This window comes from Tachypleus tridentatus, chromosome 8 (assembly GCF_004210375.1).
Source record: "Tachypleus tridentatus isolate NWPU-2018 chromosome 8, ASM421037v1, whole genome shotgun sequence".
NCBI lineage: Eukaryota > Metazoa > Arthropoda > Merostomata > Xiphosura > Limulidae > Tachypleus > Tachypleus tridentatus.
In genome coordinates, this window is record NC_134832.1 from 76,449,775 (window position 1) to 76,514,949 (window position 65,175).

General features: G+C 34.0%; 1 protein-coding gene across 1 annotated transcript; it reads right to left on the minus strand.

Moving 5' to 3' along the window:
* Positions 1-33,459: 33,459 nt before the first annotated feature.
* Positions 33,460-59,069, minus strand: LOC143222719 (bone morphogenetic protein 2-like). The gene is made up of 3 exons (XM_076449619.1): positions 58,203-59,069; positions 40,154-40,506; positions 33,460-37,891 (listed from the first exon to the last, which is right to left on the minus strand). Exons 2-3 carry the CDS (start codon positions 40,494-40,496, stop codon positions 37,047-37,049), a joined length of 1,188 nt encoding a protein of 395 aa, XP_076305734.1. The 5' UTR covers positions 40,497-40,506; positions 58,203-59,069; the 3' UTR covers positions 33,460-37,046.
* Positions 59,070-65,175: the final 6,106 nt, after the last annotated feature.

Consider the following 65,175-nt stretch of genomic DNA (forward strand, 5'->3'; position numbering starts at 1 on the left):
AATGTTACACTTTTCCAGGACGATGTACACCAGTCACGTTAGTTTCTGGTATTCCCATTCAAGTTGTATCCTCCAGACATCACATAGTTTGCCAGTGGAATAGTCGCTATACACCTTCAGTTTCTCGAGCATCTGATGGCACAAATAACACCTTGGTCATCTGTTTCACCCCAGCTTGATAAACCGTGGTATTGTGCGAAAGGCCTCGTCGGCGCTGTAATCAAATATAATATGGTTTGATTGACACATTATTATGTTCTTATTTGGCTTCGCTCTTACATCCTTATACTTAATAATGTTGGTGCTGTTTACGACAATCACCCTTTTAATACACTATGTATGAATATCTTCATCATTATAATGTGCAGAAGAGTAAGTTGTGAGTTGTTATCGGTTTAGTATGAATCACTTACAAATCACAATTGGGCTAAGGATTTATAATACAGCATTATTTGACCACAACATAGACGAGAGAAAATTGAATTAGGTAGTTAATTTTTCTCGGTTTCACGCAAATGGTTTATATTATCAATAGGTTATTTATTTTTTTTAAAATGGCCTCATGGGGCTCAGTGGTAAGCTTGCAGGTTTATAACGTTAATATTTGTGGATCGATACCCGAGCTTTGCGCTAAAATAAAATAAACAAGTCCATTATAAGATTCCTTGTTACCTGAATGCGTAGACATTTTGATTGATTAAAATTATTGCTTTGTTGATAAAAAAACGAATATTATTGCCTGAAATATTCTAACCTTAAAAATAAAAAATAAATGCCAACTCGGATGTGCTTATCTATAAACTTGTGACTCTTGAAAGACAATATTTACAAAGGACTCTCAAGACTAAATAACTAGGAGCAAAGCAAATATAAGCTATGAGAAAGAGGCTTCAAAAACAATAAGTAATGAAAGTGTAGAAATATATGACAAGATTATATAGCAAGGTGAACTTTATCATAAAAACTAGAGTAACAAGCTAGTACAATCAGCGAAATGATCAAAGATTGCAGGTTATAACGTAGGGTTTTACTTTTTAACACGACCTTATACCATAATCATCGCTACATTAAATTAAAGGATCAAGGTTATCTAGTTAAATGTACGGTCATCAGTAGCAATAAACAACTAATATATATATATTCATTTTGAAAGGTTTTAAGTAAACGTTTTTGTAATGAGATTGGCCACGGTAGTCAAAATTAATCGAACGTTAGTGAAAAGGACCAAGTAGGAATCCGCAGTGTTCGAGATTAAACTCCGAGGTCAGGGGGTGTCTAATTACCACATTAAGCTTTATAACAATAAACATGTGGATTGTATTAGGAAAACTGAATTATTTGTCATGTCATGTTTGTTCTTGTTTTTGCAAAACAGATATAGATGTATCTTCTGTCTCGAGTTTAGAACATGAATGATGTTTTTGCAATACACCACATGATGAAACGTTAGAAAAATTTACAGAAACAACAAAATTATTACGAATTTGTAAAGTATGCCATATATCATTCTAAGAGCTTATATGTGAAAGTATAACTGTTTTATAAAGTACAATGGTAAACATACGGATTTACAACGCTAAAATTAGGGTTCAATTCTCCTCGGTGGGCTCAGCAGATAGCCCGATGTGGCTTTGCTATAAGAAAACACACTGTTTTACAAACTGTCTACGAAGCCCTTTGCTCGCTAGCAAAATTCATGAGACTGGCTAGTGTACAATAGTGACAATTGTGTTTGTCATACAGTTTGTTTTATCAAATCGCATGAACAACAAATGTTATGGTGTGAACTATATTCAGTTGATGAAGTATAATTTTTATCAGTTTTATTTGTCTCATTTACAAATCACTATTATGATTAGGATTTCGAACAGTTATTTATTTATTTTAAAACAAACTATTTATCATCATTATTTATTTTTACTTGTTTTAACTTTACTCATAATTCAGAAGAATTACCAAACTAGCAAGATAATCCTATTGTTCCCGGAGTATTTCAAATAACAAGAGCGTCAAAAAAAAGAAAATTAAATTAGCCAGTTAGTTTGTTCGGTTTTGCGCAAAGCTACTCGACAGCCATTTGTGCTGGCTGCCCCTAATTTCGAAGTGATAAACTAGAAGGAAGGTAGCAAGCTAATCAACCTTACAAACCGACGAACGGTGGGATTAATCGTTACATAATAACACCTATCAGCTGAATGGGCGAGCGTTTTCTACGAAGGCTTTCGATAACAAGACCTCTATATTTCTAGTCGAGCACCCTAACCACCAAGCCGTTTTGTTTGTTTTGGAATTTCTCACAAAGCTACTCGAGGGCTATCTGTGCTAGTCGTCCCTAATTTAGCAGTGTAAGACTAGAGGGAAGGCAGCTAGTCATCACCACCCACCGCCAACTCTTGGACTACTCTTTTACCAACGAATAGTGGGATTGACCGTCACATTATAACGCCCCCACGGCTGGGAGGGCGAGCATGTTTGGCGTGACGGGGATGCGAACCTGCGACCCTCAGATTACGAGTCGCACGTCTTAACGCGCTTGGCGATGCCGGGCCCCACCAAGCTGTACCAGGCTCAACTACATTAGTAATTTTAAGAACATTTGAATGAAAGTAAAAAAATAAATATATACAAATCTTTAAACTACATACTTTCTAGCATATACAGTGCCGGTGAGACCATTTTATATAATATCAGGGTTAATTAGATCGGTTAGAATACGATAGATAGAGGTGGTTGAGAGGATATTTATGTTTTCAAATTGCATGAACAATTATTATGGTGTGAACTAAATTAAGTTGTAAAGTGTAATTTTTAGTAGTTTTATATGAATCATTTATAAATCACAACTGGTCTTAGGGTTTAAAACAAAATATTATTCAACTGTTTTAACATCACTCATTTATTATTGTTATTTATTTTTACTGAAATAACTTTACTCACCATTCAGAAACACTGGTGAACCAGAAGCTAGGCTTGTTGTTCCCGAAATGAGTCACATATGTGAACTGTTTTTTTTTTTTCATATGATAATTAATACTTCGCGTATTTCTTATCGTAAACATTTCTGATTATGCAAACAAGTCACATCGTAAGCGATACAAATGTGTATGTATAAATGTGACTGTAAACAAACATTATTAAATGAAACGTAACCCTGTAATGAGTATTTACAACATAAAACCATTGATTTTTGTTTGTTTATCTTTTGCATTTGAGCACAGATACAAATAATAACATGCATATGTATTTGATGGTTATCAAACATACCACTAGTAACTATTTAAAATATCCTATATTATTAAATATTAAAGTCCACAAAATAAAAACACAAAACTTAAGTAGAGAAATGAGAACAAGAATACAAAATCTATAACACTAAATAACATCGAAAGTAAGAGAAACTCTATTTAAAAGTATAGCCAGGTAGTTAGGGCGCTCGACTCGTGATCCAATGGTTCACGGGTTCGAATCCCCATCACACCAAACATGCTTACCCTGTCAGTCTTGAGGGCATTATAATGTGATGGCTAATTCCACTTTTCGGTGGTAAAAAGTAGCCCAAGAGTTGGCGGTGTGTGGTGATGAATGGCCGTCTTTCCCTTTCGTCTTACACTGCTAAATTGGGAACGGCTAGTGTAGTTTTACGCGAAATACAAAAACAAACAAACTTAAAAGTATAAATATTTAAAAAGAACACATAAGCACAACGAAAATGAAAGGAATGTTGTAAAACTTACAGAAAAAATATCACAAAACACACAAATGGAAAAACGAAGCGCTGGGAAACTAAAGTAGGTAGATTGTTTGTTTGTTTTAGAATATCGCGCAAAGCTACACAAGGGCTATCTGCGCTAGCCGTCCCTAATTTAGCAGTGTAAGACTAGATGGAAGGCACCTAGTCATTACCACCCACCGCCAACTCTTGGGCTACTCTTTTACCAACGAATAGTGGGATTGACCGTAACATTAAACGCTCCCACAGCTGAAAGGGCGAGCATGTTTTGTATGACGGGGATTCGAACCCGCGACCCTCAGATTACGAGTCGAACGCCTCAACCCACCTGGCCATGCCGGACAGGTAGATTGAAGATGAAACGTAAAATAAGTCAAATTAAAATGTCAAGTACGTGGCTCATTACTCGGACAGTTGAAACAAAGCAGCCAACAGATTGGCCTTTAACCTGTGATTAGTATGTAGGTTAATCAACATGATATTTGGCACGAAAAAAACGAAATAGTTCAAAGTATACATTGTTGCTGTTTTATCAGTTAGCACGTGTCTTGATAAGTATAAGGAAGTGTTGTTTTATGAGGAAGATCAGTAGCACGTGTGTTGTGGCAGGACATCATAAGCACATTGAAGGAACTTAGGTCTTATAAAGAAAAGTAGTATCTAACCTATCACCTTAATATGATGGATGGTGTGTAGGAGCCATCTTACGTGTGTATTAGTTTCCAACCAAATAGTTGAACTTGTTGACTCTTTCAAAAATGGTGAAGTGTTCATCATTCGCCATTAAGATATTGGCAAGTCCTTGTTCATTGACGTCCAGCGTTAATAATAATATAATTGCAATGTAGAATCAACACTTCGAATTAATCCGTCTCATTCAGTAATTGAATATAATACAACTTGTAAGGAAATGTTCGCAAATTTGACAACTGAGCCTTACGAAGAGATGAAATTGGGAAATTCAAACAGGTGACACAACGTGCATTAAGAACTTGGTAAATGTGCTGGCTTGTTCTTCTGCGGAATTGCTAATCTCAGTGGTAGTTTTAATGGGTGTAAGTGATTTCTCTTTATCCACCCACCGCAACCTGCTTCTTCAATTTGTTTGTTTTTTATGAGTCTTTGAATAGCATTACTGGAATAGGGCTTTCTACAGATGTTTTGCATTCTACAATATTCTCTGAGAACTAATTTAGCATCACAACTTTTATTGTAATAACATTTCACTAATTCGTCTCTCTTAATATGTGGGTATGTGTGTGTGTGTTTTCTACATCGGTCTATATGCTGGGTACACCGAGGGGAATCGAACCCCTGAGTTTAGCGATGCAAATCCGAAGACTTACCACTGTTTCACCGAGGTACTCATCTCTCTGTAAAAGGGTTCAATTTCATGCAGGTTGGATGAGCTGTACTTCTATCGATAGATCCATTTGTACCCATTGAAAATATGGAACTGGAACTTGAGCAGCGGCACCGATAGTAACGTATGATAATTGTGACAATTGCACCTTTATGATGCTATTAAGACTCTTATGCAGTTTTAGCTTTTTATACCGTACCTTTTGTGACATATGATACGCCGAACTGTAAATCTTTCTCTGCAATCTCCCTTTAGATAATATTTTGAAGCTTCACTACATTATTACATTCCATGTTTTTACGTCCTGTTATACTATATTTAATGAACGTGTACAGTAAAAATTGTTCTGCAGTATAGTTTCCATTACAAAAGACCCCTAGCAATGATGTCATGTCTAAAACACACACTTCATTCACTTCATATTTTCCTATAGTCATCTAGTATTCAAGACCAACTGTTTCTAATACCCATTTCAACACTGTTATTGGACAAAAATCCATGGGCTTCTGGTTCGCGGTTTGGCTAAAATGCATTTGTGTGTGATAGCATGAATACCCATTTTATTCTCCCGCTACTTGAGGTATGCGACAGTTTAACTTATATATTATGGAAACATCTTGTGTACGTGTCACTTGTGTCACTTTTCCAGACAGAGATTCTTCTTGGATATATTATTTGCTGCTATCATAGGAATATCGATGGCTTTTATAACTGTTGATGTTTCCATGATTCGTGGATTTCCTTACGGACACCACCTTTTACTTACCTCTTTTGAAGTTCTAAATCTAGCAAGCCTTTTTTGGATTATCCTAAACCCCCAAATGATTCACATTCCTTTGTTTTTCAATGCATAAAATACAAGAAATATCCCCGTCTTGGAAAATCTAATTCCACCGATTTGCGTTCATGAAGTCCAAAAGTGTTTAATTTTCGGTGACATCAAACTATTTATGAAATACAAACAATGTCAAAATGTAGTTCTGATTCTTCTTTACCACCGTGACTTTGTATTTGTTGTTTGTCAAGTGACTTACTTCATTGCATATTCAAAATCGTTTTAATTTAACGTACTCAACCCTCTAGAAGGAATTATGTCTTATGAAGTACAGTGGTAGTTAGTAACTTTCGACATAACTGATACCAACAGAGGTAAAAGTACTTTTTCTATGTTCGTTTTTTAACAAATAGAACCTATGGAAAAAAAATATTCAATTTAACTCCTATCGTATATCCTAGATTGCAAAACAAATAAATGAAAACAGAAATTGTTCAAAAAATTAACAAAATATGAAAAAAAGAATATTTAATGCATCAGCTTAAGCCGAAAAATGTATTTTTAACATAGTGCTTGATTTTTAGAAAATTATACTACAATTCTTTACCATAACCCAGAATAATTAAAATAATATAATAAGAATTCGTCGCTTTGGCGTGTAAAATTAATCTAATTTTAAGCGTTGTATGTTTTATGGGATGTATAATGTACGGACAACTGGTATTGTATCGGATCGAACCCACACCCAAAAAACGGTTTAGTGAAAAGATTAAATTAAATATGTGCAAAGCGAAAATAAATCGCCTTATGGTTATGCACTGTAATTCGTAGTAGCAATGAAGAAAGTAATGAACTTAAGTGTGATTCAGAAAAATCTTTACTATCCGATTCAGAAACGTTTTTTGTAACATTTTCCATCCTCTGGCTTTTATATAAAAAAAAAATAGTTTGATCCATTGTGTAGGTGTGCCTTTCTTCCTGAGGCGAGGTCACAGAGAGGTAGTTTTGATGGATAGTTCTAAGGGCTTTGATGATAGGTTAGCCTTCTATTATACCTTATCTGACGTGCTAATCAAAAGGTGACTAGAAAGCTCTTCCTGTAGACACACTGAAGGCTGCGATACATAACTGCACTATTTGGTGTCCTTTGACAGCGTGACCGTATTCTCAAAGGTTTTCTAAAAGTCCACACCAAATCTGTGGTTAAAAACAACTTAGTTCGTTCACCAACCAACTTTTTAAATTTACGTGGTATTTATCTAATTCATGCATCATGCCTTTCTAACTAACACAAGACCGAGGAAGATTTCTGATGATGAATGAAAGAAAACAGCAGTAGTTGTGTAGAGTATCTCTGAGGCAATCTAAGCCTGATATTTCAAATAAAGATTTTTCTTTCATATGTTTAGAATTCGAAACACTACTTCCAGTGTCTGTCTAAAAGCATTCCTTATTTTGAAAAACAAGTATAATATACAGGTTAATAAACATGGGAATAGAAGAAAAAATAAAAGTAAATTACTCAGTAACATACAAGTTTCAACACAATTATTATTTTTGTTTAACATATAAATGCACCTAAAACATTTTGTTCTGTCTCTTTTCAGGGCCCGGCGTGGCCTAGCGCGTTAAGGCGTGCGCTTCGTAATCTGAGGGTCGCGGGTTCGCGCCTGAGTAGCGCCAAACATGCTCGTCCTCCCAGCCGTGGGGGCGTTATAATGTTACGGGTCAATCCCACTATTCGTTGGTAAAAGAGTAGCCCAAGAGTTGGCGGTGGGTGTGATGACTAGCTGCCTTCCCTCTAGTCTTACACTGCTAAATTAGGGACGGCTAGCACAGATAGCTCTCGAGTAGCTTTGTGCGAAATTCCAAAACAAACAAACAAACTCTTTTTAAAAAAATGTTTTACTTTAAGAATGCACACGAAATAAAAAGCTTTTATAATGACTCACTTTTGTGTACTGTGAAACATCGATTTTAAATATAAAACTTTTGCAGACAAAACATTCCAAAAGAAATTTCAACTTTTGCTATAAAATTTGACAAGGTTTACTCGTCATCCTTTTGGTTTATGAGTGAAGATCGTTATTTGACAACATCGTTCTAGTCCAGTGCTTGTCATACTACACTTATTCCAACAAACTGAACAAGTCGTCTATTGAAAGAGGGAGTGGTGCAACAGATTTCCTATTCAGATAAGAGTTAGTAAGCCATTTGAGAAGCTTATTGTCAGCCTTCCGAATGTGATGTTATTCTTTGTCTGAAGAAAGAAGAATCACCTGGACAGCTTTTAGTCGTCTCGAGGGCCAATCCCAGTAAGAGTACTGAGAACGTTAGAACAGCGCATATATATAGTATCAAATATTAACTATTGTCTTTTAAAAGCAATACGATATCTCTTTTTATTAAATAGGCTTAATTCAACAGACTCGTGAATTTAATATATTTAGCACAACAAAAGCCTTCTTTGAAGTTTCTTTATATATCACTTTGAACAACTAATCAGGTTTTCCATCATCGTGATATGAAAGAAGTGAAACAAATTCTACTAAATAGTTGTTTCTTAAACTTAAGTAAAACCCTACCTCTTAAGCTGGAAAATTTCCATTATCAAAGTCATAAGGTATTTGATTTTGGTTTAAGGCATAGTTACACAATGAGCTTTCTGCACTTTGTTTACCTCAGGGAACAGAACTCCAGGTTTTAGTTGCAAGTCCATAAGCGTACCACTGGTCCACAGGAGGGATGATAAGGTGGAAATTTATTGATATTTTATCATAAAGCTATTAAGTACCGTTCCTAATTTTGAACTATATCAACTGGCCAGAGAGAAGGCAGCCACACTGAAATATTGAATTTCATTTTTAATATAACGCACCATCAGCGGTGCAAGAAATGTTTTATTGTATTGCATGAAATCGAATTTAACTCGTTGATTCCGAACTCCAAAGCTCCACCACATGGTTAGTTTTTGCTCAAGTCTAATCTAAACATTTTGATAAATGATAACAAGAAAATAACTCTTGGGTTTACTTGTTTGTCTTCAAGAAAATACTCAGTATTGCTCGAATCATATTTGAAGGGAGTAACTAAATTAGCAGTTGCTTTGTTTAATAAAAGCCTTAACTTCTTAAATATTTATACCACTGAATGGGTAGAATTGATTTTATAACAACAAAAACAAGTCCTCCTGTTTTATTCTACTACCCTTCACTAACTATAACAGTTACTATTCACACTATTTGATAATACAAATAGCGTCTCAGAGGCTACTGTATCTGAAGTATCCCCCCTAGTCTGATGAGCCCTGATATCAGGACAGAATACCACAGATATACTGTGGCTGATACATTATTATACATTTTTCTTTACTGTCACTTTGAGGCTCTTAGGATTCAAAAATATGATAGAAATATCTAGAATGAACATCATTTAGTTCTGTTATGAAGCAATTTTTGAAAATGTGCAGGTTTTAATATGCGATTTATTAGAGATTTAGATTCTTTTCTTTCTTCATTATATAATAATTCACTAACAATGTCTTCTCGTGAGCTTAAAATGAAGTGTAGTTATGTTGAATAAAGATCAGATATAAAAATATTGAGCTATAACTTTTTCACCAATATGTTTCAAAAGAAGCAAATAGTCTTACACTGTTTATATCGATGTTTGTAAAATCCAATTTTCGAAGTTAACCTTATGCGTTATTTAAAAATATTTGTTTTGTTAATTAAAAAAAAAAAACCTATATAACAAATAGCGACGAGAAAATATCACATTTCTTCTCATTTTATCTGTAGATTATATTGTTTAAATAGGAATAACTTAGTAGTTTGTCTTTTCTGTAAGATGTGACTATATCATACCGCCTAATTTAGGTTTTTGATTAGTCTTACAAAACGATAAAAGGTTTGAAAACTATATAAGAAAACACACACACACACATATTATATTGTTTCACAAATCTACAGAAAAGACTGTTATTAATATTATATTCAAACCTGGGAAAATCTACTAAAATACTCCTGTGTAGATGATAGGACTATATTTATGTTGATTCTTGTTAGAGAGGAAGATATTCTATTTGATTTTTTTTATCTCTACTGACCAAGTTCCTATTCGAAACCATCCAAGCATCGAAACCTACAGCAAAAACGGTTGCATAAAGTACGCTACAATCAAATATATGCACAGGTACTAAACAAACATTTGCAATGGTTGTGTCCTCCAGTGGCACAGCGATATGTTTGCGGACTTACATTGCTAAAAATGGGATTCCGATACCTGTGGTGAGCAGTGCACATATATTCCACTGTGTAGCTCTGTGCTTAATTCTAAACAAACAAAACAAAATGAATGATTTTAAGGCTATTTTTAAGTTGATTCTTAAAAGTCAAGATTTTAATTCTCAAAAGTTTCCAAAAATCCTCTTCCCTACCAACTTGTGCTCTTCGAAGCCATTCAAGCATCGCAGAAATGATGTAATAGTCACTTACGCACCGTTATACGAGTCAGAAATGCTCTGTCAAGAGTAGGAAAAGTTTTGTTTTATTATGGTAAGAAAATGTAGAGATTTATAACAGTGTCTCCAGCCTTATTATTAATCATTATATCATAGTTTTACAAGTCACTACAGAAAAAACAGCTACGGATATTTTACTAGAACTTGGACAATAGTAATTAATGTGGTGTGTATACGTGTCTTTCTTTATAGCAAAGCCACATCAGGCAATTTGATTTTAGCATTAAATCTGTAGACTATACCACTCTACCAGAGAGAGAAAATTAATGTGTTAATGTCACATTATAACACCTCCTCGACTGAAAGAGCGAGCATGTTAGGTGTGACGGGTTTCGAACCCGCGACTCTCAGATTATGACTCAAGTATCTTAACCACAAAGCCATGTTGTGACTCAAGTGTCTTAACCACAAGGCCATGTTGTGACTCAAGTGTCTTAACCACAAGGCCATGCCGTGACTCAAGTATCTTAACCACAAGGCCATGCTGTGACTCAAGTGTCTTAACCACAAGGCCATGCCGTGATCTACTCTTGTGAGTGGTGATTCATTTTACTGATATTCGTATTTTTCTCAAACTGTAAGTGTTTATTTTAGTAATGTTTTATTATTATTATTTATATTTTTGTTTCACAAACTTACAGAAAAGTTAGCTGGGTATTTTGCACCAAAACCTAGCCATATATACTATATAAAATGCTGTAAATGTTCATGACCAGCTTTAAACATTGATTGCTTTTCAATGAAAGTTGATTTCATTTCACTTCACTTTGTCCCTTGATATTTGGGATCGTTTGGACACTACTAATAACTGCCACTAGCTCGCTCTATCTTTTCTGGTTTTCCACCAGCTTTTTGGAGTTGTGAAACTCCTGAGCTGTTCGTTTCTTGATGTTGCCTTCCCATTTCTTCTTCTGTCTGCCTCTTCTTTTTTTTTTCCCTCTCACAGTGCCTTGCAAGATAGTCTTTGCCAAGCCAGATGACTGTGAAGCGTGATCAGATCACTTCAATTTGCGTTTTTGACAATGGTCAGAGATCTTCGTGGGTCGAATATGTTGTTGGATCTAGTTACCGACCTCTACACTTATAACATGATCTTTATAAGAGATGTACAAGATCGTTCTGTTGTATCTCATTTCCATGGCCTGTATTTCTTTTCTAGATATACTGTGAGGGTCCATGTTTCAGAAGCATACAGAAATATAGATATGACAACGGAGCACAACAGTCTAATTTTGAAACTAAGAGTGATGTTGTTGTCGTTCCACATTGGCTTTAACTTGCCAGTACTATTGTCCGCGCAATCCTGGAAAGTACATTAGATTTCGAACTCTTATCTGTGACAACTAATCATAGGTTTTCAAATTTGTAATGCTTCAATTCTTTGTCTAAATACATTGATCTCATTTCTGATGCTATTGATATTGTATGTCATCACTTCAGTCTTCTTGGCACTGATCTCAATGCCATAAGCTATAGATGTTTTGTCAAGACATACTACCAAGCTAGCTACTCCTTACTCTTCTCTTGCTAAGCATCAATGTTGTCTGCAAAGCAGAGATTAGTGATTGGTCTGCCTCCAATACTGACAGTACATGATGCATGATCTTCAAAGCCATCAGTCATAATCCTTTCTAGAAAGGTGTTAAAAAGGAGGGCTGAAAGTAAGCATCTTTGTCGAACTCCAACCACTGTGTGAAACCAGTTCTCTAACCTGCCATTTCTAAGAACTCCACTCATCGTCTTGTCGCAAAGGTTTTCGATGACTTGAACAAGATTGTCTCTAATATTGTACTTCCTCATAACCGTAAGACTGCATGCTATACCCTGTCAAAAAACTTCTTGAATTCTATGAAGACATGATAAAGTACTTTGAAGTTGAAATGTTCCTCACAAAGGATCCTGAAATTGAAGATCTGTTCTGTGGTGATCCATCCTGCTCGAAACTCCACCTGTTATCCAGCAATAATCGTTTTTCCTTGGAACTTAGTCTGTTTAATATTATTTTTAACACGACTTTGCTCGGGTGACTGATGAGGTTTATTGTTCAGTAGTTGTGGCACAATGTGTAAAATGTTGTTCTTGGGAATCATAATAACAACAGAATGGGTCCAAGGAGTGGGCCATCTTCCTGTCTGCCAGGGCTTCTTTCCTAGCCTGAACCAGTTCCACTGATATGTTATAACTCCAGCTGACTTCTCTTTCTTCAGTGATCTCACTACATTTTACTTCTTACAAAAGCATACCATAGTAATTCTCTTCTGAAGGTTGTATAATTTTGATCAATATGTTCTCCGCCATTTGAGGACCTCTTTTTCTTCCATGAAGTATTTTCCTAATTTTTCTTGTATAGTAGTAGCTTACCCTTGTTTCAAAGTTGTAAGATCTTTCTTAGGTTAATGTGCATTTTCACTGTTGTTCTTGTTCAAGTTCTCTTCGATTGCATTGCACTTTTCTTGAATTCAGTTCTGCTCCGCCTTCTTCATGTATTTTTTAAATTTTGTTTTTGACGTATCTACATTTTTTCTCTTCTTCAGAATTGCCTTTTCTCTCTTTCAGTTCTCTTTTTTTCACATAGGTCCATAATATTTGGTGTGACCCAGGGTTTCTTAGTTGTCAAGGGTCTTGTTGTTTGCATAAATCACTGTTATAATGAAGGTGGTGATTAAGGATGGTAAGAGGTGCAAATTTCCCATCAATCGTTGCTTGATCAAATTTAATTTTTGTGTACTTTGATTTGGTGATTTTTCTTGAGATGAAGATGAAAAATCATCATCAACAAATTACGATCATTTCCAATGTATGCTTTTGGAAAACTTGTTCAAAAGCGCTTTTTCACCATGATGTAGTCAATCTGGTTGTGATGCTGTCCATTTAGAATGTTCCAGGCCCATTTTCTGGATAATTTGAGAGGATCAAACGTGTTAGTCAACACAAGGTTGTTATATGTGACAAACTCCAGGAGTCTGAGGCCTCTTTCTTTTGATTCAGTATTTCAGATACCTCGCCAGTTTATGTATGTATCCTCAATAACTTTTTTATTCCAGTCTCCTAGTACGTCAAGGATGTCCTTTCTGAGCTATTAATCTGTTAGGTCCTGCAGTTGGTTGTAATAAAAGTCTTCCATCTAGTTGTCGTTGTAGTCAGATGTTGAGACATACACTTGCTTTACTGTGATATTGAATGAAGTTGTCTTCAGGCATAAGGTGGTGTGTCTACTGAATACTGGACAGCAATGGTGTATTTTATGCATAAAATCCAATGTCATATTTATGTTTATCCTCTTTGCCACTGAAGGAAACTTTGTGTTCTTCCCTACCTAATGTTTCCCCAAAGTACTTCCAGCACATCTCACAGAGTCTAAGAGGTTCCAGCGGTGCCAGTCTATTTCATATGAAGTTCTTTCAATTTCCCTGTGGCTCTCAATGTTCTTACATTACATGTACCGATGTTAATGTTGTTTATTCCACAAAACTTGATGGCAGGAGTACCTGTAGCATACTTCTCATCTTTGTCATGATATGAGGCAGAAGGTATGATCAGTGGGTAACCAGGTTGGGACCAATCTGATATAAATTAAGTTTTGGTTATCCTGTGGTGTATCTTAGGCAGTTACAACCTGGTGGCGCCCATCTCCTCATAGCCAACTAAAGCCATCATAAAGTATATGTCACACCCTGATGCAAACATGTAGCTGTCGAATTAACTCAGGAGCACTTCCGCCCTGAAGGGAAGACGTCTGTCTAGCGATGTCATGTTACCTCACACCATTTCATCTATGATTGGGAAACTAATACAGAGCGAAAATATTCTATTCCATCCCAAGAGACCTACAGCCTATTTACATGGCTATAAATACGTAATATATGCGATGCTGTTGTGAGCAGTTTCATTTGTACTCGACACTTGTTTTCACGAAACCTCAGACATAAATCTACCTGATTCAGTTAATAATAGTTGGGTGGATAAGAAGTCGATGCAAGAGTAAACTGCTGAAAAATGTATAACATTCAACTGAATACACATGCACGTATATAGCTTAAAAGCTATAACCCATAAACAGAAAAAAACTAAAATCGATAAGTGCTGGAGTTTAATGTGTATTTGTAGCTTAAAAAATAGTGTAGACACTGTTCCCAGTCTAGTTTGCTTACTTTCTTAAAGTCCCTAGTTGTAGGCTTAAATATATAATCCTTGCATTTTAATTCAACTCATTTTTGAACTTTTTGACTATCCCTACTCCATTTTTATATTATATGTTTTATATTAACAATTTTTAATAACCTTATCTATATCTATTATTGTTTTCTTGATAATGATTTTAATTAGTAAAACTGTACAGAATTAATGATCAAATCCAAATGTTCACCAGTGGGTCAGCAGTAATTTTACGGTCTTACAACTTAAAAGTCTGGGAATTGGTTCTCCATGGTAGACATAGCGTAGACAGCCTATTGTGTAGCTTTGTGCTGTAACAAATGCCAAATCATATTGTTTTATCCGTTTTCGAGAAATTAATTGAAAATTCTGAATTAGTATACGTAAGAATTGTATCAATACATGAAACACGCATATGCTTGTAAGTAATAAAAATCCAATTCATGATGTTGAGCTCCTGCTCAGTCTGGAGAAATATTATTACATCTAGATTAACTTTAATGAGCCTGTTCTTTAAGAACTTTATGGTTTCAATCAGTTAATTACTTTCTAACGGTAAACTTTAACAATAAGCTTCCAATGAAACATTGTTTTGAACAATTTGCAAATGAAGTTTATACACTTATTCCTCATCAGGATTCGGTCCATCTTTTGGACCAAGGAAGGTTAGATTCAGCATAGACCTCTTCCTCTATATTTGAAATTGTTATTTTGTTTGCACTTAACTGAATCTTGAGTAATAATCCTTGTTTTACTTTGTTGTAGCATTATTCATAGTATGTTAAATTTTATCCATTGTCTGTGTATTTAATTAACATACTCTTTTCGTGCCACGTCCTACTTATGGGGTAATATTAACTACTACATTTTTACTACCTTCACTGGTGCATGATCGTACTGTTAGTCTGTGTTCACAATATAGTTCCATTTAGCAGACACATGAACATGCAATCCTGTTTTTACATGTAAAACCCTTTTAAAATAGAGCTACGTTTGTGTCTAGAATTCAGTTAGCCTAGCACTATTTGACTTGTAAGTTTCTTGTTCATGATGTTTAGACATGAGAGTTACTTATGACTTCATTCAACATGTATTATGTAACTCTATACGTTGATCATCAGTCCATTTTCATTGACATTTTTTTATAATATTGAAGCGAGTTATCCAGGAGTCTGTCTGAAAGATTTGGCATGTTTGAATAATTATGTGCAACTTCTGAATTTGTTGATCGTGGGACCCAATACGCTTTTGTTAAAATATAGTTTTGTTTTTGCTGTAGTTTGTTAATGCATATTTTTGATACAGTTATCTATGTTATACAAGTATATTACACGATTAGCTTCTTGTTTATCTGTGTGACAATAGGCTTAATATACAGTTTTTACCAGTAGTGATAGGCTTAACAAGTTGTTTATGAATACGCTTCAAGGCGGAACTTGATTTATTGAAGTGAAATGGACATCCATGCTGTAACAAACGAGTAAAAGACTGTTTAATTAGTGTCTTGCTGGGAAATTGTATCCAATCAGTACACGACAAATGAGGACCAACTGTGGCTTATAAAACTGGTGGTTCGTGTAAAGATAATCAACTTAAGCTGATAAATCTGGTAATTTTTCTAAAGATGTCTAACTGTGGCTGATAAAACTGGTGATCCGTGTAAAGATCGTCAGCTCATACATTTCGCTGCTGAGTGCCTAAAACTCACTTACTAACAGTCATTTTAGATAGATTTCTTGACCAACTGAAATAAGTGTTTCTCCACTTTCATCAAAGGAAGTTTTTCACATAAATGTTCAAACACTCATAGGTGATAACTTTAAGTTCCTCTTTCATTTACTCTCTTGTTTGCCAGCAAAAGAATCAAAAATGAAACTTCCGTGTAATCTGTCTAGAATAGGTAAAATTACAAAAATTGAAAGTCACTTTAGCTCGTGCAAGAAAATAAACAACCAAGGTATAGCTTTCATTGTACACCGTGAGTTGTGTGGTCGGGAAATCAGGTGCACACTGGACCTGTTTTGATTTTTTTAACGATTGTGCTTTTGTTTAACCGAGGAATCTGTTTTTACTTTTCTCTATGTTCGATGACAAAAATATTATAAAGAACCGATTTACGAACAAGCAGCCGCTGCAGGCGCAATACGAAAGTCCATAGTTTGTCGCGCACAAAAGTGGCTCTTTTCCAGCCATGTTGCGGCCCGGCATGGCCTAGCGCGTAAGGCGTGCGACTCGTAATCCGAGGGTCGCGGGTTCGCGCCCCCGTCGTGCTAAACATGCTCGCCCTCCCAGCCGTGGGGGTGTATAATGTGACGGTCAATCCCACTATTCGTTGGTAAAAGAGTAGCCCAAGAGTTGGCGGTGGGTGGTGATGACTAGCTGCCTTCCCTCTAGTCTTACACTGCTAAATTAGGGACGGCTAGCACAGATAGCCCTCGAGTAGCTTTGTGCGAAATTCCAAAACAAACAAACAAAACCAGCCATGTTAATAAATAGAATTTACCTTTTTTCAATTTATGCCACAACAATATCAGTTATCGTGTTTGTTCGAACAGAAAGTCTTGTTCATACAGATTGCTCCACAATCGTACATAAAATATAATATTAATTTTATTTTGGTAAAATAAACACTTTTAAAATAAAAATAACAGTGTAGATAAGCATTAATTAGCTTGGTATTGGGTGGTGTTGATAAAATGAACATATATTTAACAGTGAGATGTACTTAGGTCTTTGTTCATCATGTAAGGTAAATTTTCCAAAAATATGTAGTGGTGTTTGTTTTCTTTTAAATAATTTATGCATTTATTCAGACGTCTGCCTGTCAACGTAGGAATATTCGCGTAGCCTATGTAAGAATATGGAAATGGTGGTTTTTGTCACTTTGTACGCTTTAGTAAGTAATAATTTTGGTTTGTATGTAATTTGGTTATGTATGTTTTCAAACGTTAATCCATGCAGGACAGAGCCTGGCATGGCCAATCGTGTTAAGGCGTGCGACTCGTAATCTGAGGGTCGCGGGTTCGCATCTCCGTCGCGCCAAACATGCTCGCCCTTTCAGCCGTAGGGGAGTTATAATGTTACGGTCAATCTCACTATTCGTTGGTAAAAGAGTAGCCCAAGAGTTAGCGGTAGGTTGTGATGACTAGTGCTTTCCCTCTAGTCTTACACTGCTAAATTAGGGACGGCTAGCACAGATAGCCCTCGAGTAGCTTTGTGCGAAATTCCAAACAAACAAACCATGCTGGAAAGACATAAGCTACAGGACAGACAGATGCTACTGGTTGTATATAAGCTACTGGATGTATATATGTTTTATACATATGTAGTATGTTCTCCGTCGCTGTTACTTTATTATTGTCAAGCAAACGATGTTGTTCACGTATGTGCGTTGCGTGTTTTCTTATAGTAAGATCACATCAGGCTATCTGCTGAGTTCACCGAGAGGAACGAACCGGTGATTTTAGCGTTTTAAATCCGTAAACTTACTGCTGTACTAGCGGGGAACATGTTGTTCACACTTGGTACTTTGACGTATTTTTACTTTCATGTTATTTACATGTTTCTAATATCCAGTTAAGAATTATATGATGTGATTACTTGTAGAATGGTTCAATTTGGGTATAATTTTCGGGGTTGTCTGATTGTTTTAGTAAATTTTGAGAGTAGAATGACTCGTGTTTTAAGGATATTTGGTGTTTATTCCTCATATATGGGGCCTGGCATGGCCTAGCGCGTTAAGGCGTGCGCTTCGTAATCTGAGGGTCGCGGGTTCGCGCCCGAGTCGCGTCAAACATGCTCGCCCTTTCAGCCGTGGGGGCGTTATAATGTAACGGTCCATCCCATTATTCGTTGGTAAAAAAGTAGCCCAATAGTTGGCGGTGGGTGGTGATGACTAACTGCCTTCCCTCTAGTCTTACACTGCTAAATTAGGGACGGCTAGCACAGATAGCCCTCGAGTAGCTTTGTGCGAAATTCAAAACAAACAAATCCTCATATGTGTAAAAATATTTTTGACTTAATAACTATGTGAACTTTTCTAGGAAACCATGTAATCAGCAAACAGTAAATAAAAATGGAAATTTGAAACCATGAACAATATAAGGCTAAATGCTCCACTCCTTGTGGTACACTAACCTCAAGAGTAAAGTAATCTGAACAAATGCCATCCACAATAATTCTTTCTTATCCATTTTCAAAAAAGTGGGAAAATCAATAAATAATACTGCTAAGAGCTTTTATTTTGGACATTTGGAACTGTTATGAGACTGTTAATAGTTTTCTCTTAGGTGTAAAAACGAGTGATAGAGCATTCTTTCTAATTAAATCTATTAATTACACTTTCTGTTATTTGAATTCAGTGTCGTTTTTGTTGTTTTTAAAGAGTTTTGTGTTGCCGGTAGTTTAGATGAAAGTTCTCAAGAAGTCCATTGTCTTTTGCTTATGATATTTTCAAGAAATTTACCTGTGTAGCCTACTTACGCTATTATTATATATTATAATACATATAATATCGTATAATATATTATTATGTTATCGGGTTTCTTTGCTGACTTTTCTGCTTTTAAGAACATAAAATCCAATGCTAACATCCAAGCGGCTAGTATGTATTCAGAATGACAAGGTAAAGATAGGTGCAAGGTGCTACTATAATAGCAGAGGGCATTTTTATTGATAGTGGTAGTGGTATATGTTGTATACCATCTTGTTTTGGTGCCTTGTTTTAATATTTAACAGCGTATTGTATTTCTGATATAGCGATATGTTTCATGAGAAGGTGTGGGACGGTACCCCGTTCATATTTATTTTATGATTGTACAATAGGTGGTAAAACTGGAAGTGAGATGAATACATTTCTCTATTTTCTTTTATATAATTGTTAACTTTATCGAAAAAAAACCGTGTTGGTTGTAGGTTCCTTTGGTGTTTTAAAGTATTTTGTAGATGTCGCTGAAAGCCTCAGCTTTTTGTGTGTTTGTGTAAACCTGTGTGTGCTATTAGTGTTTATTTACAGGATTTTGATTTAGGTGGACCAGAAGCCTCTTAGATATGTTCGTGTGCTTAACTTATAGCAGTAGTTGTTCAGGTTTTCTGCTTTTAGTGTTTTTGTTTCGTTTGTAGTGTTTCTAAGAGTACTTATTTGCGTTTAGTTGTTTAAGTTAATAAACTCGGTCTGAATTTTGAACAAATATACTTGAGGGCTATAAGCACTAAGCGGCCCGACATGACCAGGTTGTTAAGGCACTCAACTCATAATCCGAGGGTCGCGGGTTCGAATCCCCGTCACACCAAACATGCTCGTCCTTTCAGCCGTGAGAGCTTTATAATGTGACGGTCAATCCCACTATTCGTTTGTAAAAGAGTAGCCCAAGAGTTGGCGGTGGGTGTTGATGACTAGCTGCCTTCCCTCTAGTCTTACATTGTTAAATTAGGGACGGCTAGCGCAAACAGCGCTCGAGGAGCTTTGCGCGAAATTCAGAACGAACCAAAACAAAACAAACCAAGCACTAGGCATCCCTAATTTTGAAATGATAAACTAGAGATAACATTACCTATCGTCTATATCTTAGGTTACACTTTACCAACAAATTGTACGATTGACGTCATATTATAAAACGCCTACTGCTGAGAGGAATAGCATGTTCGTGGAAAAGATTTGAAAGTGCGACCCTCACATTGCGAGTTGAGCACCCTAACCATTATGCCATGCCAAGCCTACATTAATCAGAAATATTGCGCATTTCGCTTGTGAAATTAATATATTTTGCTATTTTTTTAATATTGATGTGAACCTATAGATTCAATAGTTAATCTAAAAGTAATGTATTGAGAAGACTCTCAAGATCCGGTGATTATATTCGCCATTGAAAATGACATACGTAATTCTCATGTTTTTTTAAATAACTTGCTGACAATACAAGCAAAGTTAACCTTTACACTATTTTAATAGAATCCTTGCTTATCAGAGTGGAAATGCAGTAATGGTTAGGTATAATTTAGGATGTTATTTGACCCTTTAAAGAAACCTCAAAACGAAATCTTTACAATGAGAATGTTCCATTTACCATTATACTACCACCAGCTTGCACTATCTGATTAAAACAAGCAATATTAACAACCATATCCTGTTTTTCCAAATTTGTACCCAATTATTAGTACACAAAATTTATTTACTGTCCACAGCCTGTTGTTTAAGTACAACGTATGACATTTTTTCTGTTTGCGCCTGAAAAAGGTCATTTCTGAACTGTTATTAACTTCCATATGACAATCTTTTATGTTACTCCTTTAGTATAGCTGAATATCGCGTCATTTTTAAAGGAATCAATGAATTGAGACAATCCAATTTTAACTGCAGCCTATCTAGCGTATTTTAATTGCAGCCTGTCTCGCGTATTTTCTTTCACCTTGTATTCATCAGTGATTACCATGATATGTTTCCATGATGACAGACTTATTTTATTTCATTTGTCACGGCTCGGCATGACCAGATGGTTAGGGCGCTTGACTCGTAACCTGAGGATGGCGAGTTCGAGTCCCCGTTACACTAAACATGCTCACTCTTTCATCCATGGGGATGTTATAAAGTTACGGCCAATCCCACTATTTGTTGTTTAAAATAGTAGCCCAATAGTTGACGGTGGGTGGTGATGACTGGCTGCCTTCCCTCTAGTCTTACACTGCTAAATTAGGGACGGCTAGCACAGATAGCCCTCGAGTAGCTTTGTGCGAAATTCAAAACAAACAAACAAACAAACAAACAAACAAAAAATGTGATTTGTGATGAGTTGCGCGCAAAGCTACACGAGGGTTACATGCGCTAGCTGTCCCTAATTTAGCATTGTGACTTTACTGATATTAATTACTCTTGTTTTTGCTAACTGTGGTGCGTTAGTTTTTTGGTGTTTTGCTCCCACGCCAGTGAAGGAACTTTCTTGTGACATTCTAATTGTCTAGGCAGAATAATTTGAATATTTTAACAGTTTATTCTTTGTAAAAAAAAAGATTGAAAATGTCTTTTTTGTGACATTCTAATTGTCTAGGCAGAATAATTTGAATATTTTAACAGTTTATTCTTTGTAAAAAAAAAGATTGAAAATGTCTTTTTTGTGACATTCTAATTGTCTAGGCAGAATAATTTGAATATTTTAACAGTTTATTCTTTGTAAAAAAAAAGATTGAAAATGTCTTTCTTGTGACATTCTAATTGTCTATAGAAACTAATCAGTTCAATTTGTTTGAATAATTTAATAATTTATTATCTGTAAAAACGCCATTGAAAGTGTTTTTCTTGTGACGTTCTGATTTTCTATAAAATCTAGACAAATAAATTTGAATGTTTTAACAGTTTATTCTTTATAAAATGATAAATTTATATACTTTTGATCCTGGTGTTGACTCTCGATCAGCCAGCCATTTATAACTTCAGTTAAATTTACTCCATCCATTTGTTGCTCAGTTTGAAAACTTATAACGCTAAAAATCAGGATTTGATACCCACGGTGAGCTTAGATTCTCATATGAATTACTTAACTTACAAAGATACAAGTGAGATAGAGGTAAGGAGAACTATATATACAGATCGTGTACATATTTCTATACTTTTATTTGTCTAAGCCTAACTCACATGGTCTTTGGATATATCCACTAATGTTGATATTTTTCAGTAAGAAAAGGTGAATAAATATTTTCATTACTTGATTATATTATATTCCAAATGTTCAGTTCTTTCGATTGAAATTTTATATGTATGATCACAATACAGTTTTCGAGATTAATTTAGACAAGAAGATAATTTATAACTTTTTTATTATACTATTATGTATTATGTATGTAATATTATGTATATTTTAATATACATTTTATTACATTTAACAACTTTTTACTGATACAAAGTTAAAAACTCAAAAGGTTAAAACAATTTCATTGATATTATTTATCGAGACTATTTAAACTCGGTCTTTAGTTTCTTTCTGTTGTATTTTACTACTCTGAGTGTCTCCAGAAGAATTAAAAGTGAAGACCACTTAAATAATAGTAAGGAACCAGAATATTTTCATTAATTAAGTACAATAAAAGAGGACAACTTTTGAATAGATTTTTGAATACATCATGCTCATGTAAGTCGGTAATCCACTTTATAAATAAAGGGAAAAGGACCAACAAACAGAATTCGACAAAAATGTCTTTTATTGTTTCTACTTTTATTGCTAAGTCATAGCAGCTGTTTCGGTATGCTAAAGCATTTGTATGTAATTATTTAAAACATTTAACAGAATGTATTTTTATGCTTTTGATCCATCAAGTGCATTTACATCAAACATTCTGGCAATTGTATTACTTTTATTTAAACCTATGTTGTCGGGTTTTAAACATGTGGAAAATAAAGATATTTTTTCACGCGGAAAACTAGCCTTTCAGTATTTAAAAAATGATGGCTAAAGTAATCGAGTAACAGTGTTTTGGTAGGTAACTCAAATTAGAAAATCGCATGTTTAAATATTTCATTTGTATCTAACTCCACTTTTTTTTGTGAAAATTAATATAATGGTGATGAAAAAAACATGCAGCTTTGATACGCTGTAAAGTCTAAGGCAGAGACGTCGCTGCGCGCTGGCACAAAAGTCCACAGTGGTGTCTTGAATTATTTTTTTTTGTTTGTTTGAATTTCGCGCAAAGCTACATGAGGGCTATCTGCGCTAGCTGTCCTTAATTTAGCAGTGTAAGTCTAGAAGGAAGGCAGCTAGTCATTACCACCCACCGCCAACTCTTGGGTTACTCTTTTACCAGCGAATAGTGGGATTGACCGCCACTTTATAACGCCCCACAGCTGAAAGGACGATTATGTTTGGTGCGACAGGGATTCGAACCTGAGACCCTCAGATTAGGAGTTGAATGCCCTAATACCGAGCCATGCCGAGGCTGTAAATAATGTTTTTTTAAGACTTACTTATTTTAATTCTGTCATTAATTGCATATAAATTGTTATTATGTGGGTCCTACTTCTTCAGCCTTTTCCAAAACTCCGGATATATTTTATATCTTCTGTTATAGCTTACATCTTGTGGATCCTTTTAATTTATGCAACGTCTTCAATTTCGTTTGTTTGTGGTGTCTGTTTTGTTCATTAAAATGTCACACATCAAAGGTTTGGACTTGCTGTTTCAGTGCTTTCTTTTGGTGTTTATTTTTGCTTAACTACTTTAGTACTAATTTTCTATAGAAATATTTAAATATATTGTATATCATACGTATGTTGAAATGTTCTTCAAAAGTGAGAACGAAGTATCAAATAAACTCAAAATTCTAACCACATGGCTAATAATTTGAAATGAAACGGCTGACGTAAGATGTACGATGAAATCTAAATATTATGTGCATTTTTGAAGGTTTTGTGATCATAATTATGTATGATTAACATTTGACACTTAGGTTAATCCTGACTACTTTCGTCAATATTTTACAAAAATGGTGCTTTTTCCGAGATATCGAACAAACCGAGAAAAAAACAGTGAAATAAACAAAGAATATTTTTCTTATTCATAAAAAAAAAAATAAAACAGATTGGAAATCATAAGAGTAACATAAAGCCTACTACAAAAGCCGTTGAAAGAACACTCGTTCTAACCTCGTGGAAAAATCGCTGATGGTGCTGACACAAAAAGTCACAGAAACGCGTAATAAAAGAGTGCGGTTCTACTACACCTGAGAACAGTAACCGCACACTGACACGGTGATTAACAAAATCATTCTCAGGTAACTCATTGTTTGTTTAACTTCAAAAAGCACCGCAACGGATGACTGGAAACACATTCTGATTAATTCGTCAATCTGCCTGGGTGGGCGAAAAGGGAGTGCTTCCTTTAACTCCCTGTACCCTCTACAGTCCTAGGACCTTGTAGATGGTCAAGCATTGCTCTAGGACATTGCGGCCTTGTAGCGACTACCTAGCCAATAAATGTAGGTTCTACACCGTTTGTCACTGAGGCATACTTTATCTGAAACCAGGAGTGTCGAAAACTGTCCTTCGATAAAAATTACGATGCCATTCCGAGATACCAAGGTATGTACTTCTGATTGAGTGGAGATAAAATAAAACTTTCCCTAATGGAATCAACCCCACCGAACTTAGAAAAATTATCAACCTATCAGCAAATCTTAAATTTCTGGCTAAATTTCAGTCAAGGGAAAGTCATTAGCTGAAGAGGATACGACCATAAAATTGGTCGTAGCACTCGGCTTGAGATAAAATATACTTGTAAATACTTGCCCAGAGCCAGCAAGGGCTATTACTTAGTTTTCTCGTTGCTTATATAGCTTCTTTACGTTTTGTTATTATGAAGAGGGTCTTTATTAATAAAGTAAGTGGTGGACCTTTGCTGGGTGAAAAAATGCCAATTGAGAAAAGTCACGTTTTTGTGTTGTTTTTTTTAGAGTAAGCTACATAAATTTTAAGTTTAGTTTTCACGAAAGACAATGAATAATTATTGTTTACACTGTGTTATCGTTTGTGTGAGAACGAAGAACTATTTCAGAAAAACGATAATGTAAAACCTTGATGGATTAGGCTTAACTTCATAAGTCTTATTGTAATAAAAATGATATTAAGAATAGTTTCTTAAGATTAATACTTTTTTCTCATGCTAACAGATTAAGAACTTTGTTAGTTAGGACTAGGCGTAAAATATCGGTTCTGTTGAGATAAATAGCACTGGAAGCTGTGACCTTCACTTGGCATCAAAGCCATAATCATAAAAAAATAGTAATGACTAGCCTACCTGATAAAATCTCATTTCAAATTGTCTTTATGGTGTAAAATTGTAAGTCAGTTGTGGTAAAAGTAATGTGATAAGGCTCTTAAAATCCAATCTTTAAAAAAGAAATAGTTTAATTGTTTATGCTAAATCAAGTTGATGAAATAGATATTTTATTACTTCAACAAAAGCATTAACTAATGAGACTCCATTTTATCACTCTAGATTTTACTACACACTAAATCTACATGTGTACAAAAAGTATTATATTAATTATCATAAAATATTTGATGTAACTAAATAGCTATTTCAAATTTCATATTTATCATTTACTTTATCAACAAAAAAATAATGTTTCTCCATCCGTTTAAATAAGTTTTTATTGAAGTCAATTTTATAACTAGAAAATTTATTTGTATATGAAACAGTCATAATCTTTAGTTAAAACTGCATCGTCAGAGGTCATGGCCTGATTTTAGTTCGTACAAGCATCATTATTTCGAATTTCCCCAAGCACCTGCTTCAAAGCGAAACAGATCTGCTATCAAAAACTGGAAACATTTCAAAGAATGATTTATTTCTCGCTGAAACATGTTTCTAAGTTTGTTTGTTTTAATTGCAAGTGTTTATCATACAAGTGGCAAATATAGGAAGGTCGTCTAGACTGTAGTTGGTATCAACTAGTTTAAGTGTTATTCCATTTAAAGCTATTTTATTGTATGTCATTGTTAAAAAATACAAAGTGTTTTTTCTTTCAGTTTAAGTAAGTCGTCACATTTGTTTCTCCTTGGTATTCTAATGGTAGATAAAATAAAATGTAATACAATTTCTTTCACTGCTACCATGAATATCATTTATTAATTCCAAACAACAACAACAAGTTGCAATACATTGTTTTACTCATTATTCCTGCAGAAAGTATTCTGGTCATACGTTGACATATGTGTAAAAGATGAATTCGAAGAGACTAAACTTTTAGAATAAGGATTAAAGAGTCCATATTTCTTTAAATCTTAAGTCCACTAGATAATGAATCATCGTTTCTAAAGTTTTACCTCTTCCTCTAAACATAAAGTTTCGTTTCAAAGGACTTTATCTACTTTGGATTACATAGTTATTACATAGTTATTTGGTTGGATGTTTGTTTTTTTGTTGTTATTTTCTAACATAAATAATTTTACCAGAAGGAGGATTTCAATGAAGTTCTTTCTACACGTGGATACTTCCAAAATCATAAAATCCACTTTATAGTACATACTTCCTGACTTTTCTTACTACCTACCTCTTAGTACGAGCGTGGCTCATTGATTAGCATGCTGGACTATAGACCTATGAATCCAACACTCACTTCCTGTTACTGCCTTTTGGGGCTGTTGGTGCTTTGTAAGGATGGCGATCAGAATAACGTAGCCCAAGAGTTGTCCAATAGTACTATTGCTTTACTCCCTTCCCTGTAATCATTTCAGAATTAAAGATGGCTAACGCAGATAACCGTAAAACTATTTCAACACAGTAGGTTAAATACCTGTGTGTGTGTGTGTGTGTGTGTGTGTGTGTTCACACATACGTAATTATTTGTAAATATATATGTAAATGCCTAAAAATAACTTGGGAACTCTCGCCACGTGGCTCATTTTAATTGTTCTAATGTCTGTGTTGTGGTCCCAAGTCCACGTCTTACTCTCAACATTGTAGTTTGAGAAGGCGAAGTGAGGCTGATTATTTACGTTACTGATTATCAGAAGCATCTTTGGTGAACTTAGCACAGCTTTCTATTTGATTCACATTAATTTTAAAGTCACTTGCGTGAGCAAATTTTGATACAGACCAGAATTGCGAAGTGTATTAATTTTGTAAAAAGACCTTTGGACGAAACAGTAATGACTAAACAGCCTTGATAGGTGACTTTCCAATTTCAATGTAAGTAGAGGGAAACTAGTTGGTATGAAGGGCGACAGGTATTGCACTGTGTTTAGTCACGCGAGTACTAGTCTGAGTATAATTTATGTTATATCCAGTTAAATACTAAGAAAATTTGATTGACTTAGTAAGAACAAAATATACAATTCCTATAAGCCAAAGTATGTTAACATTATAGTAAAGTGTTGTATTTTACAGATCCGATATAGCGCTGTTTTTGGTTTGTTTGTTTGTTTTTGAATCTCATATATTCACCAAGACCGACTGTTATTTTTCAAAGAGAAAAATTAATTTTAACTACAAATGTTTAATATGAATGATAACAACTTAGTTTGTACACAATTTCCTACATAATGCATGAGTTCAATAACAGACTACATCAGCTGTAGGGGCTAGTCAGGTATTTTAAAATGATCACTTTGGTCTGGTTCTTCTATTAGCTTTCAAAATTAACATTTATTTTTCGTTCAATAACCAATCTGAAGCCACTTTGCCTAGTTCGTTTCTTCTTGATAAAATTTCTTACCACGCGTATTGTCCCCCCCACAGCAGCATGTCTGCGAACTCACACCGCTAAAATCATCGGCTCTTTTATTTGTTTGTTATAAAGTTGTGTTACAAAAATTATGTATACGTGTTTTTTCTCTGTACGTTCGTCTTAGAAGTGAAAACAAAAAAATTTGTATCTGAATTATATTTGTAAGAAGTAAAATTATCTTAGCAATTAAAAAAAGAAAAAAAGTAACATATTAATGATATATCTCAGACATTTCGCTAGATCAACATATATATATTACTCACTTATAATTACATGATAACTTAATGATAAAATCTTTTAATAGTGAAATGTACCAAACTATAACCAGGATTAACATATTGCCTGTTTAGGTACGATTATGTTTCAAACTAAGGAATGTCAGAAATACTAGAATTAGCGTATAAGTGTTTATATAGGATTAACTTGTAATTATTGATAAGAACTTTAGAGTGAAAGTAAAGAAAAAACATACAGTAATATATTAACTATACTAATTAGCGTATATTTACGATTACCTTGTAACTTGATGAAAAATGTCAGGTAATTTACTAGGATCAACGTACTAACTATTTACTTATAAGCTGATTGCAATTTGATGAAAATTTTCAGGTAGTTCACTTGGAACAACATTTGGAGATTAGTTTGGTAAAGACAATTTGAAGAACGAGTACAACTTCATTCAATAGCTGATTAGCAACATTAAGCTTTCTATTATTATTAATATCACTTATCTTATGCTTCTAAATGTAAAATGCATGAAGCAATCAATTGAAGTAGATATAATAGACATTGTATCATTGTAATACTGTTACACATTCTTGTTCTTGGACAAATTTTAAGGAAGTGTATAAAATACATGATGTGTAAACGTTCACTACATATCAATTATTGTCACACTTATTGATGTAATTATTCTTTATTTCACACTCGTAATTTTAAAACCATTATATTCGTTGTCATATAAGGTTGCTATGTAATTTCAAGTAGTTTTCGTAGACATACTTGTTAGGAACTACTTTTAAGAAATATTTAACCAGCTTTTCCCAAATGTAGTTAGGCCCGGCATTGGCCAAGCGATTAAGGCACTCGACTCTAATCCGAGAGTCGTGGGTTCGAATCCCTATCACACTAAACATTCCCGTCTTTTCAGCCATGGGGACGTTATAACGTGACGGTCAACCTCCCTATTCATTGGTAAAAGAGAAGCCCAACAGTTGGCGGTGGGTGATAATAACTAGCTGTCTTATACTACTAAATTAGGCACGGCTAGCGCAGATGGTCCTCGTGTAACTTTGCGCGAAATTCAAAACGAACCAAACCGACGGTAGTTTATTTTCTTTGCCTGAATACAGAGTAGTTATTAACAGCCTAATACAGTGGTTCTTAACCTGGGGTCGTGACCCCCTGCGGGGTCGTTTGAAGTTTCTCGGGCATCTCGAAAGGTTTGAGAATTATTGGGGAAATCACGGAGCAGTTTTTGTGGCAAGTGCTTGTAACTGCCCACCAATGAGAAACACGCTGAAGTGCGGCAGTTGAACCGCATCGAGATGCTTGTTGCGCAACCACTTGTCTAATTTTGAGTAAAAATGTTCATATATTACAACGTTTTGAATTGCCTAAATTTTTAACTATATAATATTAATACATCGAACTTAAAACTTAAATATCAAAGTTTCCATCGTATTTAGTATATTTTCTCATTATATATATTATATCAACCCTCACGCTGAGTGAATAAGTAGGTTTTGTATGATGCTCATTAATCCCATGGATTTTCCATTTGTTTAGCACTTGTAGCATTTCTCAAGGTCATTTATTTGTAAAATTTTCAATAAATTAGGATCTTTATATAGTTTGTTTTATTCTACCTTTACGCAAAGTTCACCATTACAAAAATTATTATAGGGGTCACGGTAATACCCTGGAGAGTCTCAGGGGGTAAGACGATGAAAAGTTAAGAACCACTGGGCCCTTATAAGTGGTTCATATTTAGAAAAAGGATACAGAACGCCCAGTTCTTACGCATGTGTATAAACTAGTCGTTATGATTGCTTTACTTGTTATTTTACGACATTTAGTAGTGAATTTGTACATTTTGCAAAGTGAAAAAATAAAGATATATGCTTTAAATTAAATAGTTGAATGACCTGAACTCATTAGAGGAAGTGATTTTGAAAATCAAAAATAAATGAAGAAAAACATTTAAGAATATTCCAATGACTGCATGATCCATGTTTAAATCACTCCATACGTGCAAGGAGGCGTTATCGCTGAACAACTAGTTTACTATATCGGTTTCACCATAGATAAATAATGCAAGTGTGTTAAGACATCGAATTTCTCGGTATCTACTGCGATAATGTAATCTATACGTTACGCCCATATGTTAATTAAAGTGTTATCCAGATTAAATTGTAAATAACGCCAAAATATATTTCACTTATATCCTTCATAATAGGTGGGAATAAATATTTTCATGTCAATTGTTTTAATAAATGCTGCTAGAACGTTTTATTTTACCGAAGCTATTCCATTGTTTCTGTATATAAGGTAATTGTCTGATTTTTTGTTTCGCAACACCTTATAAAATGTTTTTATACGTACAGTATTAACTAATCAATATATTTTTCTCAAAAGGTTTTTTATTTACGTTTGTTTAAAGAGCAAGTTCCGAATAAGTTTGTTTGACTTTTATGACATGCTGTTTAGTCCGGTTAAAGTTTGATATCAGTCAGTCTCTCGAAGAGAATTTTGACATAAAATTTTCAAAATTATCCTCGTTTTATTTGAGTAAGAATATATATATAATCTAGTTCAAATTTGTAGCATGGGGAAAAAATTAAAACGTAATCCATTTGTTGTGTTAGAAGAAAGTAAACCACTGATAAAAAGTGACATTGAAGGCCATGCGAATAATTTTGTTATAAAGATAACATAAAGGGTTGTACATATCTTAGGCCAGCTAGCGCGACCAATCTGAAGTCATATACAGCATAAAGATGAGTGTTTACAGGAAAAGTATTTACACCACTAATGTATATACACAAACACGTATATCGTTTTAGCTTATTTTCACTTTATTTAGTGAATTATGCATTTCATATTTATGCACAATGAACTGTAACAAACAATGATTTTACTGCTCTGTAAATTTATCCTTTTTTAGAAAGTTTGTCTTTTAATTTGCACTATTTTTCTCAGAATTTTAAACAAAATACAGTATCGTGAATATGAAGCAATCCACTTAAGTGATAAAATTCTAAATAATTAATTATGAGAACAAATTGGCTTTCTGAACGTGGGGTTAAACATATTGCCCGGACAAGTCACGTTCATGTACTCTGTTGTTGTTGTTTTTTCCGCTAAGTTTATACATCCATCTGAGCGTCACTTCAGCCTGTTGCCCTAAGGGACCAATTCGGAAACATATATTAACAGCGAACACCTGCATTTTGTTCATATGCACGTGCAGGTGTACTAAAGATATGGTATGGGAACCAACCATGTGGCGCGTGTTCTGTTTAATAACACATAAAAATTCAAGTAATAAACTATTAGTATCCGTAGTCAGTAAGGGTAAGAACGTTAGCTAAGTGTTACATTCCAGTTGATTGATGCGATTTAGTTCGATGACACATTTAAGAATATTAGCTAACCATCACATTTGTTAGTAAGATAGATTCAGTACGATGATACAGTTCAAAACATTAACTGTCACACTTTTTGACTGGTTAGATTTAGTTCTATGACACATTTAAGAACATTATCTAACTGTCACGCTTTAGTTGGTTGATTAAATTCAGTTTGACAACAAAATTAAAAATATTAACTATCACACTAGTTGGTCAGTTAGATTCAGTTCGACGACATATTAAATAAATAAAAGTCACGCTTTAGCTGCTCGGTTACATTCATTGTGTAGTAGATCAGTTGATATCATTATTTTACTTGAAGAAAAGAATTCGCATCAGGAAATAAGTTTTCTTTCAACTTCGTTCTCAAGATTTCACTAAATATAATCCTGTCTTTTCAGGGATAAATATTTGTTTTTCCTAAATTTAATTACCAAGAGAAAGTAAACAACATTAATTATTCAAGTATATCCAGTAAAATGTATATAATCAAAATATACTTAAAAGATTTAATAAATATCTCACACTGACTGATAAATTATTGTCGATTGGCATCTCTAGGAGTAAGAGTTATTTTTAAAGAAGTGGAAGAAACACAAATTTAACTTTTCATTTAGGGCTTTTGCATAGTATTTGAAACGTGGATAAATTATGTCTTTGAAAGTAAGTTGAGCTTCAGTTCTTTGAATATGAAAGGTGTGGAATTCAGAAATTAATTTTATTTCAAAAATAAGTCGTAAAATGATGTTTTAAGAGAGATTTCAAATTCTTAAAATATAGTATTTGGACACTAGAGGATAAACTATACGTACTTAGCAAAGACTAGAAGCTAAATTTTTTTGTCCAAGAAAATTTATTTAAAAAAAATCACCGAACAAATTCATTAAGGAGAAATTCTTTTCCTCTGGATTCTTTCCCTCGGTTACTGTTTATTTAAGAGGAACGTAAAAGAAAATGAAATAATTTTATCGCTGTTCGTTTTGTTCTTTTTTAATTTTGCGCAAAGATACATGACAGCTATCTTTGTTAGTCGTTCTTAATTTATCAGTATAAGACTAGAGAAAAGGTCACTCTTGGTCTACTAATCTACCAACGATTAGTGAAATTGGCAGTCACATTATAATGCCCCAACGGCTGAAAGGGCGGGGCTGTTGAGTGTGAGGGAGATTCAAACCCGCGACCTTCAAATTACGAGTAAAGCACCCTAGTCACCTTGCCCGGCTTAGCACCCTAGCCACCTTGCCAAACCGGGCCTGTGCTTTTCCTCTCAAACTCTTGAAAGTTTATTTTCTCAACTAATGACTATATTGTTCATACACGACTACAAATGTGAAGTTATGAATTTGAAAAAACTTGCACATCCGCCATTGCCAGTCTTCACTGTACCATTTGCTTCTTTTTCTTCTGTTATATCCAAGTGGTACTTTGAATTCTCAACAAATGGAAATGAATCATCTACTTTCCTAACAATATTACAACAAAATTCATTATTAATTAAATATTTGTTTAAAGTTAAGTATAAAGCCGCACAATACTATTATCGGTGTTCTGACCACTACGGTTATCGAAACCCGCTTTCTAGCGTTGTAAGTCCACAAATATACCGCTGTGCTATTGGAGAAGAGGGAACTAATCAGATATGACTTTCAGAAATCATATTATTTGATACGAGTGGCTAAGAAATACACTAAAACAGATTGCTATTTTTATTTAGTCTTTGAATGTCTGTTTACCCTAATTTCATTTGAAATTCTTATCATTAGATATTGCGCAGATAATAACTTTACGACAATATCAACTAAGACTTTTCTACCCTAAACACCATTCCGGTCTTTGTAGAAGAAACGCGAGTTACGTCCGCAACAACTGTATAAGTATACAAGAAATGGTAGATATGAGTTCAGTTCCTAATAAACATCATTTGCGTAAGAAACACACAACAGAAACAACTATTTCTAACGCGATGCTTTATTTCCAGTACCAAAATACTTAATTTTCCATGGCTGGAATACTGAATACATTACATTATGGACGGGTAATTAGCAGAGTGTTGTATGTACAAAGCTCATATTCTATTTACAAGTCTTAAATATTTTCTTTGTAATTATATATGCCACGATTTAAACAGCCATTTACAAAGCATTCACAGGTTAAGTAATAAATAAAAAATTTGAAGCGTTAAAACTCCAATAAATTCGTGCTTTCATGATAAAGATCAAATAAAACTAAAAGTGGTTTAATAAATACTTCACGCCGACAGACACATTTATCTCTCATTGATACTTCAGCGTTCAACCACCTGTTAAGGATATTCTTGGTGCAAGTTATGAAATAAAGATATTTAATATTAAAAGCAATACAGAACTAACAGACAACTGCGTCAGAAAGTTTGTTAAGTTTAAGGAATATTAATTTCCACAGGCTGTTCTGACATAAATACATGTTGATCCATGTGTATATTAACTAACAGGTCTTTAATCTAATGATGAAAAACTATCACTTTAAAAGTGTCTAAAGCATATTTGAATATCGATAATAAATGTTATTAATCAGTAAGGTTTCTTTTTCTTGTACTTTGTTAAAAACAATGTACATATTAATTAACTAAGAGGTTACAAGAAATAATTTTTTGCCGTTTACACTTAAATTAAGAATTAAAAAACGATACAGAAAAATAGTAAAAATCATCAACCGTGCAAGTCTTATGTTCTATACACATTTTTAAACATCAGTACTAGAAATATTGTACAATTTATTCTGCGAACTCAAAGATAAACAATGGAATATAAAAACCTAAACAATTACCAGGTAAACCATAGAGACTTGATCACAGATACAATTGTTGGAAATACAAAGATACATATGTCCAAAGTTTTATTTTAAATATACCTGTATTATTTGTTTATTAGTTCCTATTGAAATTGAGTAATTTATCACATACCTTATACTGATTATAGTTTAATTTTAAATGTCTATCTCTATACATTCCATTCAAAATATTTTTAAAAAATGTTTGTTCTTTGTTAAACAGAAAACTACACAACGGGCTATTTGTGCTCTGCTTAATGCGGGTATCAAGATCTGATTTTTAAAATTATAAATCCTCAGGCTTATCACTAAGCAGCTGGGGGCTAAACACTGTTATATGTGGGTTTAACTAAAACATGAACACGAATTTAAAAAACAAAACAATTTAAACATGAAATAAATAATTCCAAATGTGCATTTTGATAAATTAATTTGCTACACATTTTAGATTCAATTATTAAGGTCAGTATAATGTTGTTAAAAATAAAATATTCTGTTCTTATTATAAATCATTGATTCTCCTAACAGAATGTTATGCATTATTGGAAAATTGTTTTATATCATTTGTCAAAGTAAAAAATAATCTCTTAATAAAATTATATACGCATTTCATGTTTTATTATGATATATGTTTCTTATTTTAGGTTTTAAATGTTGTACAGTATTTCCCTTTTTTATATATCGGTGCTTAGTAATTTTAATAAAAAAACTTTTTTAACTATCTCTGACGGGTACGATGTTTGTTAATTCTTGACAGAAGAAGTTTGTTTTTGAATTCCGCACAGAGCTACTCGAGGACTAGCTGCGATATCCGTTCCTAATTTAGGAGCGTAATACTAGAAGGAAGGCAGCTAGTCATCACTACCCACATCAAACTCTTGGGTTACTGTTTTACCAACTGAATCGTGGGATTAACCGTCAAATTAGAACGCTCTCACGAGCGAGTGTGTTTGGAGGTTTGGGGAAGGGGGGACGGAATTCGAACCAGGACCCTCGGATTAAGAGTCGAACACTTTAACCACCTGGCTATACCAGGCTGAGCAGAAATAAATGGACACATTATAATACACACTTAGATCCAGAAATATGAATCTTATTAAAAAATTTATATTACTTATCCTTTATGCTTTCTTAAAAGAGACCAACAAGTGTGGTTGGGATGTGACAAGAAGAGAGTTCATCTTATTGTGCAGAAAGAAAATTGAAACGTTCAAAGTGGTAAATGTATAACAAATAATAGTTCACACTACTGAATGAACAGTGCGAGTAAAATAAATTAATTTGATTGCTGTGAAGGTTTAATAACTTTATTAAATTCGTATGGATTTATGGCTATTATAAAATTTTAGTACTACTACTTTTAAAATGTCTCTTTTTCAGAAAATACATATTTACAACTTAGCCTACAGTTCTATAAAGTATGCTTCAAAAACGTTGTTTAATATTCAATCATTTTACTGCAGGTGTGAGTTTTTTCTGACGAAGGATGTCAATTCACATTTTTTGGTTTTTGTATAGCTTCAGTAGTTCTTCACAGCCATAAATGTGTAAAATCATACATTATTTTTCGAGGACGCAAATTCTCAAAGAGAAAACATTTAGCGTTGTTACTGTATCGAAAAGTGATGAACTTTGATTTTATTGGTGATAAACCCGAACACTTACAAAATATAATTATCACTTCTATTGTCCAGAAAGCTTAGAGAAAAAGCAACTATTTATATGCAAAAACGGCTGACGATGACCGAAGAAGGTCGAAACGTTGTTCGCTCTTCTATGTAAAGTGTTTTCTCAGCCCAAACGAGCCGTTTTTGCATATAAATTTCTCAACAAGTGGGTTTCTCGTCATCACTGAAAAGCAACTATTAATCTGGACAAACAACGGATCCAAGTACCTTTCGTTTAAAATAAACAGGAACAGGTTTAAATTAGAATTTATGACTAAACTTGGAATGTACTCTTTAGATTTCATCATGGAAATGTCTATAGGCTAGCCAAGTAACTGAAAAGTCACGATACCAGTGGACTTTATTTCCACAGATAAGATTTTTTTATCTTAGTTACAGCATCAGCAAAAGTTAAATTATTGATCAAATGAACATTTTATCCGCTTAAGTAAACATGTGTGTCGATAGAGGGCGCTCATAAAAATCTATGGTTTTGACAACCTTACGCATGTTATATATAATTCAAATTGTATAAATATTTTGCATAGAAAGAATTGATGATCTTCATTTTAAAATATTGTTGTAGCCAATGAAAAACAATAAGAAAATGTTAACACTCTGCTCACAATTAGGTGAAAATGATAATACAAGAAAAACAAAGACAGTCATCATCCATTCATGGAAAAAGTTCTACAAGACGTTTTGAGTTTTCAACATTCTTAATTCTTAGCGCTAGGTGAAATATTTCTAAAAAACAAAATAAATCTATCAACATTAAAATTTTAACTTCTTTAAATCCAAACAAAATAATTCAAAAGTATTTTTGCAGAAACAGACGGGAATCAGAACGTAGAACCAATTTTATACATTTGTATGTAGGATGAATAAAATGCGAACTCTTATTGTCAAAGGAACTAGCCATAACCACCGGTCAACTCAATTGAACACTATATTAGTCAACTAAACAAGGATGGTGTCTTCTCCTGCGATTATGGCATAACAAGAAGAATTGCGACAAGTACATTACGCAGTAGGGATGACCTCAGACTTGTAAAAAAGGTTGTCTGAGATGTAACCTTCGAGAACAGATAGTCTCACTTGGGTATAATGATGATTGACTAAGGCACAGGCTTGTCTTGCAAAAACGAATGTAATATCCTAAGTTATTGTAATATGCCAAAGTCAACGACACCCACAACCTTGCACTACCATTTCCTGGTAGTTTTTCAGTACAACTTGATCGTATTCATTCTTATACAGGAGAGAGATGGAAGACAGCTCTGTGGGCACACAGCATGCTGGTGGTACCATTTCTTTGTTAACAGAATTCACAAGGTTCTGGATAATTGCGTGATTCGTTGTATTCAAGTGGTCTGCCAAAGGATAGGGGCATCCCCCTTCGCAGTAGTAAGCGTCGTACCCGACAGGCGCAAGAATCCACGAGTCCCATCCTACATCTGCAAAGTCTACATACATAGGCTTTCGGTGGCAGTTTATTTTGTGGCCTTTCCTTCGGTGTTTACGGTTGCCACGTCGAACGCGTGCGACTCGTGTGGCTTTTTCGTCCTCCGAGTAGGTGACAAGAAATGGTTGTTCTTCCATCCACAGTTCACTGTCCACGCTTTCATGCAGTGATCGCTTTAAACGCACGTGTTCATAACTACTGTCACTACCATTCAAAGCTGTCACTTCCAGATATAACCCGTAGTTTTTCGTAGGGTCTCCCCACCACCTCTCTACAGCAGGATGCACATCAAATGTCTCCCACCCAAAATGTCGCACATCTAAAGTCCTTGTGTCAATCAACCTCAAAAAGGCTTCTTTGCAAGTGGTGGCGGGGCGAATAATGTCAAACACTCGAACTCTCTGCTTATGGCAGTTCTTACAATGTTGTTGTGTTTGTACATCAATAGTTCGTTTAAACACGTGAAGTTCTGCTTTTTTCACTTTTTCTGTAACTGGTATCGATACAATGTTGAACTTCAACCTGATCGAGTTCTGATCATATAGATGCTCGCTTCCGGTTTCTGAAAGAAGACATTTGCAATTAATTAAAATTCACACTTTGTAAAGTACACCTCAGAGATATGTACATAAACAAGTCAAACTTATTATTATTTGTTTAATTACCTTTTTCAAAAACACGTACAAAATCTACTAAGCAAAAAATTCTTGTTTTTTTATGTTGAATAAAAATATATCGGCAATTTAAAGAATTTGAAAAAATATAGTTAAATACATGTCCAAAACACCGGAAACAGCTATCGTATATTGTATATTTAAAGTAAACGTAATTCTACAGTTTCATCTGTTTAGTAACATAAAAGGGTTTAGGCATTATAAAAATTAATTTATTTCTCCATAGCTATCATCATTGGAATAAATATGTCATCATCGAATTAGGAAGTTCGTGTTATAATGAGTCCTGGTTACGAACTGGTGATGTTTGTATGCATAGAGCTTTCATAAAATTGCAAATGTTACTTTTTTTAAACACGTGCATTTTGTATTGTTTTATCTATACAATAAGTACTCGTGCCCATGGAAACAAAAAAAAAAAAGGTATCTTGTAACGAAAACTGGAATTTACAGATAAAAACAATTTTTAATATATGGTAACCTAAAATAGATTTTACAGATACAAACATGTGATATCTGATAACCTGTGATGGATTTTACTGGTAACAACACTGTGTAATATTGGATAACGTAGGATGGATTTCACAGATAAAAACTGTGTGTTTCAATCTGATAATCCAAATGTGTTTTACGAGCACGTTTAAAGGATCAAACGAGTACTAGATTATCTTTTGTACTGTATAATCTTAAAATATGGCTTCAGAGTAGTCAAGTATGATGAATACAAGCAGTTATGTATAATTTATGAAGATACTCTATCATCGATAGACAATCCTGAGAATAGATAGGAAACAATGATAATAGCCCAGAATTGTATTTCAACGTATTTGTATTTTGACAACTTCTTCTAGTTGAGTTTTAGTTTAATCGTCCGTCGCTGTATCAGAGAAGAACCTGAAAGTTTACAGTTCAAAACATTCGCTGACAACACGAGAAAACAAAGAAAATGACTTTGGAACTGTAACTTTCGTTACAAAAACAAAAACATTAGTCCTCATAGTTTGATCTATTTTTACCAAAGTTACAAACATAATTACTTTTAATTGGTTTCAAGTTATTCAACACTTGTTCCTTGTAGACTTGTAAAGTCTTTATAAGGAAGATAATGTTGAGAATAAGAAAGTTATTCAAGAAAACCAGGCTTGTTTTGGTGTTTTTCGTAACTTAATATCATAGGCTGTAACAAGGAAAGTTTCGAGTCCTGCCTCCTCGACGCGTGCGGGAATCGTCACATAAGTAAATGATGGCAGTTAGCGAAATTTGTTCGACGTAAGGACAGGATTGGATTTCTTCAGTCTTACTGATGGGTTACATAAGAGTGTCTGGTTTCAGCAAGCAACAAGTTATTCGATTATCTCCAAACTAGAGCACACCTACTCCAATTACTCAGAGAAAGCCTGCTTCACGAGAATCAAGTTACACTGTCATAAATTACAGTCTATTAAACCTCCCTAGTGGTATAAGTGAAGACCACACGTACCATATTTCTAGGTCAATAGATAGCGTTTCGAACAGCTTTATTTACTATACCAGATTGCCCCTTTCACTGGCCTAATACAAAAAAAAGTATTATTAATAAAGGAGAAAGTGAAGTGTATTGATTACTCTATCTGTAGCTATCATTTTTATACACTTGGTTACAATGACGAAAACTGGCTTAATCTAACTGCAAAACAAAATATTTGAAAACCTCTGTTTTACTGTATGTGACTGCATAAACAAAAGAATTATACATGTGAAATTTATTCGATTAATTACCAAAAAAAAAAATTGTTATAATATAATAGTTCCAGAGTTGTAAGCAGCATGTAACTAAATACAAGTATTAGAACAAAAAAAATCAAATCTCACAATAACAAATAAACATTTGAATAAAGATATGAAACGAACCCCTTGTTCTATTTTCGATATTAATATAACATGTTTTAACACAAATATACGTTTATTTAAAATGTCGAAGAACATCGTTCATTCCCAGAATAAAAAAATCTAATTCAGGAAGTCCTCGACTGATAGTCTCAAGAATAGAAAGTAAAACAAACATACCTGAATATACATAAGAAATTTAACTTTCACACTGACACCAACTCAATTTATAAACAAGAACTGTGAGTTTACATCCGAAACTTCAAAGTAACAATTTGATTTACCTTGATGGAAATAACTACGAACCGTCCTGTACAGATTGAGACTTTTGGATTTCTTCACTTTTTCTTCTAGATAAACGTCTTCATCTGTATCTGCTGCTTGTTTTCTGTAAAGATCTATCATGAAACTTGGAGCTCTAATGTTCGTTTTTGGTTTCGGTTTTGATTTGAATCCCAACATTGTGAGCAAACTGAACTCTAAGACCTCCACTAGACGTGAATTGTCAACCGCAGAGATGCCGGACTCGAGTGGCTTTCGACCAGCAACAGTGATCATTCTCTTTTGTAGTTCGGCCAAAACCAAGGAGACGAGTAACAACTGCAACGCCCTGCAATGCCGAAGCATGGTCAGGGTCCTAGAGAAAAGGAATAAGACTCATGGTCAGAATAACTAGCCTTATACCACAACAGGTTCATGTGATCATAATAGGTCGATATCGGAAGTCAAAGGAGCTATACAGCTGGAATTACGCCTCCTACATGTATTCAGGTTTTCCTATTCAGAAATCAAAAATATTACTTTTGTAGCTGAGACACTGAGAAAAGAACGTTACACAAGGGGGGAGTCAAGAAACACAGACTTCCAGCCTGTGTTATTGTGGTCTACTCAGGGGCAGTAAATAGGATGGCATTTTAATGAATAGGTTATAAAGTTGCTTCTTCGCCATCAAATTTTACCAATCTGCTGAAAGCTGTGCATAGTGTTTTGTTCGAAGGAGAGATTGCTAACACGTGACACAATAGGCCTCCAAAATCACCTGCAGAACTGGGTACTGCAGCTTTTGTCTGCACCTGCCTTTTGGTCATGCAGGTGAGCAACAGCATGCACGCACCAGCAGCACATGCTGCAGATACAATTACATCTCGTCTCCTCGTTCTTGAGAGGAGGCCAATGGTGTCTTTAAGGGCACACCATGCCACAGTAATTACTAGTGGGTTGTATACCAGCAGATAATTTTTAACTTTTAAAAGGTTTCATGAACAACACTAAAAAAAAAGTTAAACTCAAATAGCAATCGAAAAAAATAGAGCGGAAGAACGTGGAAAAATTACAGCTCTTTCGCATTAATATGTTGTTAGAAAGCACTAACTAACTACCAGTATCAAAATAAAACGCATACAGAACTTCTTATAAGAATTTTTAAAATGTGTAATTATAAACATATAACTAAAAAACGAGTATTTCTCGAGAAATTCTAAAAAAATTAACAAGTGGTTTTATACAATAAAGTTCAAGTTCAAAAACAAAATGTTTCAAATTTTTCACTCAAAGCTACACAACGAACTGCATGTGGATAGCAATGCTTAAACTTTACGTCAGAGGGTGGACAGCTAATCAGAATAGTATGATTTGACCATCTCTCTTATAGCGTATTCACGGCTCCAAAATTCAAAGCATGCTCATTTTTGGCAATGATTTGGTTTGGTTTGTTTGGAATTAAGTACAAAACTATGCCCTCAGATTCACAGTCCGAGCAAAGTAAGTTATGCCTGGATTGTTCTTCTTCCGCAAAGTACAGCTTGTGTGTGTGTGTGTTTGTGTTTTTTGAATTTCCCGCAAAGCAACTCGAGGGCTATCTGCGCTAGCTGTCTCTAATTTAGCAGTGTACGACCAAAGGGCAAGCAGCTAGTCATCACCACCCACCATCAACTCTTGGGCTACTCTTTTACCAACTAACAGTGGGATTGACCGTAACATTATAATGTCCCCATGGCTGAAAGGGCGAGCATGTTTGGTGTGACGGGGATTCGAGTCCGCGACCCTCGGATTACGAGTCGAACGCCTTAACCCACCTGGCCATGCCGGGCCAAAGTACAGCTGAACGACTTATAACACTAGAGAGATGAATTTCAGTCTTTAGTATTTATTAAAATAATTCATGACTTTTTGCTGATTTCACAAACCAGAATCACGAATCTGAAACACATGAGTAATTACTGACCCTTCTTTGAACGCCACTTTCATGTCTGGTCTTTAAGGATATTAACTTTGTATTCCATGTTACATTAGGATATGGATAAAGACAGTTTAAACAATCCCAGCAACATCACACCAAGTCATTTTATTTCAAGATGGCTTTTTCAACCGTCGAAGATATTTGCTTCTGTTACTATCTGATGCGTCTTATACCGGACGTTTCTAACTAATAATGAATCTCCTAACTAATCATCGAATGACTGATTTTACGTTGACAACATTTTGTATATGATAATTTTTCTAATTACTACTTGTATACTATAAGTTAAACAGCCGTTGTATCCATCGCAGGTATCTACCACAATATTTAGCGCTGTAAGCCCTGGAAGATAACTGCTGAGCACCTGGAGGCTTTTTGTAATGTTCAAAATTAAATTTGCCAGGAAAATACTGCGAATTTAACACAATGTAATTCAAGTTTTAAATGCTTTGGAAACTGTTTCAAATAGCGTGACTCCTACGTTATCCTTTCGTATGTTTTGTTTTCTGAAACCTCACATATATTTATTCATATTCCACATTGAGATATTTGTTTAAATTATTATTTTGTATCTACAAAATACGTCTACCACAACAGTATGAAGGACCGAAATTTATCCATAAAATTACAATTTTTTTTTAAATTGGCTCCGTGAAATTACAGCAATCTAATTCGCTTCAGACATATTTCACATCGCCCAAGTCCTCAACATTTCTGTTGTAACGTACATATTCAGAATAAATGAAACAGGGCGAGAATCTTGTCATACCTACTTAGATATTACCTGCAACGTACAACGATAGATTATGCTTTGGTATTTGTGCAATAATGAATCACAAGTATTCCCAGCACTTATATCAGGTCTTCAATTGATAAATAACTAGAACTTCAAAAATGAAAATAAATGAGAAAATCGCAAGAAAGCCAAGTTATCTAGAATTATTTTTTAAAATATTTCTGAAACAATTATAATAACCTTCAGTCATAATAGCATGTTGTGATATTTAATTGAAAAATGCCATTTAAATTATCCGTAATAACACGACTGTATTACGGCAGTTTAAGCTTCTTTGGCAACAAACTGTTATGTGTAAAAGAACAACAACAAACGAAGGCTTCAGAACTCAAGACCAAGTTGGAATGCAAATAACCTGAAAAACATTGTATATGTGTATATTATACGTTTTTTAAATATGCCCTTCCATAGTGATGCGCAGTTAAAAACATGTTTTCATTCGCCACCACTTTTCAAGACTACTGTCATCTACGTATAATTCTAATTTATCATTACTGACCAGTCCTGTGTATGCATACTTTTAGCCTGAAATAAACGACAAGCGTAGTTACGTTCATACACCCAACACTTTGGCCTTTTGCCAAATACGATGATTCTATCTCTGCTTATGCTTATATAACTCATCTTGCCACTAGGTTTAAACACGCCTCAGGGGACCAATCTCAATTCCGACATAACATCTTTGCCTTGATACTTCAATATATATAGAATTTTCTTTTACTGGTTTAAAGTTATTACACAGATCATTAGATACTATGAAATGAAAATTTTCTACACGTGCACAAAAGGTCTTAACATCGATATTTTTCGATATTTATTTAAGTTTTTCTATCTTCACGTTAAAAAAAATGACTTTATTCACTATTTGTTTCATTACATTTTAGTTGCGGAAAGCGGCATTAGAAATCATGAATATAAAACTGTTATTAAATCTAAGAAATAGGATTCATGAAGAGGCTGGGTTAATCGACAGCGATTGAAATTTTTACATTTCTTATGTGGAACACTATTTGAAAAGCTTGTATCCAACAGCTAGTTGTACAGTTTCTTATCGCTTATATATTATGCTGTGGTATAATTTCATTTTTTTAAAGTTATAGTCAATAAACCTGTCCACTACTCACAAAGGACAGTGTCTTCGACTTAACAATAAAATACAAATTGTAGCGTCAAAAGTTTACTATTATGCATATCAAACGTATTACAACTTCTTTTAATTTGTGACTACCAGCGAACACTAGTCAAATTAATAGGCTTATGCTATTAGCTTTAAAAATAATTAGTTAATTTAATATTTTTGTACTACTTACAATGATAACAGCTATTTCATCAAATATGTACACGCATAGAGAGATGTTTTAAATAAAAAGCAATCACTGTTTTGTACAGTTGTAATTATGTTTTCCCCCCTCCCGCAACAACCCACAGAAAGGAGATGAATGCCTTGGAACACAATTCATTACTGCTAGTATTCTTGCATACCTAAGTATTACTGGTAGTGGGTTTCTTATGTGTTATGTGCAACGTGCCCAAATACACGTAAGTGGTGAGAAAGGGAGGATAATAAATAATCGTATACCAAACATTAATCTTCAGACAATGAAGAATAAAGGAGATTAAAAGAATTAAGGGAAATACAAAACTTATGAAAACGTACTACTTATCTACACTAATTAATCATTATACGACAAAAGTGTAGATTTTCATAACCGCACTTACACTCAGCATTATTCATAAACTACAAATATACAATGAAAGTGATATTAAAAACAAATTATTTTCGTCTATAAACTGCCCTACACTAAAAGATACGAATCAAAACTATCATGTTCAAGTACTGTATCGTTTCTACAATATAGTCATTCTGTTATAGAAGCTCTAAACAAAATAAATTAACTTTTTACCAGTAATATAAGCTTATATTCCTAAATGAAATCTATTTCGTATTTTAAATTTCAACTATTATGGTCGTATAAATAGGTACTTTATTTAAGAACAATGGCATTAGATGACTTGAAACATATAAACTATCGTTCACTGATGCTGTTTTTTATTTACTTCACCTTGCGGGGAATTACTTAAGTTCAGTGGCATGCTGGTTTTAAAGCTATCATAATGGTTAACTTTAAGTATTTACTTTTCGGGAACTCCCCTCGCAGACTTATACAGACATGCTTACCCTGACAGTCACGGTAATGAGTAGCAAGTTAAAATAGAACTAATTCATCCGTTATTGTAAAACAAAGACGCAAAAAATAATGAAAGCTCTATATAAATTAGACAAAAACGCTGTGATTCCAATTTCACGGTACTGTTACTAAGTAAAACACAACGCAGCAAGGTTTCTTTACTAGCTGTAAAATGGTTATATATGTTCCCTTAAATATTATGCCCAGCATGGAAAATTGGATAGTTTGTAGGTTCTATTATAGAAGTCGAGTTAACGTACCATTTCGCGATACAAATGAGAATTAATTAGAAAATTAAACTAGAGTTAATGAACGGATGTCGTTTGTCAATGTGTTAACTATATTCACAAGTTATATTGTATGTACTGGCAAAACTAGAAAAGGGCCCCACGCTGTTTAACACTTTAGTCAACACATACAATACATATTGTTGATGAAACATTGATACAAATTAAAGTTCAAACCATATAAGCTTAAATAACTTTAACTGCACTATCTTGTTCTTCTGTGTATTAAGTTCAGCCTAAATTAAGATTTACGCTGGTGTTAGTGTAGATATTTTACTTACCTGTTATATAGGTTGTTTTGTAATTAGAGCATTGCGAAGTCATTTATTCTTCTTAATAATAAATTAACTGTATAAAAGAAACAGAAAGAATAAGGAGCAGCTAAGTTATTGTCGTGGTTATTTTTTACTTGTTTAATACCATTAAAATTATTATATTCCTCTCTGAGCATTATATTAGTATATGCTTAAAATTACACTTTTCTAAATGACAGTTTAAAGGATGAAAGTATCGTACCTCAGATTTCATACTCCTTATTTTCAGTGTTAGTTTTACCTTCAAAGATTCTTATAAAAATGTGAACACAAACAACTTGTTTTCAAGAGTTATTTTGCTTACATCATGCCATAAATAAAAAAAAAGCGTCCACTTATTTTTGCTTACTGAAGAGAAATGTTTCAGGATACATAACAATGGCACTTATGTTATATACGTCTGAAGTAGGACACAACGTATTATTGAATGCTTATGAATAAAAGATATTTACAAGTTCTGGGTCAAAAAGTGGATAATTTGGGGCATAACAATATATAGAGATTTTGCTATGTATAGGGGACATTTTAATTATGTATTGGGGTTTAATAAATGTATAGATTTTGACACAGAATAATATTAGGTTTTACGTAAAAATAGTATATAAAGATAAAACAAGTGAACATTGGAAACATTACACTTTCCAAAAAATATATTCCTAATATAGAGTACTCTGGAAACTTAAAATCAGAAAATATTAATATTATACGAGTTTTCTCCTAAGGAACCTTTATATCGCTATGTTTATTAATATATCAGTATTTTTAATAAACCTTAATATATTCTTTTTGCCCGTACAAAACTTTAATGATTTCAATTCAGACTTAACCCAAACAGCTGCTGTTCAAATAGCGTCTCGACCGCTATCCCATGTTAATGCATTGTATTTTATTCTTTTGTTGTAATAGCTTATTATTTATGCTAGTATTATAAAAGCCGTTAGAAGAAAAATTGTGACGATTACAGAACGAGTGCCGAAAATTCAACGAAAAAGCAATTACATATACAGGCCTAATATTCTCTCAGGTTGTTATATGGTACAATACATTATGTGTGTGTGTATATACATATATGTGTTAGGGACATAAGCCGTCAACATTTTCAATCATAGTTGTAATGAAAGCTTTCCAATATTTTGAAATACCATGTTAAAACCCTTATGATAATAATATTATTATTATTTTCATCATTATACAAATAGGATACAAGAGTTGAATCACAATATTAATAAAACACGCTCTCGTAGTAGTGGTGAAAAATTTTCACAATATCCGTCTGACCCCATTTTGACACATGAAGACAACTTCGCGCTAGTAGTTTATTACACCTACGTCATTTGTTACGTCAGTTTCTACTCGCGTAAGAATAAATGTTCGTATTATTTTGAATTCTAAAACAATCCAGACTCGCTCTACTTGAACCATCTCTTTACGAATAAAGAAGGATAAAAGTAACTTGACGTCAGAGCCAAAGCATCTTGACGTCAAGGTTGATTTATGTCAATAAGTGATCCATATGACGTCATCTAAATACTAAAACAAATGATGTACAGTGTATAATAAATAAACAATCCAGTACAAATAACAGATAGAAAATGGTTTTGCAAGTTAATTTTTGTTCATCATTACTACGATATTAATTGCAACAGTTTTATGCTTTGAAAACATCACATCAAATTCAACCAAGTAGAACCACTATCAATAGTTTAAAACAGTCTACACTATAAACACGTTTGTGATGTTTACGTTAATTTATGCTGTTGTTTCGTTATGCACCCTATTATCTGTAGACGTGAAATCATTGTTAGGTTTATGTTAGAGTTTTGAATAAATGTTTATTTATTTTAAAATTAAACTTTTTTTTATTTGGTCCTAAATATTTGTACTGTTCTCACATCAAGGGGATATCTAATAATAAATTTTTCTTTTTCAGGTAAAGATAATTGCTGCAGTGTGTCCTCTTCCATAGTTTGCATTATAGTATATCAAAACTACTGAAAACACAGCAGCTATCTGTATGCTGTGTGCTTGAGTTTTAAAATGTGATACAATAAGTAGCTGTTGTAGTATACTAGAACAGTGTATTATCGAAAAGATCGAATTTAGTTATATATTCATCTGAATACATGGGTTGATCAGTAGGCAGGTTAGTTCAAAAAATTCATTTTAATCAAAATGGTGTTAGAATTAAATACGTAATATATTGTCAAATATCACGTATTTGTTTGTGATACAAACAAAAATTTGTGAAAAATTACACTTCACTTAATCCAGCTTACAGTAGATAGCCCAATGTGACTTTGCTCTCAAACACACACTAGATCCAGTTCATACTGTAACACTTGTTAAACAAGTGGTGATATAAAGAGCATCTCGATCACTACTATACCGATCGTAACATTGTCTGTCTTAATATCCCAGGTATTAGTGAAAGGCATTATAGGCACTCTATAATACAATTACAGTACAGTTGACGTATTATACACTCTTCTTTACTTTTCTCTCTGACGTTTTTATTAATATAGTGTTTTATGTCTTAATTTCTGAACTCATTTTGCAATACTTTGACAAAACACATCCAAACAGTAGAATCTTAACCAAATCTATTTCTTTGTTACCAAATTGCAGGCCTGAAAATGTGTTTTCTCATGTTCAACGAGTACAGTACCGTTTTACTTCATGCTAAGGTATGTGAACTTCAATCCGCTTAACTTTCTGACCTCAAAAGGAATTTACCGACGTTTGACCTCCTGCATTTTCTGTCTATTTATTGGTCAAGTTTGATTTCGCAACATGTACTTATTTAAGTTAGTTAAGAAATGTAAGGATAAGGTATATTATGCGGTGGGGGTAGTAGCACTTCCCCGTCATTTTTTACGGGCTATACGCTTATTATCTCTATATATTATAAGTTCTCCCTACTTCCCAAAAATCTTTGTAATTGACAATAACACTTTTTTCACCAAGCATTTTGATAATGATAAATGATACTGTATTCAAGTACTTGTTGATATGGGAATGCTTCTTATAAAATTTACTTTTACTGTTTCATACCATGAGTAATTGCTACTTTTCAGTATAAAATATCTGTTATTCTGTAAATTAACGTATAATTATTGGTAAAAATCAGTTAGATTAACAACTTCTAATATATAGAAAAGCCAGTGCGTTTTGGTAACACTATGTTACAACAACAGCTTTTACGTTATGTTACTTGACAACAATAGTATAACCTAATGTTTTTGTTTGTTTATGTAATAAAAGTAAAAAAAAAAAAAAAATGAAATGTACACACAACAAAACTGGAAGAATATTTCTTGATTTCATAACTTAGAGTCTCAGTTGATAACAAATGTTTGATTTTATTAAACGAACTAAAATCATAATGAGCAGGCACCAATCGAACTATTATATTCGGATAAATGCATTTCGGCTTTTATGACTCGCCCTCTTTGGAGAAATCAAGCGTGACGTGACACACACCAGCTTTTATAGAGGTTAAATCGGATTTACTCAGTTCTATTGCAAAGTTCAAGAGCTTTAAACCGAAGTAAAATTATTTTGAGGCTAATATTATTTTATATTTAGTATGCGTAAGTGTTGTCACATTTTCTCATATAATATTTGTTCGAATATACGAACAGGTTGATTGGCAAATTTATACTGGTTTGCTTCATATGCTATTTACCAATAGTAGCTACGTGCAATTAATACATTTCCGAAGTTGGTAATTTAAATAAGTATTCAATCAAAACATGTCAGACAAGCTATACGATAGTTCGAGTTCTTTTGGTGTTGATTTTTTTGTCACATTGTCCTCAATGGTAGGTCTGTTTTGAATTTCGCGCAAACCTACTCGAGGGCTATTTCCCCAAGCCATCCCTAATTTATCATTGTAAGACTAAAGGGAATGCAGCTAGTCATCACCACCCACCGCCAACTCTTGGGCTACTCTTTTACCAACGAATAGTGGGATTGATCGTCACATTATAACGCTCTACGGCTGAAATGGCGAGCATGTTTGGTGTCATGAGGTTTCGAACCCGCGACCTTCAGATTACGAGTCGAGTGCCTTAACCACCTGGCCATGCCGAGCCTGTCTTCAATGTTAAACAGAAAAATACTTAAGTTAAAGCACTCTAATGAATAAACATAGCAATGCTTAAAGCAAATTTCAAAGTTCAATATCAAGTAAAACATTTTGAAACATTTGGTATGTGTTTTTTTGCTTTTGCATTTTGCGCAAAAGCTACACAAGGTGGTATTGGTTTGTATTTCGCGCAAAGCTAGTCGAGGGCTATCGGCGCTAGCTGTTCCTAATTTTGCAGTGTACCACTAGAGGAAAAGTAACTAGTCATCACCACCCACTGCCAACTGTTGGGCTACTCTTTTACCAACGAATAGTGGGATTGACCGTTACATTATAACGTCCCCACGGCTGAAAATGTGAGAATGTTTGGTGTGACAGGGATTCGAACCAGTGACTTGCAGATTATGAGTCGAGTGCCCTAACCACCTGGTCATGCTGGCTTACATATACGAGCGAACAGTGGTTCACATATAAATATTATCAGAAATATAATGGTTATTGAGAGGTTGTGACAGAAACAGTTAACATCGTAGATCGTATACAGACAAACACAAATAAATATACTAACATGGCGTTTCACAAAAATCTTATTCAAGGCATTAATCTCATCGTTTTGTTTTGTTCTTACAAAAGTCTGATTGTATCTGACAACTTTTAAATTCACAAATACAGTTGAGATAAAATCTACATAATCGATTTAATTTTCCACCTGGATTGTGTGCTAAATATATAAATGGTTAAAAAAGAAAAAAAAAACAAGCAATGTGAAAGTTGATTTTGATGAAGTTCAGCTTACATAGGTCTGTTGAACGTGATAAACGAATAGTACACAACATTTTCAAGATTGTTTTGTCAAAATCGAGCATCACTGAGTGAAAAGGTTTAACGTACGAAGGAGTTTTTACACAAGACATTATTTAAAAGTTTTAAATTCATGACCATGTTACAAATTTAATAAACGTTATTCGTAGACGGTAAATACAGATCACATTAAACACGCACTTGTAGAATAATTATTTATATTTTATTGGTCAGTTATTTGCATATCTTTTCGAATTTGCCAATTTATCGTTATAACCACGAGGAGTTTATTAAATGATGGTTCAAGTGCGTTTTCCCATTTCTTTTTATTCAGTTTTTAATCTTCTTACAATTAATATTAACACTTTCTCTATTAGTCCAATTAAGTTAGCAAAGATATAAATAAAAATGGATATTGTAAGTTCCTTATCGAACACTAACACTTATAGTTAAAAAACAAAATAGAAGTTCTTAAACTTCAAGACTTAAATAAAACTTGAACTACATGACAATGAATGCTAAACTGCAGCAGTTTAAAGAAAATATATATCTAGTGATAGTATGTAAATATTTGAAACATATTCTAACTGTAGGACCAAAGAAAGGACAAAATACTTAACATTATGGAAAAGTCTGTATGACAAAAAATGTATGGTATTTATGTTGTTCTACATATCTAGAATGAAAAATAGAAAACAATATCAATTTAAGTACTTTTGTTTTTTAAACATACGCTCAAGATATTAAGAAATTCGTCATAAAACTTCGATTAGAAATTATGTACTTCTTCATTAATCCAGCAACGATTTCACTTTGTTCCTTTATAAATGATTTTCTGTCCTCGTGACAAAAAAACTGTTCCTTACTTAAACATTATTTCTTTTCTTTTTTCAAGTTTTAACGAATAAACTTGGAAGTAAGAATAACTGTAGAACCCCAGTAACAACTTATACGCTATATGATAACTCGTGGAAACTTTTTTTTTTACGTCTTGGGAGTGTTCCTTGTTGTACTATAACTGTCCTCATTGTGGGCAGACTGGTTGATGAAATGACTGTAGCACTTATTTAGTTTTCACTACACTTCTCGTAAATTGGTTGATATTGCACATTATAGGTGAAACAATGAAATTGTAGCTTATTAAGCCGTTTATGAGACTAACTCCATTGTGTCTTTCGAGAGAAAAGTCTAAAGGAACGCCGCCACTAAGGATCTACCGAAACGATTTATTTGGCAGATAAGAAAGTATTGGAGAAGTGTGTGAATGAAATAGCTTTCATCTAACCGCCTAGTCAACTGTTTTATTGTCGCTGAAGCAAAAAGGCTTATGCTGTTATCAAACGTATACAAGCTTTATTTGTGTAAAATGGTAGATCACAAGAGGTCTTGAGTGTGTAGCAGTTCTGTAGCGGGCATATGTCCACGTTCGTTAAATCAAGTTCTGTATTCCTTAGAATTACTGGTATTTTCGTGACAACGTATGTTTTCAAACTGCAAACTAACAGATCTGAAAAAAAAAAAAAGTAAGGGCAGCTTACAGTGACCGTGGAGATGCTGTTGGTTAATGAGGCACGGCAAGGTACCATAAGCCTACTAAGCTCAGGCTCCACATGCCATCACGAAGAGGCAAGCCCTACTATCAGGGCCAGTATCTGATCACGTGGTCCGTTCCCTTGTACGAAATGGAACGGCATTCGTTACAAGCCTTTCCTTGTCTTTCATTGAGTTCAAAAGTACCTTTCTTGCTTGAGCTTAATATATCAAGGGAAACATAACTTTTTTCCGCGTAGGTCTATTTGTTAGGCTGCTAGATAAATGCACAATAGAAAACGTTTACTGCATCAGCCCACGTTGTGTCGTTTGGAGTAAAACATGTACAACCGAGCCATTTCTGGGACATGTTTTAAAGTTTTTCTTTCACAATTTACCAATATTCCATAACACACAGTGAAGAATAATTGAGATAATAATAAAAATGTGAAGACATGATAAAATATTTATACTTTCTATAATTCTTTAAGAAAATAATTAAGCACAAATGTGTTTGTGGGTGTTTTTTTATAGCAAAGCCTTATGAGGCTGTCTGCAGAGTCCACCCAGGGGAATCGAACCCTTGATTTTAGCACTGTTAATCCGAAAACTTACCACTGTCTCTGCGGGGTACTTAAGCTCAAAGGCCTGGCATGCCAAGCGCGTAAGGCGTGCGACTCGTAATCCGAGGGTCGCGGGTTCGCGCCCGCGTCGCGCTAAACATGCTCGCCCTCCCAGCCGTGGGGGTGTATAATGTGACGGTCAATCCCACTATTCGTTGGTAAAAGAGTAGCCCAAGAGTTGGCGGTGGGTGGTGATGACTAGCTGCCTTCCCTCTAGTCTTACACTGCTAAATTAGGAACGGCTAGCACAGATAGCCCTCGAGTAGCTTTGTGCGAAATTCCAAAACAAACAAACAAACAAACTTAAGCTCAAAAGATGTTTTTATACATTCTTTAAAACATGTAACATCTGAAAGTAATCCTTACTAACAATCTACTTATATTGTATCCAATTTTCTCTCTTCTTCTGTCTATTTATAAATGAAAATGATCATAAACTGTTAGCTTATTACACATGAACATGCTATGTCGAAGATTTAGGTTGTATCCATACATATCTGCCATTAACTGTGGCATTTAAACGAAGTGGTGAATGAATTTTAATATTGAATTTAAATTCAATATCTAGCATTAAATTTTAAGCGAAAAAAAAAAGGCCCTGGGATCGAGATCTGACTTCAGGACCTCTGCTTAACAGAGACAGTACTCAATACTTTATACCACTGAGTTATTAAAGCCGTCCTCATTCATTTTCACTTACAAAATAATGATATTAACTTATGTCTTAAGTTTAACTTTTCTTTTTACTTAAAACTTAATGTTAAATATTTAATTTTAGTAATAAGTAAACTTAACAGAAAATCGCGCAACTCCAATTTACAACAAAAATAAATTCACTGGTGGTTGCTACAGAATTATAGTTAAAAAAAGAGATCAATTCGTTGCCTTAATTTTGAACACTATCATAATTAATGGATTCTATACTATGAGTAACTAACTAAAGGCAGCGAATTACTGTCCCAACTTCTTTCAAAAACAATCCAAGCTACATCATAAAATCTTGAAACCACAAGTTACGCTGACATAATATAAAACTTGTTCTGTTTATAATACTTATAAAAACTTGAACTGATTTAGAAGAAATTCGATGACGCACCTGACATAAAGCACAGTACATATGACGCACCTGACATGAAGCACAGTACATATGACGCACCTGACATGAAGCACAGTACATATGACGCACCTGACATGAAGTACAGTACATATGACGCACCTGACATGAAGCACAGTACATATGACGCACCTGACATGAAGTACAGTATATATGACGCACCTGACATGAAGCACAGTACATATGACGCACCTGACATGAAGCACAGTACATATGACGCACCTGACATAAAGCACAGTACATATGCTACTAAAATACTTTAATGTAGAAGAAACGTCCCAATCTTGTGTGAGATATACAGATAATTTGTACGTATACTAAATTATAGTAAATTGTATGAATTCAAACACCAACGCTGGATCGTATAAAATCATTTTTTTATGTATTATACTATATCTACTGTACTTTCTAAAAGTAATGTCTAGTGTACATAGTGTCCTGGCTGACCCATTCTACCTGTTTTATTTTAAATGTTCATTATACCTTGTTTATTCACCTCTTTTTGTATATTCACCTCTGTTTATTATATTTAACCTAATCTTTTCTTCTTAGTTTTGTTTTTCATTCTATCTCTAATATAATTACTTTTATCTAATATAACCTACTTAATAACATTTAGTTTTATTCGTCTTTATGTGGTATCCTACCTAAACCTCTAGACAAACGAAAATATTGCCTTTTCTACCCACTTAATCACTTTGTTTGTCCAAGAATGTAAAGTGCTGTTAACGTTATTACAAATGCATTGAAACTTCCGAAAATAATTTGATTAGTGTGAAGAACCTTCAACGTGGAAATGGAAGAAATGGTATAGCAACAATATCATAATATTGTTTAAAAAATATCCTCATTATGAACTTTAACTCAACTGTATGTTGAGCAACACTAAAATATTCCTTTCAAGTTAAAGTATTCATTGAAAATGTCACTGACTATTACAAACACAACACAGGCGACACTGTTCAAACGCGGGTTATTGCATATACTCACAGTTTTAAGCGGTGGCCTGGTAGATAAGGCACTCGACTCGTAATCTGAGGGTCGCGGGATCGAATTCCCGTCACACCAAACATGCTCACCCTTTCAGCCATAGGGGCGTTATAATTTTACGGTCAATCCTACTATTCGTTGATAAAAGAGTAGCCCAAGAGTTGGAGGTCGATGGTGATGACTAGCTGCTTGCCCTCTAGTCTTACACTGCTAAATTAGGGACGGCTAGCGCAGATAGCACTCGTGTAGCTTTGTGCGAAATTCCAAACCAAACCAAACCAGTTTTAAGGGGTTCTATTTCTACTAGAAGTAAATTACATTAAGCTCACAGGGGAAAAGTTTAGTAACAGAAAACGTAAGCTGAGTTGTATGAGCTATATGAACAGTATTTAGTTCTGTTGCTCCTTACTATGAAAAAAAGTAAAATAAAAACAACAACACTGCTGTCTGTGGAATATACATTAAAATAAACTCCTAGGTATATGCCTTCGAACTACATCAGATGAAAATGCGAGAGTGTCATAGACTTAAAATTTATATATATGTAAAAAGTCTCCACATTCTAGGAATCACACATAAGACTCTCCAAGTATTATATGAGTATCGTATAAAGCTTTATTGTGTTCTATTAAACTTTTTCTCTGTAGGCATGTAAAACGAGCGTTTATTATCTATCTTAGCATGTTATAGCTTTATTATTTGTAGCTTCGAAGCCTACCCTTATGTAAAAGATATATTACATTTTGGACATCACGCAAAAGCCTTCCATTCTATTATGTGATTATCGTATAAAGCTTTATTGTGTTTTATCACACCTTTTATCTGTATACATATGTAACAAGACTCTTGTATTTTCATTAATTTATTAGACCAATGATTCCCAAACTCTTTTAGTCTAAGGTTCCCTTAATATGAATAAAAAAGTTTGAGGCACCATCCTATTACTTTAGCATGGTGATTGAAAAACAGTGCCAAAGTAAAAACAATAACATCTCTTTCCGGCATATTGTAACATTTAATTAATTCAAAGTATTTTTTATCGTTTTATTGTTTATTTGGAATTAAAATTAATTCAGCATCTTTGTTTCCGACCCATATTTTGGCAACTCAGAAAAGGCTTTACAGCCTCCACATCTCCCACTGTTCTTGACAGTTGATAAGTTTTTATTTTTGTAAAGCTAAATTCCCAATATCAATGACGTAAAGCAATATTGTATTAATAAACTTCTTTATCGCACAAGGCTCTACTGTGTGATACAAATATTTATTAATACAAAACAATATATCTTTATGTGAATAATATTAAGTGTTTAAACAAATGTTCAATAGATAAGGATTTAATGTATGATATTCAAACATCTACATACTAAGTATCTGTTTAGCTACACTAGACCGTTATATATCAGACAAGATTCTGCCTTGTTATAGAGAAGTGTACTGTACTGGTCTGTAGGAAAACCTTTATAGATGCTGATATTTGTCAAATATCATGAAAGATATTTTTTTTATTAACGTCAGCCTCTCTATTGTTTGATTTTCTATTTTAAATTTTTTGTCAAATTCAGAAATTGTACTATTGCCTTATAGACATTTGTGGACACGCTTTATCAGATCAGAGTGGCAGAGCAAAAGCGAATATTAAAAATGGAAGTATACCACTGAGAATCCGCAGTAAGTCTACATTGAAGGATCGTTACAAATTCATTCTGACTTTGTTACCACTAACTTGTTTATCACTCGACCTTTCCCTCACCATTTCAAACGAAAAACCTGTTTCCTATTTTTATACTTGTACATCGTGTTGGACATCCTATAACCTATGTCTTTTGTTGCCTTCGTTACAAGGAAATATTAGCGCTATTTCGGGTTTTCTTGGAACCGGTGGTCGTTTATTTAATTAACAAAGTATTAAAAATGGGTCGATTTCAAATATTACAATGAGACAAAAAATTAAGTTAAAAAAAGTGAAAACAGATTCACCTTTCAAATACTTTTTGCCCTTCCTTTAAAGTCGTATCAACAAGTGAGGAATATTAATAAAATTAAAAGCACTAGACTTTATTCAATTTCAGTATATTTTGAAAACATTAACCGAATCCTTATTTACTATAATCATTTATTTCTGCTGCTCCTTTTCACTTGTATTATCACTAGCTTGTATGTTTGCTTCTTTAAGGTTTTTTTAACTGTAACTGTATAGAAAACCGAGGTTCAGAATAATGCTTTGTCCATAGTTACATGTTTATGTTGATTACAACACATTATGAGAACTTCTATCATATAACCTTAACCTTCATCATCATATCTGAACTTCAATTTACCACAAGTAAATTTTTAAAAAACGTGAACACTTAATTACTTTTTCACAATGAACTCGCATTTAGTAGTAATATTTTTGAAAAGTAATAGCATATGAACTTTGGTCTCGTTGGCGTTAATAAAAACTAAACTTTCATAACAAACTATAGCTGGATTCGCCAGAGAACTTGTTGCTTTCCCCCACGGCGAATCGTAAAATCGTCAAGCTAGCTGTCAAAAGTACATTTATAACACACGCGATTATTGCGTGCCGTTTCTATCCGTTGCCCAGTTATTTAAGTAGGTCGATGAAAAAAGTGCTTTGACCTTTAAAAGCGAAGTAATCGCAAATGAACCATCTTCTTGTGCAAAGATTAAACAAGACACGATCCTATCACAATGACTATCACTGCGAAAGAATGTCTTTCTTTCTTTACTAAAGGGAAATCTCACTAAGTGTTAGTTAAACACTTCTATGTTATCTCTCAAAGCTTTCGTCTTTTGTTGCATGTGTTCGTAAATTAACAGAGAACATCTACTAAAGTTCATTAGTAGCAGATCATCACTCACTCCATTTTGTGCACGATAAACAGAGACTTCGATATTCACACGAATCTTAAACAGAAGTGGACAGTCAGAATAAATGCTATTGAAACTAGTAACTTTCTAATATTATATACATTTTAAAAAATAACGGGTCTTAGTGGGTGTGGTGAATGAAGGTGCAGTTCTTATGTAAGTTACGGTAAACATACCCCCGTACGGATAGAAAAAGTAAAGATTGCGATTTAAAAAAAAATCGAACTCCACTATCGAGTTGTCATAAAAGTTTTCTTTTTTATTAGTCAACGAGTTTATTATTATACCACGCTGAACACTTCAAGGGTAATTATATATAAACAACAAAATTACTTCCCAGAAACTTAATGCTTCACGTTATTCTTGTCACCTTTAGGGTAAAATCGACCCTGAAGTTTAAATCACATTTTAAAATGCTTGACACAGTAGTTGTGTGCTGTGTAATACAAGTTGTTGAAGTCGATCCACAGTAACTTTTCAACTCACCTGTTCAACGTCCTTCCAGGCCGGACGCCTCAGTCAATGGTAGGACAACTGAACCCAGCTTGGCAGTGACCTCATCAGGGACAACAGGGGGCGAGCAAACTATCCGAGTAACCTCGTCTAACAGTTAATATCACACAAAAGCCTCTGTCACCAACACACAAACGAACTTCAAGTACTAATCTAACCAGCGACCTGAACATTAGAGATTTCCAAACCCTTGTGACGCGTACGACGACGAATGAAGGTTTGGGTCAGCCTTAAGGCGTACGTACATTCGGTCACTCCAAAACGCAGGTGCGCGAGAGATTCGATATTAAAACATAGAAATGACCTTTTCCCTTTGAATCATTTTCCTTCATACCTTGTCGGATGATTCGAGGCCAGTAAGCCTCGTCCACAGACGTGTGTTTGCTTACTCGTTGTGCGCTTGAAAACATTCAACACTCGTGTGCACCGTTTCTCCAAATATTATGTAGAAGACTGTAACACGTGTGCATAGTTCCTAAACTATTCCAAGTACGTGTCTATTATGCCATACCAGTAAGGCTTGTCTTAATTTTGTAAGATGTTCGAAAACTAAGAAGTATACTACAAATGCCTGGTGAAAATAATCCCACGTACACGGAGAGACCCCTGGAATAATTGAAGGTGAGTGTGTATTCTGTTTTCCAAGGAAGATATCAGCGGGATGTCGATCACCATTGGCTTCTTAATTGCACTCTGTCATTCTAAATACCGTTCGAATGACGAATCAGCTTTTACAAATGGCAACAACAGGAAATAACAACAGGAAATTCTACAGTGCTATTCGCTATGTACGAAGGTAGAGTGTGTCAGACAGTGGCATACAATTTCTATACTACCAACTTTCGTATCGAAGATGAGCACTACTTTACCAGTTGACCAATCACTTTACTGATTAACTTGCGCATGCTCAGAGCTATTGAAAATACCTTTGTGCCCCCAGATGAAACAGTAAAGTTGAAAGGCTTTAAGAGGGCGTGTTTTGCGATTTCACGTGCTCGTTTTTTAAAAAAATCTTTCTGAATATTATATCTATACATTACATCTACTATATTTTTAGACATTGAAAGTTTACCTACTGAACTGTCTCACAAATATGAAGGAAAGGCTTATGTGGGTACAGACGAAGGCCAGTTACCGATCTGGAATACTGGAAAATAAATAGAATATTATTTTGGGAGATAAACTAAATATTAAGGAACACCTCAAAATTAAACGGTGCTGGAAAACAAACGATAATATATTTTAAATTATTCCATAAGTCATTTTTACACAAAGAATAATATATATCGGTTTTCGTTCCATGGTTTACGACAGTCCGACGTCACGGATCAGTTAGTGGAATAAAGATATACTTTGAGGCAATTTGAGCAGCATTTGAAACTTTCACACCCTTCTGCCAGTACTTCTTATGACAGTGTGAACGTAACCGTAAGCTAGGTAAACAAGGTGTAGAGTGTGGTTCTGATATTTAACGTGTTACTCCCATTCATTGAATATAACCATTTATAAATCATTAGGTATATAAATTTCCAACAAATTGCTACTCTCGACATAATCTTCATAAATATTTTAGAAAGTCGACCAACCTCTGATAACAACGCTTGTTGCAGTTGGGAAAGTTTCATAAAAAGTAGTGACAGTAGCTATAACGTACTTTTTGTAACGTGTTTTACAGCCACCATCACAAAATCTCTAAACAACAATAAATTTCTCACTGTTAAGAAGCACAGATAATAAAATCTGATAAGGGTATTTCCTAAAGTAAAACATTTCTTCCAGGCGGGGATTTAGTGGTTTTTCATATCAAGCTTAACAGACAAAGGTCCGCTACCAAGATTTACATCGAGAGTAGAAACACCCCTCTCTTCAGTAATACCCCTCTACGTGGTACATTAAAAATGTAAGTCATCAAGTTTATACCATGCTATCCTTGAAATGCATGTTGGTATTTTAAAAGAAAACGTAAGGTTACTTAAACTTTCCATTAGTTATGGAAAACTGGAGATTTATTGAAATGACATTGTTTGTGCACATTGTGCAGCAAAATTTCAGTAAATGACTCAGAGCTACTGTGTTTCAAATATCAGAAGCGTTGGCACTTTACTTGGCACTTCTATACAAAGGAATACGCGTCGGAACTTAGTTTGTCCTTTGAAGCTAATGTATTATAATGTTCAAAATTACCAACATATTTACAGATTGCAACAGTTAAGCTAGATGACACATATTACTGTTTGGTTGACGGTTTTTTTTTTTAATATTCAGTCTCTATACCAACATGACTAACTAAGTTACCTACCAAACCACCATTGTCATCAATGACTTGACTTTCCTAGCCTTGTAACGAAGGTATGCAAACGGTATTACTTGTGACACAGCACAATTTTACCCCACGATGAGTGTATTTTTATGACAAATCAACATAGTACCACCACGGTGGGTATATTTTTGTGACAAGCAACATGTCACCACCACGGTTAGTGTATCTTTGTGTCACAACGTGTTACCATTGCAGCGGGTGTATCCTTGCGTCCGCAGCATGTGATGTAGCTTGATGTATAAACTTTTATAGGAAAACTAACAAATGCTGACAAGACTGCTTTGCCAAAAAATAAATATTGATAACTAATAAACGCATGACTATTTGTTTAATGTCAAGCTGCACAGTAAAATAAAACCCTGGATTTTAGCATTATTAGTCCTTTAGCTTAGTGTTGAACTACTCCCTAGCGACACTACTGAGTCATTAAGTTTTTGAATCAGTAACAGAAAAGTTTAATATTAAATCATATCACCAGAAGTGAAAAAAAACAACAACAACCAACAAACAATTATTTTATTCACACCGGAACCTGGTAGCTTAACAATAAAGTCGAATATTATCGACCAGCAAGAAAACCACCTGGGACTTCATGGTATTTATTCAGCCACGAACCTAAAAGCTTTTTTACTATTTGCTAAAAAGTTAAATCGACCACTAATGATGCTTCCACGATTTACAAGTCGAGAAAACATAAAGAAATACAAACCACTATCGATATAATTATTCTGAAATACAGTGATGCAGAATTTACAGAAACTGATATACAATAATTTAGTCTCTGACTGAGATGACACTTCCTGCTTCTTGTCATGCCCTGTCCGACAATATGTGATGATGCAAATAATAATACAAAAAAGTCTGTGCATAGTCATATATTTTCAGACGCAGAGAAGTGTTTTATAAATAGTATATATAGTAGTAATTTCAAAGTTGACGTAGGCCCGGCATAGCCAAATGTCTTAAGGCGTTCGACTCGTAATCCGAGAATCCCGATCGCACCAAAAATGCTCGCCCTTTCAGCCGTTGGGAAGTTATAAGTAAACGGTCAATCCCACTATTCGTTGGTAAAAGAGTAGCTTAAGAGTTGGCGGCGGGTGGTGATGACTAGCTGCCTTCTCTCTAGTCTTACACTGCTAAATTAGGGACGGCTAGCGCAGATAGCCCTCGAGTAGCTTTGCGCGAAATTTAAAACAAACAAACATACAAAGTTGACGTTGGTTTGTATTAAACTAAAAGTCTACTAACTCCATCTACCGATTAATGACACAAATTACAAATATATATGATATATTGCTAAAAGAATGCATCTTGTTTTCTTCTTTTATTTGATAAAATGTAATTTATAACTTTGTTCCACTCTCATTTATAGTCCTAGTAAAATTTCTAAGTTTTTGTAAAACTAAAGTAAAGGACTAGATGCCTTATAATATTGTAACGATTCAATAAATTGCTGTGTTTTCTTATCAAAAGTGGATTGAAACGTGATCACTACACAAGTTATCCATTGCAAGTGGTGTTTTCTGATTATTATTTTCAATCTTGCGCATTAAAGTTATCAAATTCTAAAAGTTATTATACTCTGGATACTTGTAGGAACTGCTGTGACTCAGATGTGCTTAAATTATTATAGCATTTAAAACGGTTAGAATTTATTTATCAGATAGAGAAACTATTAAAACAACCTGTTTGAAGCAAAACTTTTCATTTATTTGTAAAAGTAGGAATGGACTAAAGATGCAACAAACAAACTTTTTTTTATAAACCAAACGTATTACTTTTATCTTCTAATTAGTTTAATTTCCTTTTTACATTAACTATAGTTCTAAAAATCAATAAACAATCAGTGAGTCATAATATAATGCATTCATGAAACAATAAATTATGAAAAGTAACAAAAACCAAATAGTATGACATGTCTTTGCATCATTATATGGAAATATAATCCATAAAAGCAAATAAGTGCAAGGGAGATAGAAAGCGACCATAACAAAGTATATTTTATCAATCGAGAACATTTCCTTGTAAAAAAAAATTAAAACGGTCGTTCAAATCTAATTAATTTGTGAGTTCTAGTTTAGTAGAAATAGATGAAAACATTAACAAATTATTACTGTTCTTTTTGGCCAGGATATCTCAGTTCAAGGTTATACGTTACAAACAATTTATTATGGTAAGATAATTGTTCACGTGATATGGTAATATGCAAAAAATTGGAACAGCATCAATAATGACAATAAAGCTAATAAAATATAGAAGCATGCGTATAAGAAAACTTTTGTTCCCCTCTGGGACAATGGTAACTCAATGGATTTACAACTCTAAAATCAGGGGCTCGATTCCCTTCGGTGGACACAGAAGATAGCCCGATGTCGCTTTACCAAAATCACATACACCATTATTGATACATCAGTGAAAAGCTATTGTCATTATTCTACTTAGAGAACACAATCTGGTCTTCATTTTTTTCAAAAGGTAGAAGGTAATGCATCAAACAGTTATTATCAGAGTAAAAGGCTGAGCTGACCGAATTACTACGACGATTTATATTTTTTATGAACATAAGTGTTTTTCAATAGGTTGTATGGATTTTTCTTGGGATTGCCATGTGTTCTTTCTCAAACACATAGTTTCTCATCAAGAGCAAATCCTTAATTAGTGACCAACAGTAGAAAGTTCTCATGAATTTATCTCTCTGTTCGGGCCCTTCAAAATAGTTCTTATTTGAGTAAACATCATTGGATAACAGAAGGGAAAAAAGAGACTTCTAGTTTGGGTTTTAATTTTTATGATGGAACGTTTGCATGAACGCAAATATTTCACTTAACTATGGCCTCTTTCATAACCAAGTCACGAGATTTTTCTTTCAGTTCTAAAAGCGCAGATCTATTTGCTTTTGTTGTTTTTTTCTTACATCTAGTTTTTGTAAAATGTACAACTCATAACTTAGAGCGAAATTTAAAAATGAAACCAGTGTGATCTTGATACCAAAACTAAACAAAATAAAGATGAGGTGTACACAGGAGCGGATTAGTCCACTATGATACTGAGCAATTGTCCTGTGAGCAGGTGCATTCGAAACATTTTTAGAAATTTATTTTGAATTTTAACTGTTTAGCCAATATGCAGTACATGATATTGTCCGGACTAGCCTTTTAATTCCAATCCGCCCCTGGATGTGTAGATGCAACCAGTCATCAGTGCACAAAATTTGTCATAACAGTTGGTTTACGATATGCATCAGGCCAGCCATAGTAAAAAAAAAAAAAAGCATTTTAATAGCATTTAAAAGATATTAGTATAAGAGGCACTTAACGTGACATCAGTAAAACGTGCGCACGCTATAAATCACTAGACTACAACATAGCATGCTATATAAACTACAAAATCAAGAAATAAAAATAGCTGTTGCTCTTAATTTTGGTTTTCTTTATTCTTGAAACAGACTTTCGGGGAACCTCCGGATGTACACCTAGTATAAGTACATCATTTTGAGTTATTACACGGATCTCGAGTGGACAAACATGACTGTTCTTGGATTTTGTATTTTTTAGTTCTTAACATATTTGTTAGTCACACTTTTGAGCTTTGGAAAGTGAAATGAGTCTTGTAATGAAAGTTGAAGAAGTACAAGCAAAAAAAAAACCCATAAAAATCATCTGAAAGTTCCAAAATAAACTTCACTTTTTCTGAACGAACCAACAATTACTCAATCAACTTTGTCTTTTTTTTTATCCCACTTCATATTTTTCGGCTATCTATAATTTTTACAATGCGCTCAGAAAATTTGATACCAATTTTTAATCTGATTACATAACTACTACTACTTTAGACATATACTCATTGTATAAAGCTAATGAAAACTTCAAGGATTTTAATATTTGTTATCGAAGTTGTGAGTTTATTTATAGTAATATTTTCCTCAATGTGTAAAGCCCTAAAGTGGCACAGTAGTTTGCCTGCGAACTTACAACGCTAGAAACCGTGTTTCTATACCTGTGTTGGGCAGAGCACAGATAGCTCATTATGTAGCTTAGTAGCTAACAAACAAACAAACAGAAAATGTGAAAATCCGGCTCATTCTGGTCCACAACAGTTATATCAAAATACTATAAGCTAGTCGAAATTTGATACGAAGACAATTGATGTTCACTTATCCTTATACTTTATCGTGCTCTTAACTTTAAAAATGAAATCTCATTTTAGTTCTTCCAACATAATCCTTGAAGGCAACAACACTTGTAAACGAAGAAGCGTACTCTAACATTTCAGAATTTGAACATTATATCCAAAAAAGCGTTTCCGTCGAAAAATATGGCTGCATTCTTGGATAGAACTTTAAAACTAGTCTGTAGCTCTTATTATATATTTGATAACATAATTTCACCAGATAAAACGGAAGTACTAATGACAAAGTGAGTTTTAAAACAGCAAATTGAGGGAATAAGTTATGTGTTTGTTGTTGCGTAAGTTATGATGGACTGAACCATAAAGAATATTACGCATTAACTTTATCTTCTTGAACTTTATTTCTTTTTACTAAAGAGATTTAGAGCTAGCTGTTTTAAAAGTTGTCGTGGTAAATGTAATCACGAGATTATGTTAAAAGTTTAAAACTACTAAACT

Bases quoted from the DNA above. Each gene is read 5' to 3' on its own strand.
- LOC143222719 (XM_076449619.1), bottom strand. From the start codon at position 40,496: ATGCTTCGGCATTGCAGGGCGTTGCAGTTGTTACTCGTCTCCTTGGTT. The intron at 37,892-40,153 runs GTAAATCAAATT...GTCTTCTTTCAG, and splicing joins TCGTAGTTATTTCCATCAAG to AAACCGGAAGCGAGCATCTA.